This window comes from Emydura macquarii, unplaced genomic scaffold, assembly GCF_026122565.2.
Source record: "Emydura macquarii macquarii isolate MOO-44397 ecotype Brisbane River unplaced genomic scaffold, CSIRO-AGI_Emac_v2 contig_1644, whole genome shotgun sequence".
Lineage (NCBI taxonomy): Eukaryota > Metazoa > Chordata > Testudines > Chelidae > Emydura > Emydura macquarii.
In genome coordinates, this window is record NW_027131781.1 from 13,585,223 (window position 1) to 13,656,986 (window position 71,764).

At 46.6% G+C, this 71,764-nt stretch overlaps 1 protein-coding gene across 2 annotated transcripts; it reads right to left on the reverse strand.

Moving 5' to 3' along the window:
- Positions 1-11,583: 11,583 nt before the first annotated feature.
- DET1 (DET1 partner of COP1 E3 ubiquitin ligase) lies at positions 11,584-24,257 on the reverse strand. 2 transcript variants are annotated; one of them, XM_067555665.1, is made up of 5 exons: positions 24,158-24,257; positions 22,778-23,874; positions 18,166-18,356; positions 16,185-16,376; positions 11,584-12,103 (listed from the first exon to the last, which is right to left on the reverse strand). In XM_067555665.1, the coding sequence occupies exons 2-5, from the start codon at positions 23,858-23,860 to the stop codon at positions 11,914-11,916; spliced, it is 1,656 nt and encodes a 551-aa protein (XP_067411766.1). In that variant the 5' UTR covers positions 23,861-23,874; positions 24,158-24,257; the 3' UTR covers positions 11,584-11,913. The 2 variants fall into 2 exon arrangements, with proteins under 2 accessions (XP_067411766.1, XP_067411765.1); XM_067555664.1 differs by lacking the exon at positions 24,158-24,257 and having other exon boundaries at positions 22,778-23,907.
- Positions 24,258-71,764: the final 47,507 nt, after the last annotated feature.

Below are 71,764 nucleotides of genomic sequence, written 5' to 3' on the forward strand. Positions count from 1 at the left end.
ATGACACCTGGAAGATCAGGCCAATCAGCAAGCTGTCGCTGTTTCCACTCAAAAGCTGCCCCAGTCTTTGCAATTATTGAGGGTTGAGTGTTGGGGTGTTTTACTAGCCTGTTACAGATGTGTGTAAGTGCTTGAGCCTAAGTAAAGTACAGCTTTAAAGTAAGAGCACTTTTGTGTTATACTGTTTATACCTGTCCATTTATCGGCTGGACGGCCGCGTCTCCAGTTGGCTTATTTCCTGACACCACCTGGCATAAAGAAAAGTTACCACAAGCTTTGGGTTGGCAGAACCCTGGGTAACATCTTCAGTCAGGAATCTAAGCTCATTCTACAGGAGTTGGGTGCCTAATCTATGTCAGTCCTTGCAAAAAATGGTGGTGGTTGTGGCACTACGGCTCCCCACCCATTCCCTATAGCCCAGTGGTTAGGGCATGCAGCTTGGAGGTGGAAAACATGGGTTCAAGGACCTTCTCTGAATCAGGCAGAGTGAGGATTTGACCCTGGGCCTTTCACCTGTTAGCTATAGAACAAAAAGGGACACTGCCACCATCTTTGGTGCAGAGAGCACACCTACTGGATTAGGTGAGACAGGAACGGGAATGGCTAGTTTGTCAGTCCCACCAGGGATCAGCTGTGAGCCAGGCATGAAGCAGCTGGGCAATGTCACCTATTAGGCAGCTTTCTGCGTGCTCACTAATGGGAATTTAGGTGCCTGTGTCTAAATGTTGGACCTAGGCACCTAAGTCTTCCTTGTGCGCCTATGCTTGGTGCTTTGAAGAAAAGCCACAACAATTCATCCCTCACAGTGCATAGCTGTACAAATAGGAACTCCTTTCCTCACCCCTGCACCAAGCAATTTCCACCCTGGAGCTTGGGCACCTTGTTTGCTGAACCAGTGATTCAGTAGTTCCTTGGTAGTTTAGCTGTAAATGTTTGTTGGTAACGAGTCAGGTGCTCAATTCGAATTACTTTGCATGCTTTAATTGAACCATTAATCAAATGATGTTGGTGTCCTTTAATATCCAACCCCAAGTGCAAGTAAGGAAGGAAGGAAGAGAAGAGGGGCAGAGCCTCCACTGTCAATAAATTGCAGTGGCAGGGGTGGTTTAATTTAGCCCAATGTCTGCATTTGTTAGGGGCATCTGCTTAGTTTTTCCTCACTGCCCCCAGGGAATGCATATAATCTGGAGTCCTCTTCAGGAGCATGGCAGGGGAATTACACTCCTCTCCCTTGGCAAAGTGCTAGTGGGCCAAAAATCATGCTCAGTTACAGGGGGTAAATCAGATTAACTCCATGATTGGACATTCCTAACTAACAATCCCTATAAACTCCTAAGAGGTGGGGGAGCAGGGGGTTCAAATGAGGTCATGATTCTGCCCTTATGCACTGTGACTTGGACATAAATATTCTCCATCAGCCAACAAATCAGTGACACCAACCCAGCTCAAGGCCCTTTACCCTTAGCCATCTCTCTTCCTTTCCTTGTTACCTCTCCAGGTTCTTAGCCCACAACCTCTCAGGCCAAATTAGGTCAAGGACCCTCAGATTGTTTTCTTGCTTTCATAATGCTCTCTACTCCCCGGGAGAGGCCCAGGCATTAATTGGCACTCAACAACAGTGGAAGCTGCTTGAAGGCTTTGCTTTTCAGCTAGCTAATAGCATCCAAGTTCCTGAGATGATGATGGGGGTTGGCAGCACATTTCTCTTGGGGAGGGGGCAGACAATGGCTATTTTCATTTTCCTTTTGCCGATGATCACTCAAGGCTCTCGCTGGGCAGCTCAACAACAGATAGTGAGAAAACTGAGCACCAGTGTAGGAGGAATCATTGTGTTCTGAGCCCTCCTGGAAAAGCAATGGCAAAGCTCTCCAATCCCTCTAACTCTCTCCCCCCCGCCCCCAGCCTTTTGTTTCTCAGGTGCTCATGATCCTTCCCTCACTGGGCCCCACATCTACTGAGCGTTGGAGAGTCTGCATGTGCTCATGCTATCAGAACTGAAATCTCGCACCAGTCTCCTACGTCCAGGCCAAGTGAGGCTGTTCCTGGCAGTAGCTAATGTAACCTCTTTAAAGCTAGCATTCTATAGGAAGTAAGCTGAGCAAACACATGGGGCCTGGGACTGAATGCTAAGCAAAGATGAAGGAAGTGAAACATGGGCAGCTCAAGAGGAGGAAGGCTTGGTGGAGAGAGAAGTTGGGAGTCAAAATACAGTTACTGGGTGGTTATGTTATGCCATAACCATCCAGAACTTCTCCCATGCTGGGAACCTCTAGCTCCCAGTCTAGAGCAGTCAGTGTTACCAGAGAAGTCTGTCTGTATGAGCAGGTATCACGTAGCAGTAACTGGACTCTAAGGGCTTACAGCTATTCAAACTACTCATTCCCCTTCCCTAGCAGGGAAAAGCCCTGCTCTCACCCCTCGAACACCTAAAAAAGCACAGAGTTTCCATGCACGCCTGACATTAGCATGAAGAGTGTATGGGGAGTATCTGCTTACCCACTGTTAATGCTGGCCTGACACTCCCATTGGGAATTGACTTCTGACATGTTCCTCTTTAGTAAATTTTAATTTCTCTAGGTGAAAATGACATGCCTCAAAAAACTTTCCCTCCCCTCCCGGATCTGAAATGCCTCATGGGGCTGGGCTGGGGGAAGCTCCCGGGTATGTTCAGGAGGCTCTCTCTCCCTTTGCTTGTCTTTATAGGGATGGATTCTTTGTCTGCATGTGAGACTGCAGGAGCAGCACTCCACCACTGACTCTCCTCTCCTCTTCCCCTCCCAAAAGCACTGTTGGGGGTGGGGGGAGAGAATGCACAGACCCCTACGTGAGAGCTAGGCAAAATCAGAGCAAGGCTCAGACTTGCAATCTCTCACCAGTTAGGATTCTGATTAGCAAAGCCAAAGTGAAAGCCAGGAATGGCTTACATTCACATTCTCCGTTTGTCCAAACCATTTGGAGAACAGTTTCCACTTTTGGCCCCTTTTTATCATCCCCCCTCCCCCCCCTTTGTTTCCTCCACTACCTACCATGTATGAGAACAGGCTGTATTTCCCACAGCCGACGGGACTCTGTGTAGCTTAAGAAAAACAGGGCCGAGGAAGAGCCACTCTCGCATTCCTCCTCATCAGCCCCTCTGGCAGGTTCCAGGCTGAAATGGTGAAAGATGATTCTAATCTCTTCCTATTCCTGCCTGGAGGTGAACAACTTTCTCCAATAATTGTCAGGAATAGCCCTCATGCCACCCATTGCAGAGAGCTGGACTCTAGCCTTCATTTGCTCCTGCAGGATCCATAACAGAAGCAGATGACTGATTTACTGAGCGGTCAGGCCCACGGTCTGCCCAAGAAAGTCTAGAAAACAAAAGCAGTCAGACTAGCCTCCAGTGCCAGCTCTGCAAGCTCTCCCTATCCCCCTGCAACAGTCGTTGCACGCAGCATGCACCGAAATGCTTCGCTATCGTATTGTGTTTAGTGCCAACAACAAGAGCCACACTGACATTCTCCATTTACCCCCAGCACAGTAGCAGCATGGTCAGGAGCAAAAAAAACTCCCTTCCCCATCGGCCTGACCAGCAACAGCCAGTCCATCTTTGCCCTCTGCTGAGATTGCCACCATGTGTGCTAGGGATGCTCCACCAGCAGGAAGTGAACATTGACACACCCAACTCATTCCTCAGACATCCATGAATGACCAGCTAGAGAAACTCAGCTGGGTTTAAACTGGCCCTGTAGTAGAGAAAGGCTTCCAGCATCCTGCTTCTGAGCCAACCCCCCCCCCCCTCTCATAGACTCCTCTTTAACTTAAAACCTACTTTAAAAGAAACAGATGCAAGCAGAGCAGGGATTTTATTCTCCAAAATGATGCTCATTCAATAGGGGAAGAGCAGGGAGGGCTAGACAAGAGATTCACAGCAGTCAGTGTGGGTACATAGAATTGCAGCTTTAAAGGAAAAATCATCTCCCAGCCCTAGGCGATAGCTAGCTTTAAAAATACTTTCCATCCTTTAGGTCAGTCTCACCTTTCCCTTAATCAGCACACGATGAGCTGAGAGAGACAACTATCTAGGCAAGGGGTTGGAAAGCAAAGCTGTCTGGCTGCCAAGCGCTACTTTCCTTCTCCCTCCTCAAGCGCACACATTTTAGCCAAAAAAGGGAATTAATTCCCATGCCTGTCCCTTGCTTTTATCAATGCTGTGCACACACTGGCTGGGGGAGAGAGAGAATGCCTCCGATAGTTATTGACAGATATCAGCATGCCTAATCTGGTTATACTCTGGGTCTAGCTAGAAAATGGAGTAAGCAGCACTGAAATCCTCCCCTCATGATACGGGGGAAAAAATGAGAAAGAGGGACCAATAGCGTCAGCATAGGCCCTACACTGCAGGTGACACTTGCTACTAAGCCCCATGTAGAAATTATTAGCATTAGCACAGTTCCAGCAGCGGTTCTTTGGCCACCGTGAACAGCATTGTCTTAAGAGCCTGCTACAGGGTTGTGAGAAGGTGGTCTACAGGGCTGGCTAGTACCGTTCTCAAGAGATGTCCATGTGCAGGCTGCTCAGAGTAGCGGGTTCAAGCATACTATCATCTACCTCAGGCTGCTGCATTCCCACTCGGGGAAGCTCAACAAGGACAGGGGCCTGGCACAGACACTCCAGGGAAGGGTGGGCAGTGACCTCAGTCACGTGCAGAGCAGCCATGTGCGCTGCTGCGCCCTCTCCGCTCGCTCGCAGGAGAGCTCAGGCTGTTTGCTGGCCACTCTTTCCTCTCCCAGCGGCTGTTTGAACTGGGTTTTGTTGCCCTGTGCCGAGGACGTTGCCATGTTGATAGCTGCTTTTGTGGCCTGGCTCTCCTGGTTGTCATGGTTACAGTGATTAGCAAGAGCTCAATCCCGAGATGGGGGAGGGATAAAAGCTGCATCTCCCCATGTGCTCTCCAAGGGCAGCAGGTACATCTAATCCCAGCATTGCTCCAGTTTACGCCTTGGATGAGCACCAAGGAGCTATCAAATGACCAGCTCCAAGACTGCGATAGTTGCTCAGTGGGGACGCAGTACTCAGCCAACTACTCCTACTAACTTTCTAAATCAAATCAGACTGTGGCTGGCAGACAGGTGTCTCTGGAGAGGGCAGGATCACCTCCTCTCACCTGCTATATTTGTTCAATTCCAGACCAGGTTCTCCCGTTCCCTTTGCCAGCCTTTCCCTTTGCCTTCTTACTGGTGAGCCCACTAGGGTGAGCTACCTGAAGGCTAGCATGGGTACCACCGCATATGCACACACCGCTTGGACATCTTCCGGCCCGAGTGCAGACGTTCACATGCCTCAAGCATGCTTCCGAACACCACATGCCGTGCATTTGCACTCAGATGCTGCCTGGCTGCAGGCTGGCAGGCATGCCAGGCACACCTTAGGACCACAACTCCCAGGCACAGGCTAGGAAAATGCAAGCAGCCACACCCCTTGCACTGAAGGGCCTGATCCCTCCTTCCTCACACATCCACACACAAGTCAAGGAATTTGAGGTCATAAAGAAGGAGAATAGGGCTCAAAGTGAGTTAGGGTTTATTGTCTCCTACTGCTTCACCTCTCTGGATCCAAGACCTATAGCTGGCCCAGCAAAGCTGAGGGAGAGAGATTTGGCAGGCGAGAGGGGGCGGAATCTCCAAGGGGCTTGCATCCCAAGATAGTCCCACGTAGGGAAGTCTGAGAAGGCGTGTGTTCAGGAGCAGAGGCCTGGTGTGTCCCTCAGGCAAAAGTCAAAGAGCGTGTGCCTGGGAAGGGCTCCATTTCCTTGAGATTCCTCTCACATTGCACCAACCAGCAGTTGGCACCTAATGAAGACATCTGGAGAGCTCCCAACTGAGGAACAGGGATAGACGCTATCACGTATGTTACTGGTTAAAAATTAACAGCTTCTGTTAAATTCAGTCCATCCCTGTAAATTAGCAACCCTGCAAAAAGTGTCCCCACTTCTAAGGCCAGTGACACCAGCAAGCAGGACCTTTCCAGTGACACTTGGCATCAGCCTCCAGCCTGACAAGTCAGACTCCCCAGTAGGGCACTGGTGCGGAGGCTGAGGGTGCTTAAGGTTTCCTCTAGTTTCATGCTGCCTCTTTTCAGTTTCCACAAGACGTTCCCCAACCCTAGTGACTGGCATCCAAGCCCTCTGGATCTCCTAAACCACTAGTGGTCTCCAAGTAGGTTCTGCTAAGCTCACTGAACAGCTGGCAATAGTCTGGCTTCTCATCCCAATGCATGAACAAACTTTTCCCTGCATTCCTCAGTGCACTTGGCACGCCAGTCATTGCAAAGCAGATGGCGAATCTGTCAGGCTGACGAACCACAGGAAGTAGAAGATGTTTTAAGAGAGGATTGCTCCAGCTGCCAGAGTGAGAAAACAAAGGGAAAATACTGAAAGAACAGCCAAACCATGCAGCGATGGAAGAGTAGTCTACCAGCTGCAGCTGTCTGTCTGGAAGCCAGCTCTTTTAAGGGCATGCCTGTACCCACCCACTAGGTGGAGTAAAGCTTCCAAGCCTGCCATCTCCTAGGATCAAAGCAGCACAGCCAACACACTGACCTAGCATGACAGCAGAGCCCCAAAACATGACATTGTAGGATCAACTGAAGTTTGGATATATGGACTAACATTACCAGCCTCCAAAGGAGGCTAACTAGGTGCAGTTCAACTCTGTCAGAACTCACTAGCCCGTCTTCATAACTATATTTTCGTAACTATATTCCCCCTACAAAACTATTGCTATGCAGCTGGTTAACCCACGTCACTATAGTTTTTAAATTGCAGTCTTCGAGTCTGCATTATTATCCCATTAAAGAAAAAACCCTATACAATGTAACATTTTCATATAAATATTTCTCTCATCAAAAACAGAATTCAGTTTCTGGCATGCCAACTAAAAGTCTGCATTGGAGCAGACAGACTCCCAGCCAAAAGGCAGCTGTGGTTTTGAAGTCAGTCACTGCACAGAAAAACGAGCACAGCTAGCTGGTCACGCAGATTTCTAACCACTAAAAGAGTTTACTCTGTGCACCACCTTCGCAACACAGCAACAGGAGTTTGTAGCTGTCTCCCTCACTCCCATTTCCTTCTTTTAACCAAATGTTTCGCACAATTACTGTAATGAGAGAGCAATTTTTAACATGATGCCAAGGAGGCAGAAAAGCACAAGGACAACCTGGACCCTCACATTGCATGAGTAACATGAACGCAGTATCATACCTGGCACATGATTTATTGATTACAAACATGTTCACTCTTCTAAATAAAAATACATTTAGCTGGAGCAAGGCTGCTGGTTGCCATGTATTCATGACTTCTTGGTTTTACTAGACTTCAGTGACTTCATCCCGTTGGGGCTGGTGGAAGAGAACAGACAGGGAGGACCAAAAAAAAAAATTGCAGAAAGTCACAAACCTGTTTTTTCTCCGTGTCAGAAGAGTCCTAAACAAGCCTAACAGACACACTGGAGAGCATGTGAACAAAAGGAAGCTACCATAATTACACTGGGACTGCAAAGGAAAGGAAGAGGGCAGAAGTGGTGGAAAGGAAGTCAGTGCTAGACGGTAACTGAAAGGGGTCTTGAGAAGGGATTTGCCTTCAGATAAATATACAGATGTACAGCAACCTGCATCTTTGAGCCCACATTGACTTCTATAGCTCATCACCTAATACAGTTATATATAATCCTCACACAACTGACCCAATCTTATTGTGATGGTCTGCCAGATCAAAGATGGCTGAAATCACAGAAAGCGTAAGGTAGATCCATTGTTAACCAATGAATGGTCTTTTTAAGGCATCAGTTCCTCTGCCAGTTAGTTCAGAACTGAACTGAACTGAGGAATGCTCAGTGCCAAAGGGCTTCTGTGGGCTCATTCTGACACAAAGCCCAAGAGAAACTGTAGGGTACAGAACCCTATGCACAGTGGTGGAAAAGGGCTCAGGAAGTGAAGTTATTGGCCTCTCTGGTGCTCTCCTGCTTGAGACTGAGGCTCTGGGTCACGACAAACATGGAGGTGCGGACACTGTTGCTATTTATTACCCAGTGCAGCAGATCAGTGAGAAATCCAAGGCTGCAGAGCCGCAGATAGGGCCCGTTTGTGCAGTGGCAGCCACTGTTCAAGCTCTGCAGAGGCACATTCCATCTGGGAGGACCATGCAGTAAAAATACATCAATCAAAACAAAACCCAACAGTATTTGACCCACACTAAAGAATGTAGGTACAGCTCTGCAAAGCCACTCACATTGGCTTAACTTTCGTATTAATGTCTCTGGGAGAGGAGAAGAAATAGCCATAGGATGAGGCCCTAGGGACAGGCAGAAGGAAAGTCTGTGTTCACAAGTGGGGCTGACAAATTGAAAACCAAAGTGGGAGAGAGAAGTGCATCCCACCTTTGCCATTAGCTCACCCCGTTGTCCATACAAATGAGTCTGTAGCAGCATCTTAACCACTTTACGGTGAAACTTCAGTGCAATGAATCAATACCCTAAACCTTCTGCAGAACCTCCTACACACGTAGGTCATGACTCCTCAAGACAAACGCACCCTGTTTTTTCTTACGAAAGGATTCAGATTACCACTGATATCTGCTAGGAGATCTTGGAAAGAGGATACAAGTCAGATTCTTAAAACAAGTTCTTGTTTATTCTGGTATTTACCTTGTGTTGCTAACAAGTTCTCCATCCTAATCTGGTAAAAATATTAGGTAGAAAATACATGTCCCTCCCTTCCTCCCCCACTTCTTGTTTCTTAAATAAAAGAATCAAAATTTCAAGCATGAGAATGACAGAGCTTTTCTCTCAAAACCCTCCTGTGGTAACATTACACCTTCACTGCAGATACAAAATGTAGCAGCCATGGCCCCAGAATCTCCAGTGCTGCACCAAGGCAGTTCATACTCCTCACAAGAGTTAATCTGTTCCTCCAGAAACAAATTAAGACAATATTTAGCACTTATCTGGTACTTTTCATCCATAGAACAGAAAGTGCTTTACAAAGGTGAGTCCATGTCATTGTCTCCATTTACACAGATAAGGAAACTGAGGCAGAGGAAGGGGAAGTGACCCCTCGCCCCTCCCCCAAAGCACCAGGCTCTGGGAACGCTAGCTTGTGGCATCAAGGAGTTAACGGGAAATACAGAAAGATACATTAACAGTGGAAAAGGGTAATGAAGAGTGAACTTTTGGTGAGAGCAAGCAAGAGGAAGCAGATAACTCAGTTATCAATCAGCTACAGTGCCTTTTATCAAGCAGGAGACAATGTGCAAAGACTCCCTGCTCAGAGCTTTAATAGAAAGAGTTTGAGAAATAGATTGTAGGTGAAAGATTCTGAAACCATGAAATAGTGTTCTGGGCTGGAGAGGAATAAAGCACTACTGCATGCATGCCCTGGCACCTACCCCAGCAAGTGGCCTCCCAATCTAAAATCATTTATTACAGCCCTGAGAAACTTCCCATCAGCACAAATACCCAGGGAAATGACAAAGAAATATGTATTCTTGCCCTAGGATTACATTGTCCATAGCCAGGCTTTGAAAGCCCTTAGCAATCTTGCATAGATACAGATGGGCCACTGGTTAGAACCGGAAGTCAATTCTATACTCAGTTTACAATAGGTCATATGAATTATTTTATCTGTATCTCAATTTCTTCATCTGCAAAATGGCAGCAACACTCATCTACTTTTGTAAGCGTGCTTTGAGATCCTTATATAAAAACTGCTTTACAGAGTGTTGAGATGGGGTTATGTTTGTTTGGGAGAAGAGGAGAAAGGAAGGAAGATAGATACAGAGCAAAAGAACTACACTGAGGGCTGTAAACATCCAAAGGACAGTATGGCTCAAGGAATCTGGGGTGGGATGTGGAGCCTGTCACATCTAGGTGAGGTATTCAAACCTTGCCTAGGTCAGTAGTGACAAAAATAAGATGATCTGCTAGCTATTCATTCAGAGATGTGCGAGATGAATTTGTGACCACAGGATCTTTCCTAGCAGACAAGTGGCCACAACATATTACTCACAACTGGCCCCCTTTTTGGTACCTTCAGTAGAGACACACCAAGATACGAATGAGCTTTCAGTCTGAAAGGCTTTCCTTCAAGGGGGCCCCCTCTCAAGGGCAGGGCCTGGTCACAGCCCATCACGTGCAGCACAGAACAGTAGTCTCTAGAATGTCAATCTAACACTTTTCATCAGCCCTGTGTTCGCCTCATATGACAACATTCCCAAGCAACATGCACATCTGACATACCCAAGTTTTGAGAAAGCCCATGTGCTACCCTGTAGTACAAATGCAGCCAATAATGAAGTGACCTTCTGATCAAGGCATTTTTATAAGCCTGCACAAGCTCAGACCCAGAGGCAGTTAGGTGCACATCTTCTGGGTTCAAGTCCGGCAACTTGTTTTGCAGATGTTTGAGACAACGTAGCAGTTAAGCTTGCTTCACACATACAGTGATATGTCAGCTATCTGTGTTTCGATGCCAGGGAGTCACCCACTGGAACCCCTTGCCCCCTCACTCCCAGTTCTTACAGAGAATAGGGTGTGAAGCAGGAGAATGTAGGCAGCATTAAGTCAGCAAAATCAGACCTTTAGCTATGAACTTCCCAGCAATACAACTGAATCCACGTCTCCCCTTCTCCCAGTGTGAAATCCAGCTTAGCCCAGCGACATTCCAGTGCCAAACAGAGATGCAGTCATCCTAGAATCAGCTCTCAGGTGTAACCCTATTTTCCCCTGCTGACTATAACCTTACAGTTTGAGGCATCACATAGTCGCCATGGAAAGGCAAGGATGCCACAAATCAGACATTCTCCACTTTCACGTATCTGGTGTGTGCCAGAGACGGGCTGGTTCTCCTTTCCCACCCAGACAGCAGAAGCAGTGTGAGGGAAGGAGGACATATACCAGTGGGGACACATTCCCGTTCCATGCAGCTCTTCTCCCTAACAGAGGCACCAGAGAGAAATCTGCTCTCAAGCTCCAAGCCCCTCTTATGCATCCTGCTGCTAGCCACCCATCTTCCCACCCTACCCACAGCTCACCCATTAGGCACTCAGTCAGCTCTTCTGGCTTCCCTTCCTTCGTACTTGTCACCTTTCATGTGAGGGGCTCAAAGTGCTTTACAGAAGGTAGATCAGTCTCATCCTCATTTTACAGTTGGAAACTAAGGCACAAAGATTAAGTGACTTGCATAAGTGTCAGGAATAGAAATCGTCTTCCCTGATTCCAGCGACCTTCTCTAACTACTAGACCACCCCACTAACAAAGACTTTTCTTCTCTAATGTCTTGCATGTTGACATGGCTTGAGTGCACTGTATGACTCAGAACAAGATCTAGTTTTGTTTCCCCATAACAATGAAGGTACAATTTAAAAAAAAAAAAAAAAAAACAACCCACCACCATGGCTTCTATTCTCTCTCTGTAAAACAGATTATCGGTCTTGACTAGGTAGAAGGTCACCGGTGCAGAAGGGAGTGTCCAGTATATGTAGAGAACTCTGCCTTTGCTATCACAAAACAGACAAAGCCAGAGAAAAGAAGACACCTTGGGGAAACAGGCAAGGTTTCTCAGCTACATTTTGTTCATCGATAGGTGTGGGAAAAGACAGGGCTTAATGCAATAAGGGGCTTTGGCAGTATGAACTGGATGGGATCTACAGAAAGAAATGGTCACAAGACTAATCTATCAAGATGGCTTCTTCAGAAGCACAATGGGATTCTCTTTCAATGGTGTGCAAGTGCCAGCTGCAGGCCCAGGGGAACAATGCTGGTTAGTAAGGGCTGCCAGGTCAGGTTCCTTGGGTGAGCAACAGTTTGGTTTCCTAGAAGGCATGCGTGTCTGGCTTTGGTGTGTCTATGATGGCAGCAGCTGCCCCAGCTGAGTATTATACTATGTGCAGCTGTGCCTCATGTGGAAATTAACAACATATTCTGCATTAGTCCGCTGCACCGAGATGGCAAAAGGCTCAAAGGGGTGAAAGGTGAATGCAACCAGGCGTCGTACTGTGTGATTGATGGGTCGGCCCAAGAGTCCTGCTTGGATTTCAAACTTCAGGAGGCCAGAATCCCGGGCATAAAATCTGTGAGGAAGAGAAAGAGAGAATGCTGGTTATGTCTATTCCTGCTCACAGGCATTGCTATCTTGGATTCTGTATGAAAAGGGACAGGTTCCACTTACGACTGCCTTGTAGTCCATCCCTGGTATTTGCACAACGGCATTCTGGCAAGATAGTGCAACAGACTCAGCCTGCATGGCCAATAAGTAGCACTGACTAAGCAATATGACTGATGTAAGGTGACATAGGGTAAGTCCATTCCTTGGTAGAAGTTTTTAAACTCTAACATTTTAACTCATTTTAGTGCCATAAATGAGAGAAGCCTCTTGCAAAGGGCTGTATTTCACGCTTGCAGGCTCAGATTTCTGGATCCATAGTTAAAAATAAAAGACGTTATCCCTATAAGATACGTGCTGGCTCCCTACTCTCCCATTGATGCAAGCATCTCTCATACTCATAATGGGAGTTACACATGAGCAAATGAGAAAACAAACCCATTCCTTTTAGCAACTTTTAAAAAACAGCCTTCACTTCCCAACTGTGAGAATGCAATGTTTCTCTCCTGTTCTACCGCAACATCACATTGCTGACATTTGACTTGGCTACTCGCACATCATGTCCCCTCACTGTGTCCCCATTCAGAAGATGTAGGAGAGCTACTGGACTTTACTCTGCTCTAGGGTGCCTTAGAAACTACTTAATAGGCTGTATCAATTCAAGCCAGAACTCTCAGTCACTTGCAGATTTCCAGTGAAAACTGTCAATGCAGTAGTCCTGGAGGAACAAATTTGGATGATCTGGAAAGGGACTCATGTCGGTCCCTCGTTCCCCGTGGACATTGGTCTTCAGTGATTTTCTAGCTCATAAGCAGAATAGCGTTGGCCGACTCTAAAGGGAGTTCTGCCTAGCCCTCCTTTATTTGTTTGGTCTTTCCTGTGTCCTGAAGGATCTCCTTTCCATGTCCAAGAGTTATGCTGTTTCAAGCTGCACCCCCTTCATCTCTAAGAGAACACAAAGATCTCTGCAACTTCACCTTCCACCAATACTTTTGTGGATTTTTCAGATGATTTCATACACCTTTGAAAACCAAATAGCCTTCTGTTATTACACTGGCCCTGAAGTTGGTTCAACTGCTATGACCTTTTTCTGAGCACAGACTTCTGGTGGTCAGTCTATCCCTGTCTCCATTTCCTGCCTGCCTGCCTGGTAGATTTTGGTTGTTTGCATTTGCCTCTGGTTTCAGCTCAAAATCACTTTTGTATCAGAGCACATTCTTCCCAACACCACCTGCTAGCCTGGTGCACTCACAGCTCTTATGCTGGCAGCAATGACTCCAGACAGATTCTTTTAATATCAGACACCCTCCAGGTTTTGATAATGCAACTTGCTAAATTCCTCACATTTTTCTAGTGTGCCATTCTCCTCTCCAATCTCCCTCCTCACCTGAATAAGAGGGCCAACCAACCTGCCTGCCAATTACATAAGAACTAAGCAAAAGAGCTACAATCTTGGTAGTTGGCTTTCCAAAAAGCTCCTACTCGGGAACCACGCAAGTGGGGGGTTGTTTTTCAACTAAAATATGTCCTATGGTCTGCTCCTCTTGCCACAATTCAAGGTAATTTAACACACTCAAGATGAGCTCCCTGTAATCTCAGGTAATCTCAAAGATGTGCTCAGTTTGGTATTTTTAAATCTATTTTTAAAAGTGCTCTGCAATCAGAGGCTATTTCCATGGACTCTCACTCTGTGGATAAACTCGGTACTGAAACATAAGACCTTGTGTCAATAAAAAACAAAACCAGGCTTTTCAAATTGTACAAAAATGGTAAATGTATCTGCAGACCACTTTAAATTGGCTCATTATTAATCCTTTAGATTGACAATCTTTAACGCCCTGGCACAGGAGCTGCTGTTACGAATTTGGCAGCCCAGGCACCTCCTTCACATGCTCCCCCACAAGCTTTGTAGTTCCCTGCTATGAGTTTGCTGCCAAGCCTCTTGTAAACAGATATCGGGGGAGAGGCCCTAAAGTCATTCCATCAGCAAAGAGGCCATGAAGCCCAATGTCAGCCACTCCAGCAGCTGAAAAAGAGGACTGCTGCAGCCTCTCAAGGGAAAAGAGACAGTAAAACCAACAGCAGGGAGGAAGTAAGCTAAAGGCAGCATGAGTGGGTGCTGAGTCACTGCAGGACACGACTATGGGACCTCAAACCATGTATGGCATAGAAGAAAATAAAATATAGATTGTATGTACCTTGGGCTGCTGATGGGCTTTGTGCCAAAGCCAGGCGCATGGAACTGTCACTATAAATCCTACATTACCAGTAATGAGAAAATAAAGCTAACGCATCTTTATTTCAAAACCCTTTTATGCATGACGGGCCGCTGTTGTATCTTATTAATCACTCTGTCTTGTGTGAAACACAGCAGCACTTTACCAGCTGTTGAATGGTTAAGGTTTACTTCTGCTATTGAATTGCCCTGCATACTATAAACAGGTGCTTCCCCCCCAAGCTCCAAATCCCTATTCAAGTCCTGATTGACTCTGGCATTTTATAACCTGATCTTCAAAAGTGCAAAGCTGCACAGTCTACTCAGGGGAGGGAGGGGAGGTGGTAGTTTGCTTTGTTTACTACAGAAGACATGGCTACAGCAAATGTCTGCAGTCCTACTCCCTTTTGTCTGTAGAAGCTACACAAATGTTGGCGGATGCAAACAAACATCATCCAGTGAGATCTCTCAACGTCAAGTACAGCAACAAGAAAAGCAGCAGATATTTCTCTGTAGATTTTACAGTTTGAGATCAAACCAAACCATACAGACAGGAAATAAAATATGTATGATTTGGGGATTGTGAGCATATGAATGGTCAGAAGTATCCAAATCTTAGGCAAGGGTAGTGTGTATGGTGTGGGAGAGAATACTGTGGACAGCAATAAAGTTGGTGATTGTGACCCGTTTCCCATCTCTCTGGGAAGATCAAAACCCCAATATCAGGGCAGTCACAGAGCACAGTATTACCTCTGAGATATCTCTCTTTGTTCACAAAATGTAGGATTTATTTTGCTCTTCAAGCACTAAGAGCAGTGCAGTTTTCTGCCCTGGGACACGCAGCACATTTAGGCCCAAAGTATGATCTTTCTTAAGACATTTCAAATCTGGTGGGGAAGTGCCAGATTCTAAACAGCTATTCTTGAAATTCACTGCTGTGGCCAATAAACAGAAATAATTTGAGCGCAACCAAGATAGAAATGTGCAAGCTCCCCCTGTTGGTCTGCAAGGGGCATTGCAAATCTTCCCCACTCTCAAGGTTAGGCACATTCCTGCTAACAACTCTAAGACACAGACAGAAATAAGCGGAATGACCCTTAGGTCTGATCAAAGCTTCTGCTGTGCAAGCAAGTTTCTTATGCATTACAGGTTTTTAATTAATGAGAAACCCAAGAGAGGATCGGAGAAGGGGACTAGGAACTCTGATGTTTGTTAAATGAAGAGGAATAAAGTTCATAGTGAAAGATGACTTTGGTTTCTAAGTTTCTCAGTATGCATAACGGACAATGGAACATGAAGACAGTCAAACCAACAACATGAACATTATGGATAGCATCTCACATCTTCCACTGTAGTCACAGGACTTAAGATATTTAAACAAATCAGACCAGTGTTAGTGTGAGCCAGTCCCACCTCCCAATGAGCATTTTCTTGATGTGGTAAAGCAAAGTTATACATTAGAACCACAGCATGCTGGCTGCCATATAGCAAAAGGCTGGAGTCTGAGAAGAGAGAATTTTAATGTACATGTTAATGGCTGTTCAAGTTTCTCAACACATTTCTGCCTCTCAATATGGCCAATGCACCTCAACTCCAGTTTTGGAAGAGCTCTCTATAGATGCACATGTAAAATAGGCCCAATCCACAGGAGAGGAAAGGGAGAGCTTCCTAATTTACTGGTGTTCTCCAGAATCATTTAAACAAGGACTTTGCTCTAATGGGACGGAGGAGGGGAAAAGGCAGACATTTCTACATGTACACTTCAGTCTCATGGGGCAGATGCCATGTACCATTCAGTCCTAGCCATGTGCAATTTTCTGACTCTTCTTCATACCTTATGGGATGATCTCCACAAGTCTTTGGCCGTTCCATGACTGACACCCACTTGTCATCATAACTGAAGAGGGAGAGATCAAGGTAAGGGCTGCCGCTGTAAGACTGAGCACTAATCGGGAGTTGACCCAGCAGCCTCCGCACAGCCTCTGTGTGCCCTCCATACTTTGCATTCACAATAGTGTCCTTAAACCTGGAGCAGACAAAGGGACAGATTTTATTGGAAAAGCGCACAGATAAATAGCGTAATGTAAGGGGACATTAGTGTTCGAAAAGGACAGAGATAACAAAATAGCACCAGTTTAAAAACTACTACTACTAACATCAAAAATTCTATTTCAGCTAATACACCATCAATCTCAATTCTGGTGACCTTTTTATCTATTCCTCAATCAGAATAGTTCCTATTCTGTTTTGGAACTATGAACTAATATAAATGAATAGGAACTTGCCATTCCACAAGGTCTGGCTACAGCTGCCCTGCAGTACAGGAAGTGTATAGGATCAGAAATGGGGAGAGATGGATTAGCATCTTATCAATCAATCCAGGTTTTACTGGAAAAATCGTAAACAGTGTAAGTGAAGCCTGAAGGGTGTGCAATAACAGCTGAACTCCTAAGGTTGAAGGATGACTTGGGAATCCATCTCTCCCCAGCCATTATGTTTTGATTGCATAAAGGGAAGAAACTGTAGAAGAGGAAGAACCTTGAAGAGAAGCCTGCAGCTGTTTAGCTCAGCACAGTTGGAAAAGTTCTTTCCCATGAAAAGATTAATCTGATTGGAGTTTTTCTTTTTTTTCCAAGTTAGTAAGCAGAATTTGAGCTTTCTGCTGGGGAGAACCAACATTTATAAGACCAGCGGTATAAGAGACGCTTATCGGGGACAGTTTATATTGGACTGTAAACTTTCAGTGCAAAGGCATATCGTGTTTACTTATCTAAAAAGCACCATAAAGCACATCTCTATAACCAGCCCCATTATAGGCTCTGAACAGCAAGCAGAGGGCTGAGGAGGTTCTTGCCTCCCCTTTCAGCTAGGAAACAAGAGCAGCACATCATATGTTTGCATTAAGTTCAAGCAGTAAGGAATTGTGGGAGTTATGGAAATGTACAAGACAACTAAGTCTCCTTCACTTGCATGGATGCAACAACTTGAATCAACAGAAGTCTCCCCTATAAACAATGACAGAAGTGGTCACCACATAGTTATGCTGAAGTTAAATTTAAAGTTGTGGGAAGTACAAGAGGCTCTGGCACACTTGACACATCATCACATATTCCTAGGAACACATTTCAGAAACATCCTACCTGCATTACTAACATGCCCTTTGTCTATTTAAACAAATTTCAGAAGCCTTATTTATGTCTACATCTCACTCCACTTTCACTGTGACACTAGACTGGTCAGTTTCACTTTCGCACTGGAATGGAAGGTCTAACTGAAAAAAAGAACTGTCTGCTTTTTGCTGAAATTGTAGAAAATGCCACAAACACAGGTTTATTTATATTAGGTTTGGGGAAGCCTGTTTAGCAAAATAAATCCCAAGTTTGGTGACATTTTTGGTTTAACAAATCCTAGCTTTGGGCACTAAACTACTCAGAGAGCATCACTTAAGCAGCCCCAGAGGAAGTCACAGCACTAGGTGTGCTGGCAGCATTCTTCCCTCAGAAATCTTCCTCCTTAGGATTAGGTGCTTAGATTGTCACTGTGGATTTTCTAGCCTTGGTCTACTATTTGCATGGAAGACCAAACAAGACAGTGACTGTGGAATACAGAACCTGCTGGGTCAGCCTTGTGTGTTCAGCAGATTTCAGAACCATAAGGCTGTGATGAGATGAGCCATGTTCAGAATGGACTGTCACACCAATGAGTCACTAAGGAGCTAGGTTTCTCAAGGTTGCCACAGCTACTTGATACTGGCCTTTGGCTGGCAGTGTTGAGCGTGTACCTATACGGTATAAGGCATGCTCCGAATGGCTCACCGGCGCTGGATCTGTCTGGCAAAGTTGTTACTGGAAGCTGAGCAGGGAAACTGGACAGCCTCGCTGTGCAGGGTGGCATTCCTGAAGAGGTCACAGAAGTTCTCAAAGAGCTCCAGTAACTCATCCGAAGTATTCTCGAACACAGCAATAACTTCTGTGGTCACCATGTTGTACACAACAAAGAACGAAGGCTGCAGAGAGTAGCAGAGTTAGTTGTTTTCCAGCAAAGTGCAAACAGACAATACAAGGTCTATATTATTTGGGAATCCTTCCCCCCAAACATACAACATACACACAAAAGACTGCCCACAATTACTCTGCAATGTAGGAGAATCTCACATTCCCTATACAAATTCATTATGCTATTCAAATACCTCAAAGGATAACCGATTATCCAGCCTATTCACTACAGGGTAATTATTTATGAAGGGAACTTTATGTGCTTCCAATTTTTCATTTGAAAGTGGACGTCAATATTTCTGCTTTCTCTTCCTCGCTCCCCACCAAATATAAAATGCTTTTTAAAGTGGCAGATTTAATTTTCTTTCCTGCTGGGGAAGTGATTTTAAACCAGGGGCTGGCTGGCAACAAATTATTTTTCCTGTATGTGGAGAGCCGAGCGCTTTTTTTTTTTTTTTTTTTTTGGCATTTATTTTCTTCCTCTTAATATTTCCAACATGCAGAGATGAAATATTTTTAGTGCATTGTGTTCCAACACTGCCTGCAAAAATTTTCCCTTCAGGTATCCGGCGGATATAGAAATGAAAGCTTGAAAGACAATAACTTTCTTTTTTATACTGACACTCTTATCCAAGAATTTCCAGGTGTCATTGCAATTGTAAATCCAAAACATGACTCAGGCATTCTGCAGTAAATTTTTCCATAGATAAGTTTACTCAAGTGCTACAAACACTAACTCCCCAACCCAGATATCAGTCACATGCATGACCTCTAACAACACAATGCTGCTAACAGAGTAGCACCTTTGTAATTCCTGATGAACTCAGACCTTAAGATCTCCATTTATATTAGATGCTTGGGAAAGGTCTGAACATATTTCCAATATATAGATGCCACCTTGATATACCCACAATGCAGGACTGGCCTAGTTTTACAAAAAGTCCAATTGCAGACTCACCTCAAGAATTCACCCTATAGCATAATTTGTGGGCTGGGGAGAAGAATGAGGGAATAACTCAGATGGGTCTCTGAAAAGTGAATGGAGTCTATACTATTACTATCCCAAACCCATGGCCTGTTACAGAATTGTGTTGTTTTTGGAGAGGGTGGTCCATGCTATCCAGTTCTCTCTCTCTCAAGGGAACTGTTGCTGACACATGGTACTTAGACAATTCAGAAAATGGGGAAAACAGATGGTTGCCCAATATCCACGTATTACTCTCCATCACCTATTAGCTAAATCACCATATCCAGAAAAGAAAGCCCTTCTGGGCTATAGGATAGGAGTAGAGATGGAAGGAGGGAAGGGAAAAGGGTTTCAACTACCCACAGTTCAATCCTGTACAAATATTTACCACCTTAAAGATTGAAAAATTGTAAGATATTCCTTTTACAGGCATCTCTGTATTTACTGTAATTATGTGTCTATGGAATGTGCTAAACCAGAGAAACTCTTCTCAATGATATTTTAGAGCCACTTGTAATACCTGGGTGTGATGTCATGCTATACTTGGCATAAGTTAGGTATAAGATAGCTATTGAGAAAAACAGTATTTCCATAGAACACTTAATGTTTAGACCCATCTGAATAACTGAGAATTCATTTTCCATACTTTCAGTATAGGTTCCCGCTACTTCTGTTGGTGTTAATCAGAAGATTGGGGGGGGAGGGGGGAGGCGGCGGGGGGCGGCGACGACGACCTATTAAATCATCTAGTCTATGTTACTGCCAATGTAATGCTTTGATTCCAAGAACTGAGGGAAAAAGAATCAGGCTTAGATATTCAACTGTATCATAATTTTAGGCCTCACTGGATAATCAAACAAACAAACATAGGAAAGTTTAGATTCAAGTGCAAGGAAAGAACAGAATTTTCACTAAATAGAGAGCCCTGCTATAGCTGCCATAGAAACCATCCAAGAGCAGTGGAAATGGCAGAGCATGAAGAAGGGACTTTGTGGCAAGGGTTGGCAGATCTAAAATGTGACCATTTTTGCTTGACCTTGTATTACTTTTTGTTTATTTAGATGTATAAACGTGTTTATCAAAACTCAAGGGTCATGTATAACATTTTAAAAATAACCTTTACAAGTTTTAATAAAAATTAAATCTTTGACTTTTCCCTCTGAATGCCCCAAGAAAACAATACCCTAAATACCAACCCACTCAACCCCTCTTCATGAAAAACCTAGGAAATAAGATGGGCCTTGTTCTATGCTAACTGTCAATAAGCTCTGGCTCCCTCAAATCAGAGGTAAATGAAAGACATTCCACAGCTGAGAGCTATACACACACCAGCTTGTCACAGGAGCTTATATCTAGACCCTATTAACCAGTTACCTTGAATGCCTCAGCTGATCAGACAGCCAGAGCTTACACAGAGTTTCACAAATCAAAGTCAGTATCTGGAAGTGGACCCAGAAACAAAAAGGGAAGCTAAGCATATCTCCTGAAGAACTAGTGTAGTGTGCTGCTTGCCTCGGAGGCTTCAAGCCAGCCATGATCTGCATCAACTGTAAAGTCTAAGAGGTCTTTAAATGGAACCAGTCTAGAGAGCATTGCAGTAACCAGTCACAAATACCTTGTCAAAGTCCAGATCCTAGAGAATTCCAAATCAGGAAGGCTTATGGTATTTTAGCCACTGACAGCACTCAAGATGCCAGGAGCAGTAAAGGATACCCCAAAATACCCTAAATTGCAACCCACTTGGACAAAGGTTTAGTATCTTTGCAATATCTATGTTGTTTATGTTCACGTATTTGTTAGACAAATATTTCAATGCTGCTTTTGCAAAACAGACTCAGTCCTCAACTACTTTATAGTAATAAACAGTGCACACAACCTAACGTTCTTTATGACTCTAGAGCAGACTAATGTATGCACACAATGGAAGAAGTAACATAAAAAAAAAGCTTCAAAGCTGACAGTTACCATCCCTTCATTGCAACCTCTAGCCCTAGAAAAACAATAGGACAAAGAGGGAGGTGGGGAAGGAGTCATTAAACTTCCAGAGAAAAACAGAACAGTGAGCAGCACTGCAAGTTTATAAAGAGTTCTTGCCAGATATTTTTAATAGAATTATAAAATAAGCAGATGAAAGGAATTAAGTTGATTAAAAAACTTAAAGTAGTCTCAGACCAAATTGAAAACTGAAGATCTCTAAGAAAAATGGCAACAATAAAACAATGTTTTGCATTATGGGGGAAAGGGATGTCTACTACAGAGATTGGCATTACAGCTGTTGTGATTTAACTTCATTACCAACTTGGAAGTGGGAGTAAACAACATATTAATTAGAGACAGCAGATGATACTGAACTGGGAATTGCAAATTCCATCCAGCACAGAAAGATAGTAAGGAGCTTTGAGAGATTAGAGTTGTAAGCAGCAAAAGTGAAATTCAGGTTGGAAAAATGCCAGCTATTGCATTGAAAAAATACTCAAACACACATACATAACAGGAGGGAAGCATCTGGAAAGCAATAATGGCTTAGAGACCCAACTATGCAATACAATAGGTCAAGAAAAAAGGGTCAGTTGGGGTGGCACATGCAGAGTTTGTAGAGCATAGAGTAGGGTAGTTAACAGTCCTTTCTTTATATTACTCTGGCATGACTGCCTCTAAACCACTCTTTAGTTCTGGGCACCGTTTCAACAGAAAGGCAAACTGGTGAGTGTGGAAAAAAGGAACAAAATGATCAGCAGGCTAGAGGGATTGAGATAAGCTGATTTAAAGAACTAATTGTATAGGTTGTGTAAGACATCTGATGCAGAAGTGGGGAATGACTCTCTACAGGTAACTGAAGGCTGTAGATGCCAAAGATGGAAAGAAGTTACAATATATATAGGGTAACATTAGGAATAATTGGAAGAAATTAAGAAAAATTTAGAATGAGTTTTATGGAACAGGTCCCAATAATTAGTTCTATTAGACTGTGGAACAGTCCCAAGAGAAGCAGAAATCCTGTCAACTGGGCCATTTACAATTATAATCAGATTGTATGCTCATCAGGACAAGGACTATTTTTATTCTGTATTTGTACAATGCCAGGCATAATAGGTCCCTGATCCTGATTATGAAAATATAATTAACAACAACAGACTGAGCAAAGCACCAGTAAGTGTTGTATAGGAAACAATCCTGCATTTGCAGGAAGATGGAATTGGATAATCACATTGGTCTTTTCTCTCTGTGATTTCTATGAAGTTTTGACATAGTGAGGAGGAATATTACTATATACCATCAAAAATATCTACAAGACTCCTCACAACAGGATCCAAATTATATACTGTGAAGGCCTTAACAGAAGATTTAAACCCAACACTCAAAGAGCTAAATCAGCACTTACACTAGAAATGTACCTTACAATATTTGTCTTCATGAAAACAGCCTCAACAAAGCAATAAGCTGCCCCAAGAGGGCAGACCCTACCTGTGAGGGGTCTGTCACCCGTAATGTGACCACATCTTCACTGGTGTATTTAATAAACAGATGGCTCTCATCCAACAGCTGCATTTTCCACATGCGCAGCTGCCTCAGCTGATCAAAGTACTGGAAGAACCTCCTTTTCGCCATCGCGCTCCCATCCTGCTCTGCCCTCCTCCACAGGTATACCAACAACCTGTGTTTCAGAGAGTTTATAAAAGGCTCTTTGTATGGGTTTGCCATCCCTGTCTGAGTGTCTCGTTGCACCTCTGGATAGACAGCGGACAGGGTCAGGAGGTCGTCTTCATAGCAGAAGCGGCCTATAGTCCGCACATCAATGAATGTGCCCTCAGGCGTCACCTGAAAGACGTGAATAGTCTGCTGCTGCACTGAGAGAATGGCCAAAATATTCTTATACAGATACAAGCCTTGGTTGTGAGACAAGATGACTTTGTCACATTTGAATGTCCTTGTGTCACACAGTCTACCTGTGTGAAGATCTATGATATGCAGAGAATAGTCTTCCAAAGGGGACCTGGGATTAGGGGTAACCGACTCACTATTGCGATAAACCTCAAAAAATGGGGGATGAGGTTCCTCAGGCAGGTAAGCTGCAGAGCCCACAATCACATAGCGACAATCATCTGTGAATAAACTGCACTCGCGGTTCAAGTGCTCGCCATTGGAGGCCACATTGGTGATATGGAGCAAGACAAAGAAACGTTCAAAGAGCCGCCCGCGGATGTTGACAGATCTTTGGTCATTGCCATTGGCCAAGATTTCTCCCTCATAACCCTGCAGGAGATCCTCTGCTGCCTGGCAGCCCTGATACTCGTAGATCTCCAGGGAGGTCTGGTCCGAGGAGAAGGCGATGAAGTAGCGTCCATCGGGGGAGAACTTGCGCAGGAAGCAGGGCGGCTTCTCAACGTTGACCACAGTGAAGTTGGGGAAGACATTCTGGTGGAAGACCCGGACCTGGTGCCAGTGGGTGCCAGCCTTGCCAGAGCTGATCCTTCGGCGCTCCAGGCGGTGGATGACGTTTTGGTTCTGGATTCTGCGGGGCCTGATGGTCGGAGCATCATGATCCATCACTTCATCATCCCCTGGGAGGGAAGGAAACACACAGGCCCCTGTACTGGACAGGGAGCAGCACGATCCTATGCCAGCCCATGGGGGGAGATGGCGGGGCGGGCACAGCGCGGGGTAACACCTGCGACCCCTCGGTGTCGGGAGGCGCCCCTCGGTGTCAGGGCCCGGGGGTGGCAGGTTCACAGGTTGGGGGGCGGGGCGGGAGGCTGTGGCGGCTCCCAGACGCCGGGGCGCTTCAGGGCCGCGGTCCCCAGGGATGGGCTTGCGGCGACGGGAGCCGGGCGCGGGTCTCCTCACCGCTCCAGGCCGCAGCGCAGCCCCGGCGCCGCCGTTGTCCGAGCCGATCACTCTACGGCCGCCGCCATCTTTCCGCCGAGGCGCCGCTGCTAACGACGACTCCACAGGCTTGGTGACGACGGCAAGAGGGTACCCGTAACCCTCCCCGCCCGGCTGGAAGTGCTTCCGGAGGCCACGGAGCCTGCCCGGCGTCGGGTCGGCGTGGAATGTCGGTCACACCCACACCCGACGGAGACAGCGGCCTCTGGCGGCCGTAGGAGTTACCGCGGGAGTCCGGCCCTTCCGAGTCGCCTTGAGTGGGGCTGAGCAGCCCCGCCAGGACCCATGGCAACCACTGCAGCCGGGCATCATGGCAGATGGGCCCCATCCCCAGCAGTGCAGGGGAGCCCCTGACCTTACACCCCTCCCCCCTCCACACACACAGCCAGCTGTGCAACACACACACATACTCCCAGCATGCCAGACACTCCATTCTCCAAAAACCTCCCTGCCCTGGGTGTGGTGCCCACCCTAGTTCCGCCTGTACTCATGCCATGACACCTCTCCTTACACCCGTTGCTGGCAGACTGGAGGGAGCAAGGAATCCCTCTGGCTCTGATGGGCACAGAGGTGTAGGGTAAACCCCATGCAAACTTGGGACTCTCTCCCGGGGGCACACTCCTACTGTGGGTCGGCTGGGGCATTTAGTCTACATCTCTGCATTGCCTGTTGGGGCCTGGATTTCTGCAGTAGTACCTACAGCATTATCCTACTTCCCTTGTATGACATTTTGGGGTGCAATCCAGACCAGGGAGGGGCTGTGTTACCCCTGACCATCAGCATTGGGTGTCACACAATGCTTTGCTATTGTGGCTCCTAACCTGGGCTCCTCACAAACAGCATGCAGGTCACAAACACCAGCAAAACTGGCTTCCGGCAGCTGTAGTTACCACATGCAGAGTGACCCCAACACACACTCAATCCTGGATTTTGGCCCCCCAAAATGTATTGCCCTCTCTTGGATAGTTCAGATAAAGGTCCATTGTCCCTGTAAAGGAACAATATACAACAGTCTGCCACCTTAATTGGAGTTACCCACACAGTTCACAACACTGGATTAATGTTTATTAAAGAAAAAAAAATGTTTATTTCACCACACAGGGATAAGTTTTAAGTCAGTACAAGTATTAAGGCATTAAAGTCAGAAATGGTTCTAAGAAAAATAAAGATAAAGCGTTTTCTAGTACTAAATTTTATAAATTAGGCTTGGTTCAAGGTAAAATTCATACCACATGCTTCCAACAATATTACTAGCCAATCTTCTGGTTACGATCCCTCCCAAAGTCAAAGAGATGGATTCTTTTGTCTTCTTAAGGTTCAAGAGAGATGGATAGGGAGAGATAATCTGGGATGTTTTAGCCCCTCACTTTTATAGTTCAGTCACCCTTTGAAATGCATTTTCTTGAGAGTGACCCCTAGATAAAGTTTCTTTCCAGCTGAGAGCAAGGAGACATCAAGTTTCTTGGGGGGGAGATTTCATGCTATTCCTTCTCTCCCTTCTATCTAAGGACTCCGTTTACAGTTTACGTGCAAATTGAGGTAAACACACATCCCTTTGTTTAAGACCTGTTTAATCCGCTTTCCCTAATGACTATGTGACTTTGAACATGTGCCTTTAACATTATACAGCAGGGATGTCATAATTTTATACTACAATACATTCCACCATGATATTTATTGACCAGTGAGTTCTTAGTTTTCAAATGATACCTCACAATGCATATTTAATACAAAGACTATTACGACAATCTGTAGGGTGTGAATACAGGGATGCATTCTGTCACACCTTCTCACTAAATTGTCTTTCACAAATGTGTTGTGGGTATTTCCCCTCCTCTGTTTCCTTCAGGACTGGGGCTGATATACCAGCCCTCTCCTGTACTGCCCCACTCACTGCTTTCTTCAGTCCACCTGCCATCCGCCATGGAGCCTTTCTTACCCTTCACTTTCCAGAATTACCTCCCTTCTCCCTGGTAAAACACCATCACCCCAGAAGAGTTTTGTACAGCCTGAACACAGAAAAGGCTGATACTCAAAGTGGAGAGGGTACACTGTACCGCATTTCACCGCCCTTCTAGTCAGAGAGAATCGTGCTCCTCCACAACTATAATGCTCTCCTCATGTCAGTTCTCAGAGAAGAGTCCCACTCTACCCCCCTCCCTGAGGATCCTCAGCTTTGCCCTGCTCCCAGTAAGGTTATTACAAGCCTAACTGCCATCTGGGAATCGATTAGCAGTCAACCAGAACAACAGTTTGGCTAACTCAAAATGTCCTTTTTTTAAAGGGATGTGACCTGGCACCTTGAGACCAGCAAGTTCATTACATTAGTAATCCAAGCAGACTGGGGAACCTGGTCTCCTCCAGAAAAGAAAGTCAAGTACATGCTCTCCCATCACCACCTGGTCCTTCAGTGAGGCAAAGAAAATGGTCACAGGTTTGAAAATCTTTTTCCTATTTGATCCCTTCCTTTGGTGGTTGAAAATCTCTCTCCTTTTAGTTGGGGGTTCAACAATGTCCCTGTTGTATATTGTGCATTTAATTCAACAACAACTCCTGTGGTTGTAGGCTCTATTGATAATTAAATATGACAGAAGTGATGCAACTGGAGCTGCACCCCAAGCCAATCCCCAATGGATGCAGCTATACTATTGTTATCAGAATACAATGCAAATCCCAAAGTCCCGGCGTTTCGACCAGTGGTATAAAAATGTGAATATTGTGGCTGTGAAAAATATAGGGTTCTGGCAATGCTAGAGATTGAAGCATCCATAGATCACCAGGGCAGGCAACAGCAAGCAAGCATGTCCCCATGCTCCAGCCTCTCTACTGGTGGACCATTTCAAAGGCGTGACAGATGAGTTCATCCCAGGGCCCAATTAATTCTTGGCCTCTGTGGTGGGACCTAACAAGGAAGCCACTTTTGCTGGGGTTTTTTGTGATGTAGACACGTTCCAAGGATCTGAACTGAGATTCCCTCTTGCCCTTTTATCACCATGATTCATGGCCTCTGTCTTGCGCTACAAGGACAAAATCGAGCCGCTGTCATGTTAGGGGCTACTCAAGGGGAACGACTCTTGCCTGTACTCATTGTCCATCCAGGCCCAGGGAACTTCCCCCAGCTGGTCCTTGGTTCTGCAAGTGCTAACTCAGCCTAGAAGAGAGGTGCACAAACAGCCACTCAGCCAGCAGGGTTGATCGTTCAGTTCGGTAATGCTTTGCATGCTATACAAGTTGCCAGGACATTAAAAAAAAGGTCTCTGTCATAGGTGTGTACAGTCTGCCCCAGACAGGGCTTCCCTCTGCACTTGGGGTTTGATTCCCTATGTCAGATTGTCATGACTGTTCCTGAGTGGGTGTTAGACTGCACTAATGCATAATAGTATTTCTGCCACCTCACTCCTTCCTCCAGGCCCAAGCACTGGTTTTTCCTGAACCCTTTTTGATGGAAAAATCTTATTAGTCCTGCTAGTCAGAGGGACTCACTCATGCATGCTCCCTTACAGTGCGGGCACAGGAACAGAGAGGGTCTTTCTTCTGTCGCCTTGGTGTCACTCTGGCTTCTTGCTGGGAAGAACTGTGCTTTGTGTATCTCAGTTTTCCACTCTAGTTAATGGCCAGTGACAATGGTCATTGATTGGACGCCAGTGGTCATTGATTGGTGTAGGGATAGGATAGACTTCCTGCTATCATTCACTTCTGTCCTTAATTAACATTGTTTGGGAGACGGAAACAACAATTAGAGGAGGCTGCAGACTAAGATGGAGTCTTTCCTGAGGTCAGATTCAGCAAAAACGGGTGGAGGACAGAATCTCCCCTTCACTTTGCCCCATCCTGTCCCATCCACCAGAGATCTGCATCACCCACATGCACACACACAGCCCTGAGTTTGTTAAACAGGGACATCCCATTCTAAACTGTCTCCAGTGCAGGCCTCACCCAAGGAGTAATTGCAGTTTCATTTACATCGGCACAGGAAATACGGTGTCCTCACCATTCTGCATACTGCAGGGCAGGCCTCCTTGTTGTAACTTTGGTCTTTGTGTCCAGAGAGCCACTAGGGAGAGACACCTGAAAATGCGAGAGAAATAGAGAAGACGTTGAGCTGAAAATTGACCCATGTCTTCCATTAGCGTATGGCCCATTAGTGTATGGCCCACGGAGTGTGTATGACCTCCATGTTTTCAAAGCAGCTTGTTTGCAGGAGGACATGATTTTGTGATCACTCTGTTTTATGGTATATTTTTCATGGGATTCAGCTTCTCAATAAATGATTCCCCAGAGCAGTAAGATAGTAAAGAAGTGATACCAGTCACATCTCAGAGCATGGTGTGTGCGGGAGAGGGAACACACAGCCACTCTGATCTCCACCAGCCCCCGCTGTGGCGCCAAAGGAAGAGACAACTCACAACCCATTGTTCTCCCCCTCTCAGCTGCCTCTTTTGTTGGCTCCCCCCCAAATTGCAAGGCTGGCCCTGAACTGAGCTGTCGCTTCTGTCTCAGTACATCCCTGCTCCGAAGACATTGTGAACTTCAAATAAAAAATACCCTGGTGCTACATAGATTTGCAGGAATGAAACAATTACTGTAACATGCGTCTGATGCAAACACCTTCCTCTCAAAATAGCCTGCGGCAGACACAGGGAAACAAACAAAGCAGGGATTTGGCATCACATTCTTTTAGCAAAGAGTTACCTGCCCTTTCTTGCAGTCCTTGGGGGCCTGATATTCAAAAGGGCACCAGCAGCACCAATCAACTCAGCGAGAGGGGTACTCAGCACTAACATCTGCAACCTGTCCCACCTCCACCCCTTCTACATCTCACCCATGCTGTACCAGCAAAGATTTATTTATAGGGGAGAAGCCAGAGAATTCCCCTGCATCTCCCCCTACCTCTGTATGCTCAATAATTTCCCAGCCAGGGAATGGATATGTCCACTCTCCCTCTCTATGTTTCAGTGGTTTGCATTGTCATTTGCTAACTGTATTACTACACACCGTTTACCTTGCTCCACAGTCTGGACAACTGTGTGAGGCCTCCTTCCTGGCACAAGGAAATAGCTGTCCCCTGGCTGTCTCTGCTACTCTGGGGGTTCAAGATCTCATCAGTGCAGGTTAAGGCCTAGGTGCCACAGCTGATGTCGAGTTTAAATCTGTGGGTATTTGATGGGTGAGTATTTTTCTACCCAGACTAAGGCACATGAAATGTTGTGAGACACGCTTTAATACACAGAAAAAGCTAGTCTGCCCTGCACAGTAAACACCGCATCTTTCCAGAGAGATTGTTGTAATTCCAAGAGCTGCTGCTGGTGTTGCAGCGGGCTGGAAAGCAATCTGCAGCATGGTGAGAATCTGCAGCCATCTCATCTCCATTGCATTGTGTTTGTTCAATAGAAATTACTGATTGCTCTCCATCCCCTTTTGCCCAAGCATGCACAGGATTCTAAGGGGACACAGGATTCTAAAGGCTGAATTTTGTCCTTTGATACATGGGTGAGGTAATCTCTTTTATTGGACTAGCTTCTGTTGGTGAAAGAGACAAGCTTTCGAGCCACACAGAAAGAAGAACCTCAGTGTGGCTCAAAAACTTGTCTCTCTCACCAACAGAAGCTGATCCAATAAAAGAGATTACCTCACTCACCTTGTCTCTTTAATATCCTGGGACCAACATGGTTACACCTATACTTTGATATCTGTAACACACTCACCCTGAAGACAGCAGGAGCTTTACCTGCACAAGGATTGCAGGGCTGGGACCAAAGTCCCTCCAAAAAGTTTTACCCACTGCCTTACTCTTTGGAGGCCAGATCAGTCTCCCTCCAGATCCTAGGGTTCTACATGCTGTGAGATGGAGTCACAGCTCATTCACTGAAGTAATTTCTCAGAGTATTGACTTTCTGCAAAGCTTTCCATCCAGAGAAACAAGCTACAAAATGTATTCTACACAAACTCCTCCTCTGCCAGTCTGCAGCCTGGAACACTGATCTCTCTAGTGACACAGGTCCTTGCCCCAAACACTTCTTCTACAAGACATCTTTTCATTTAACTCAGTTCAGTACCAATTCACCTTGCCCTGCTCATGTTTCTTTCAAGCCACATCCAACTCATCCAGGGCTCATAAGCTCACACACAGTTTTTCATAATGGTGTCTTCCCAAGAAAGGCCTGGCTCTGTAAAAGGAGCAGGTGTTCAGACCAGCATTAAGGTGCATTGGCAGACCTGTGTGTGTTTGAGGGGGTTCCTGGGCTAGATTCAGGGGATACTGTGGGTCAGGATTAGGGGGCAATGCCAGAGCTATCTATGGGAAGCCAAGAAGCAGAACAGCAGAGAATGTTGTAAGTTACTCGTTAGATGTATTGGTAGTGTTTTGTGGGGATCCTGATCTGGACTAGCAGGTGGCTGGAGGTCAGGATTAAGGTGCCTTGGCGTTGCTGTGTAAAGATTGTAGACGCCTACGACTACACTAGCAGAGGGTGCAGCAGGTCAGGGGTGAGGAGCTTCACAGAGCTGAGTATGGGAAGGCTGCCCGTCACCTCTTCATCCCACACCTAACTTTAGCCAGTAGCTTTTTAACATTTTCACTAGCACTAAATTCATGCAACTTTTTAAATCTAACCCATTCCTTATTTTTCCCCTTCTCAACTCATTTCCTAGCCCTCTGTGCATGATGTGGGGACTGTCACTGGTGGCGGGTGTCTTCTTTACCTGAGGAATGACCAGTGGGTGATGAGTTGCTCGGGAGAGACAGGATTCGGTTGTTTATAAAGGCCTTGAAAGCTTTTTGTTTCTCCTCCGGTTTGTGCCGCAATCTGGGGCTTGCATCTGCAAGGCTTTTAGCAGCTCTTCCTCTCATGCACTTTGCATTAGTGACACAGGCAGCAGCGGGAAGAAGTAGGAGTGGAGAAGATGCACTAGAGGACACTTGCCTTCCCCCCCCCCCTCTCCTTTATTCTTTGAAAGGAACAATGTGAGGGGTCCCTCAAATTCCATTTGCCGGCTGCTGGCCTGTCCTCTCTCTCTGAGGCTGAGTGGTTTATTAAGCATTCCTGGCACAGGCAGCGCAGGCACTTTGAGCTACTTCATAAAGAAGGGATATAAGTGCAGTAAATCTAAAAGAGATATGGGGTCGAGGGAGGGGGTTGGAACAGGGCGATGTCGAAAATGCTAGAACTCTTTATCGTGTGGCCAGCAGACTGAGTGAGGCCCCTGCTGGCTGAGAGGGAATATTAGATCTAACCTGTCTATGATCACTAGAGAGCCTGTAACTGGGCCCCATATACAGAGCCAACCACCGCAAAAGGCTTCGCTGCAATAAACAAAATAACTTCCTGCTCAAAGGCCTCATTTATGTGCTGCAGAGACCATCCATCCCATCTAAGGAGATCTGAGTCCAGTGCCCAGCCCAGCCCTCCCTGGGCAGGCTACACAAAGGAACCAAAGTGTTGCAAACTAATAACTACCCCAGGTTCAATTCCCAGCTCTTCCCAAGCTCACTGCCTGAGCATCTTGAGGAAATGGAGAGAAGTTCCCTCTAGCAGTCTACTTGTAAGCCCCTTGGTGAGGATGGCAGCATAGCCGGGTTAGTGAATCAGGCTCAGAGGGCTTATACTCTTTCCCAACCCCCTGAGCTTTGTGAATCACTGTCCTTGGTAATCCAGTGTCTCCTGTAGCCCTCTTGTCCCAATAGCTAGGCTGACACCTCCTCCCTTACTAGTAAAACTGGGACTGGGGTGCATGAGAGTCCCAAAAGATCTGTACTAACTGGCACAGAGCCCATCTCCCAGGTACCTAGGTGAGGGGGTTATTATTTCCCATCCAATGGATGATTTGGAAATGCTATTATTTTTTTGTTTTGCTTTCAAAATGCAGTGAGGGAAGGGTATTCACCACCAATTTTGTATTTGGTGGAGGCAGAGAGGAACGTCTGGTTCCTCTGGGCAACAGCTTATATTAGAATTTACTCTATAAACACAAAACAAGGTTGCTCCTTGGCCCAGAGATCATGTCATCCACATATCTGTACATGGCCCAGGACAGTAGGACCCCGATCTCAACAAGGGATTTGACACAATAGAAATGTTAGGTTGCATTTATAAAACTATGTTAAAAGAATGTTAAGATTGCAAAGTCAAGAACTCAAAAGGTAGGCAATGCCAGACACAAGGTTGCCTGTGTAACCTTAATTTGCCCCTTTCCCCCACCCCTTGTGCATATACACTATGATACAGTCTTTAATTAAATAATCGCATACTATTTTCCCACAGCATCCCAGGCACATTCAATGAATGGGTAGCTCTTCAATATTTCTTTTATCCTCCACATTCAGCGTGTGACCCTAAGCCTTCCTTACTGCACACTATTCAAACTCTGCTCTGAATACAGAAGTATTCATTTCCTCATTGGCTTTTCTTTGGTGTTCATACAGTAGCATATGAGTGCTTCACAAACATGAATTGATTCATCTTCACAACCCCTTTGTAAGATCAGGGGACATACCTGTTTTACAGATAGGGAACTGAAGTACGGAGAGGGTAAGGTCAAAAGTACCCACTAATTTTGAGAGCCCAATTTGAGATGCCTAGGATCTGATTTTTCACAGTATTTAGCACTATAGAGCATTTTATTTGTTCAAATCAGAGCTCCCATTGACTTCAGGTGTAGCAGTGAGTGCTCAGCCCTTCTGCAAATTAGACCTCAGGGTCTCAAGTCAAGCACCCAATAAATGAGGAACACATAATTAGTGACTGCCTGTTGAAAGCTTGGCTTAACTGCCTTGCCCAGCATCACGCAGGAATTCTGTGGCTGTGGCAGAGGCAGGGATAAAATCCAGTTCTTCAGGGTAGCATTCAGCTGCCTTAATCATGAGACCCTCACCACGCTGCTGTGTTTCATCCTCACACACTGGACTCCTTTAAGCTTTAAGCTGAGTCTCAGTAGGCTCCAGCACGGTCTCTTTCCTTGGGCTCTCTGGAACACTTCCTGGGCACAGGCTCTTTGCCTGTTACCTTTGCATGGAAATGAGGCCTCACGATCCAGCTACCCTAGGCCCCTAGTTCCTTAAGAAGATCTTTTCCCAAAGCACCAACCTTATGGGCATTCTGATTTACTGTATCTCCCCCCAGGGACGTGTGATTGTGGAAGCACATAACACCCTGTGTGTTTGCAAAGGTTTATAGCACAATTACTCTTTACTTTAGATAGCACAAGAAATATACAGAGCTAGACAAAACAATTAAACACCTGTAAGGATTGTCCTGCCTCAGTTTCCTCCACACTGCTTGTCCACCAGCAGGGGGAACACTGAGAGCACAGAAGAGAGTCTCCCTGCTTTGAGTTCCAGTGTCCAGCACCACAGTGATTGGCAACAGCCTGGAGCAGCACTTGCAGGGATAGTCCTGTTCAGCTACGCAGCCCTGGGGTGGAGCATGCCCAGTGACTCTGTGAGCTGTGAGGGTTAGAGCTTGTTCTATGCAGATGGAATCTTTGGAGAATTTAGCTGCCAAATTCTAACAATTCCCGACTGAGCATGTGAAAACTGAGATTTTTCAAAGCTTATGACATGGCCAAATTTGAGTGTTTTTTCATGGGAACAGAAAAAAAGGCACACCCCTGACATCAGGATGCTCCCCTGCCCCCCGCCTACACCCTACCAAATTGCAAGTTCTTGCACTCATGGATGGATGTACTAGAGATTCTAAGTGAAACAGTTGGAAGAATTTTTTTGACATGGGCAAAACAATGCATATTTCCTAATCTCGTTCTCTGAATTGCCTGAATTATTTATGCTGAAATTTTCCAAAAACATTCAGCCAGAGACAGACACCCCATGTGGGAAATTTCAGTCTGAGCAGTTCAAGTTTGGCAACGTTATAAGCAACTGAAAACAGGGTCTTAGAATGGAAAGCGTCTGGCGAACTTAACTATAAGCAGCATAGCTGGTTCCACCTATAATAATAGTTATTTTTATTATTGCAAGGGAGTGAGCTTTGTCTAGCCTCATTATCTGACCCTCCCCAAGAGAAGAATACAAAGCTCACATCTGAGTTTGTAAGATACAAAATACTGTTTAAGAGCCCGATGGCACTAGAGGGGTTAGTGCAGTAAAACTCTGGAAAACTGGGCTCAGGCTCATTGGCAGAGTTGTGTGGGAATACCTGGAATGATACAGCCTGGGGCAATGTGAGTCAGGATTGAGGAGCAATAGCCAAGTTGTGTGACTGAGAAGAACGGGGCACTGTGGGCCAGGACCTTGGGAAATACATGCCATTTACTGCACCTCAGTCAAATCCAGCCTGGAAGAACATTCAACACATACACCAAAGAAAGCTCTGTGAAAACACTGCTGAAGTGGGGACCCTGTGTCACACAGGTCTTGATTCCGATGCTGGAAACGGTAAAACGACCCCAAGTAGTGTAAGTCCTGTGCTTTGCCGTATGCACAGGAGACCTTGCAGCAAGCAGCCATCAATAATCCGCATCTCGCGCTGCGCATTTTACCTTGGTTTCCATGTATTTGTTTTAACCTTGATTTTATTTCAGACACGTAAAGTGTTCTTTACGCATCAGGCGTGTGTAGCCCAGGCACAATCGGTCTGGAGGCAGGGCAAGATTGGAGGCTTCCTATTCGAATGAAGGTTGCCCAAGGCACCTGAGTCTGGCCATACTAGAGATAAACACCATCCAACGTTTTCTGATTCCTTCAATGCAGTTTTTAAGTGCTGCTTAGGTGTACGATAAAGGGAGAATATGGAGACAGAAGGAAGGGGACATAAAAGTGTCTGGAAGTAGCTGCAGGGGAAGCGCTTTTCTTCACAAGGCTGGCAATGAAATTAGAGGTAATTGTGAGGACCAAAGATTCAATAAAACCCAGGGAGGATGTCAGGTGAGAGAGGGGCTGCACGGCCATTTCTGTAAATTGAACAGATGTTCCCTGCCGGTGCCAATAATCAGTTACTGATGGTGCTGTTAAACAAACAGCGCCAGGCCTGCCTCAGGTGCTGTAAAGCTGATAGGGACATCTGTTACTACCACCTTTGAACTTCGGAGTGAGAGGGAGCACAGGCTTCTTTCGCTTTGGCTCTGGCTTAATGAGGCATGGTGCTTTAAATAAACCCAGCAGCCGCTACCTGTCTGATGGACAGAGAGGTGAAAGGGCACTGCGGCGTGACAGGCATCACATCTCCGCTCCTGCTCCCGCATTGGGGGAGATCCAGGAGAGAACTGAGGTGGGTGATGGATGTTCTGGGGCCTGTGCTGTGCCTCGTGTCGATGTGTTCTTTGCATCCTCGTGCCTGGACATGCTGTTGCCAGTGACTGTGGAGCCGCCGGCTATGCAGACATTTTCAGGACTGAATGGAAGTGGGACTGCACAACTGCACTATTTCCTGCTCACCTGGCAGTGAGATGGAGGGCGACACTCCCTTTTCTTTACATTTTCTTTTTGGGTGAATGTTGGTGTCTATGAATCTGAGAGGTTAAGAACATTGCCCAGAGGCAAGTGAAGTGCCAGCAGGCTCTGAGCAACTTCCCACTTCTTCTGCAGCTCTGACAGTGCTCCTCAGTCCTGACCTACAGCACATCCTGCATTCCAGTTCCAGGCTTCCCTCCTATGCTCTCCAGACCATGCTCCTCGAGCTGACTTGCAGCACTTTTGCTCTTCCAAATCCAGTACTGGGCTTTCCCCCACAATTCTGCTGCTGCATCTGAATCCCTCTGGTGCATCTAACTATTCCTGGAAAGTCGGCCACTCCAGAGTGAAGTCATGTCAGAACGAGTGGTGGGTTTCATGTTGTGGTCATATACCCAATTGGCATGGAAATCAGACTGAACACATCCAACACATTTCACTTGTGATTTAGTCAGAAGCTGAATTCAAGTGTTCAGAGGTGAAAGGCTAGTGTATTAGCCCCCTGAGTTAGCTGGGCACCTGGGGAATCCTCAGTCTTATAGCTACATCTGTGTTGCAAAAGCATGGTGCCAGGACTTAAATGAGTGGGTCCCAAATTCCCTCTTTGTCTCTCTTCCTCCTGTGTAATTAATTGAGATCCACCTTAATAGGATAAAACTAAATACTAAAGAGCATCCAAATACACAGTGGCTGGAAGAAAAACAACAGTCAGACATAGAAAGGGAGAAAGGCAGCTAAATGGACAAAAGACCCATTTAATAGTATTTATTAGAGGTTCCTAAGCTAATAACATCATTATCACAATCTCAACGGGGCTGTGATGAGCCTGGTATGTGCCAGGAGAGGCGATCCCCTTATGTGTTTTGACTAATCAGCTGGGATTCACATGATACACAATAAATCTTATTGATTCTAAATGAAATGTGCCTTTGGGAATCTTTAGCACTTCCAGGGAGTCTGAGCCAAACCAGGCAGCAAAGCTCCATCTCCATTGGACTTGGAATATAAAAACCTCGAGACAAAAGGATTGAATGGAAAATATGGACAGGAATGACTATCTGAACTGCAGTATTACAAGAGACAAGCAAACACACAGATACGCCTATGGGAGGCAGCCAATAGGAGGGGCAGGGAGAGGTTGAGGCACATTGATAAGGGGGGGAGAGAGAAAGAGAGAGAACTTAGGTCAAATTTCTTGATCTTCAAGGCATGCTTCTAGTAGAGCCATCCCTAGGGTAGGGCGAATGGGGACGACCGCCCCAGACCCCGAGCTTTGGGGGGCCCTGCGCTGGTCCCCCAGTCCACAAGCCCATGAGTTCTGGGAGGCACCCACCCACGTCCCTCCTGGTCCAGGCTCCCAGCTGAGGGGCAGGCAGCAGCCTTTTGCACCCTGGCTGGGAGCCCAGCGGCAGCCTCTCGCACCCTGCAAGCTGGACTCAAAGCCGGGCAGCCGCCACCTGCAGCATGCCCACGTCCCGGGGTCCCAGCCAGGCGGCAGCCTCCCACACCCTGGCTAGGAGACGGGCAGCAGCCGCCTGCCCCTGGGATCCCAGCCCGGTGGCAGCCTCCTCCACCCCGGGCCCCGCACCCCCCTAGGGATGGCCCTAGCTGCCATTCTTTATTTCAGCCTCTGCAGGAGAATGCTTTTGGTGTTTGTTAACTGATGTTTTGTATAGAATGTGCCCAGGAGAATATACAATACCTAAATACATAGCAGAGTGCAAGAAGAAGGGTTGTATTGTCAGAGCTGTACCAAGGCAGTTTGAAATAACCTCCTTTCTAGGAAGTTTTGGTGTCCTGGAGGGGATGGCATTTCTGTCTAAACCTCAGCTTTGAAACACCTAAGCTCCCTAGAAACAAACGTGAATAGCATCAGTGGCATCTTACCCCCTTCTTGGATAGTTACACTAAGTACTTTGTCATTTCTTAGGTATGAAATTTCCCATACTTGCTCTCTATAAACGTTTCTAGGGGACTGGCGGACACTATCCGGAGAGTAGCTGGGCTTGGACAGCTCTGTATTAGATCTGGGATTCTGCACCTTCTGGGAAATGGGGATTTACTGTCTTTCCACGCTGGCCATAGGGACTGGGGCTGCACAGTCTGTCTGTGCTGGCTGAAAAGCCACTTCTTCAAGTAACTCATAAATTTAAATTGCCATAAAAATGTCAGGTGGGGAGTGAGATGCCACAGCCCATTTCCTGGCATATTTGTCAGGTGGAGTTTGCAAAGCTGTTTACATCTTTCAGGACATGCTGCAGTTAGGATCTGGGTTCTTGTTACATTGTCTCTGACAGAGGAAATAACCAGGTTGGCTGCCAGGGTCAGTTCAACACCAACGCCTCCTCATTGCCCACCCTATCTTCTCTGAGTCTAACGGAGAGGTAACAGTTCCTGATTGTAATCATGGAATTAATGATCAGTTTGCAAGGTCATTTATCTTGGTATCTCTCGGTTTCCTTTTTCTTGATGTTACTAAGGAAATAACCATCTACCTTCTGCTGAAGGCTAGATGAGACACAAACATTCATCCAAGCCGATGAGCATTTTATGAGACTGTTCCACCAAGGCCCCAAGAGATCCAAGAAGCTTTCAAATAACATCCCATTGCCACTGGTGACCTGCAACTGGAAGAGGAGTTCATTCCAGGTCCAGCCCAAATTATTTTTGGGGATGTTGATGCATTCCCTGAGGTCCAATTCCCTGAACCCTACATCATCCTGCACAAAAATCAGCTGTTCGTAGACTCCAATCCCTTGTTCTGGCTACCCTGTCTGGAGTCTCTGCTGTGGCTGCTGAGTAACACTTACTGGGAAAGAAAGGCAGGTAGAAATGGGATGATAATGGAACAGCACAACCTAATTTCTCAGCAGTGGCTGATAAAGTGCAAAAAAGCAAAAGAAGAAGCTTCTTTTTGAGTTTGCAGTGAAGCTCTATAAATTCATAGCCCCAATAATGCATTTCTGCACTGTGGGTATTTGAATTGGTGTGAAGATCTTCAATACAGACCTGCCTGCAAGTCATGGGACTAATACACATTCTCTCATATTGTTGTTTCAGATGCCACAGTGACAATAAAAATAGCGTCTACTAACAGGTTATGATCAGATGTCAGACTTCAAGGCCCTGTGTGGTAGTACAGAGCCATGTTGCCAACTCATGCTGGCAGTTAGACCAGATAGGGCTCATTAACATCAACTCAGGAGTATAAACAGTTGAGAATCTCTCAGCTTGCAGAAGGGTCAGGAGATCTAGCAAGGGGGAAAAAACCTAGAAGCAGTCAGTGCATGCCAAAGCCTATCTTTGTAAGAACTATCCTATTTTGGGGTTTTGTTGTGTATGTTAAGAAAAGACAAACTTCAAAAAGGGATGGATTTGGACAATAGCCGGTGTGTATTTGTGATGCAGTATTCACAGATATTGTTTTATTAGTAGCAAAATCATCACACTAGGAAACTTCAGTTGGTCTCGTCACAGAAATAATTCTATTCAATCTCAAATGAGGCTGAATGTTTCACTCCCTTCTGAAATTGAGAGTTTCCCACATATTGTTATCTTTATGTGAAAACAGTGGCAGGTATTTGAAAAGAAAAGAGATCTGGGGTTTCCATTTCTTGTTTTGATCAAAGGTCAGGTACCATAGGAGTCTTCACAGTCTGAGTTTGGGATCCGGTCAGGGATTGTGATGAAGGTGGATTATGGTGAAAGACATCATTGTTTGGGGGACAGATTGGGCCTTTGTTGGGACTAGGATTTCTCATCTAAGAACCTTTAGTCCTTTTCAGAAATCTTCAAAGCCCATACGGAGCCTAAACCCTCTTAGTTTGAGACAGACCAATCTGTCGATAGGTGACACCTTGTTTCCTTCAAGGTGAAGTTGTCTCTCCATTTAACATGGTCCCATTCCCCTCCTCTAGGACACAGATTTGTCCTCCCAGTATGGCATCCCTTTCCTGTTACAGGTATTTGTATTGTGGCTCCAGCTAAAGATGTGAAGTGGGATTTGGGCTCCATTGTCCTGGACAAGCAAGTGGGTAGATATGACCCCTGCACCCAGAGTCCAATTCAGCAGAAGAAAGGCTCTGCCTGACTTCTCAGCCATGCTGTTTGTGCTGCCTGAATGGGACAGAAAGGACAAGTGCTTTCCAAACCCAGACTAGTAATGCCGGTGCTACTCCTGCTTTGCATAGCAAAGCTTCTGTTTCAGGTCAGCTTCACTAGCTCCCTCATGTGTAGGGAGCAGGCATGTATGATGTATGCCCTGTGTATAACTTTTCATTTCTGTGGTACAGGAGCAACTTTTCTTCTGATGACTAGTAGGTTATTGTACTCTTCCTTATGCCTTTTACTAACAGCCTGCTGGATCTAGATCCCTGGGCCTTCTTGTATGCAATAAGTGTCCAGTTGTGGCAGATTATGGAGATGCTGTGAATGAGGGGCACTGGATCATCTAAAGCATTATGGATTTCAAGCCACTAGGTACACCCAAGTGCAATGCGGCTACAGAGAAATGTCAGCCTCTCTCCTTATAAGGGCCACACTTATAGAGAAGAAAATGCTTCAATTTCTTAATCTTCAACTCCCCTCCCCCTCCAAGGCTAGCAGTAGGCACAAGGCACAATAGCAAAAGCCACAAGGTCTGTAGAGTGTTGCTGAACATTAAGCACGACTTACACATTGTGTCAGAGAAAATACAGCTTTCTGGGGATTTTCTCAGAAAATTGTTAGTTTAAATACTATTGAGCAGTTATGATCACTTCAGCCTTGAATAGTATTTCTTACCCATCACCAGGCCCATTCCCTCTCAAGGACTGAATTCTCAGAACACATTTGGGTTGTTAATTACATTTCAATCAGGTGCTGTAAACCCTGCCAACTCAGTGTGCATACAAGAGCCTCACACACTTAGGTTGCTAGACCATTGGGTCATCCAGCAGCTCCAATGAATTCTGCCATTCTCATTTGTCAAACCATGTGTTGTCCACACAGCCTACAATTTGCCTTATGAAAGCTTCCTTCAGAATGATATTTTACGCCACTTTAACATAAATCATTTTACTGCATTAATACTGCTTTTATATTTAACACCCTAAAACTTATCCTTTAAAGATGCCTAGGTAGGTTGTAGATAGTCAGTTCTCCAATGAGAAATCTAAGGCCTGCATTTTTTTTCTTTAGAAAAAATCTACCAGCAGTGTTTCTAAAGCAAAGCATCCTGCTTTACATTCAAGTACCTTGAACTCTGCCTGGAGAGGGAGTGGAAGCTCCATTGCTTGAGTAACTTACATTTGGACTGGACAACATAAGGAACAATCCAGCCCTAGGTTTTGGGGTGGGGAGGCAGGCACTAATTGCTTTCAAACGTCTTAACTATCTCTAATTTCTGAGATTTTTCCCTGTCAAAAGCCATCCCTAAACAACCTTAATTCAATATTTATTTACCTCTCAAGTCTGCAGGGAGATTTAATTGATGTTTGTAAAGCATTTTGAGCTCCTTGGATGGAAGGTGCAAAGTATGATTTTTAATTAAGTATTATTCAAAAATATGAACTTCACTTCAGCTCTGGAAGAAAATGTTATCAGTGCAGGCAAACGCTGGGATGACTTGCATTGTCCCCAAATTCACAAAACTCTAGGGGCCACATTTTGCTCACAGTGACCTCTGTAAAATAAAAATATTGCTCGAGGATGCAGAGGTGAAATCAAGAAGGCCAAAGCACAATTGGAGTTGCACCTAGCAAGGGATGTGAAGGATAACAAGGAGGTTTCTACAGGTATGTTAGCAACAAGAAGGTGGTCAGGGAAAGTGTGGGTCCCTTACTGAATGGCGGAGGCAAACTAGTGACAGATGAAAAAGCTGAAGTACTCAATGCTTTTTTTGCCTCTGTCTTCACAGACAAGGTCAGCTCCCAGACTCCTGCACTGGGCAGCACAATATGGGGAACAAGTGAGCAGCCCTCAGTGGTAAAAGAATAGGATAAGGACTATTTAGAAAAACTGGACATACACAAGTCCATGGGGCTGGATGCAATGCATCTGAGGGTGCTGAGGGAGTTGGCTGATGTGATTGCAGAGCCATTGGCCATTATCTTTGAAAATGCGTGGCAATTGGGAGAGATCTTGATGATTGGAAAAAGGCAAATATATTGTCCATCTTCAAAAAACGGAAGAAGGAGGATCCAGGGAACTACAGACCAGTCTGCCTCACCTCAGTCCCTGGAAAAGTCATGAAGCAGGTTCTCAAGGAATCCATTTTGAAGCACTTGGAGGAGAGGAAGTTGATCAGGAACAGTCAGCATGGATTCACCAAGGGCAAGTTATGCCTGACCAACCTGATTGTCTTCTAGGATGAGATGACTGGATCTGTGGATGTGGGGAAAGCACAATATCTTGACTTTAGCAAAGCTTTTGATACAGTCTCCCACAATATTCTTGCGAGCAAGGTAAAGATGAATGGATGAATGGACTATAAGGTAGATAGAAAGCTGGGTAGATTGTCAGGTTCTATGTCTAACTGGCAGCCGATATCAAGCAGAGTGCCCTTGGGGTTGGTCCTGGGGCTGGTTTTGTTCAAGCTCTGGATGATGGGATGGATTGCACCCTCAGCAAATTCATGGATGAAGATATACTGGAGGGTAGGGATAGGATTCAGAGTCACCTAGAAAAATTGGAGGACTAGGCCAAAAGAAATCTGATGAGGTTCAGCAAGGACAAGTGCAGAGTCCTGCACTTAGGACGGAAGAATCCCATGCACTGCTGCAGGCTGGGGAGCGACTGGCTAAGCAGCAGATCTACAGAAAAGGACCTGGGGGTTACAATGGACAAGAAGCTGGATATGAGTCAACAGTCTGCCCCAGTTGTCAAGAAGGCTAACGGCATATTGGGCTGTGTTAGTAGAAGCATTGCCAGCAGATAAAGAGAAGTAATGATTCCCCTCTATTTGGCATTGGTGAGGCCATATCTGGAGTATTGTGTCCAGTTTTGGGCCCGCCACTACAGAAAGGATGTGGACAAATTGGAAAGAGTCCAGTGGAGGGCAACAAAAATGATTAGGGGCCTGAGGCACAGGACTTATGAGGAGAGGCTGAGGGAACTGGGCTTATTTAGTCTGCAGAAGAGAAGAGTGAGGAGGGATTTGATAGCAGCCTTCAACTATTGGGGGGTTTGAAAGAGGATGGAGCTAGGCTGTTCTCAGTGGTGGCAGGTGACAGAACAAGGAGCAATGGTCTCAAGTTGCAGTGGGGGAGGTCTAGGTTGGATATTAGGAAAAAAAGTTCACTAGTAGGGTGGTGAAGTACTAGAATGAGTTATGTAGGGAGGTGGTTGATTCTCCATCCTTAGAGGCTTTTAAGGCCAGGGTTGACAAAGCCCTGGCTGGGATGATTTAGTTAGGGTTGGTCTTGCTTTGAGCAGGGGGTGGACTAGATACCTCCTGAGGTCCCTTCCAACTCTAACCTTTTATGATTCTCTGCAACCCTATTGTCTTTAGCAGGGTGGTGATGTGTAACTGAAGCAGATATTGACCCTTTGTCCATTTGCTTTAAATTTTTCACTTTTCCTATGTAGTCCTTTATGTGTCTCAGTCAGATGTTGTCCTTTTGGGGCCAGGACCTTGTTTTCATTTGTGATTATTAAAGCACTATGTACCTTTATAGCCCTATATAATGTGGCAATAAACTTTCCTTTTCATCATAGTGAAACATCCCCAAAACCCATTTTAACTGGTGCCAAAAGCTCTTTTCACAGCTGAAAATGGCAAAATTGTATTGTTATTTGTATTGTACTTGTGGCTAAGAACCGTATTAAGGGAACAGGACCCATTGTGCTAGATGCTGTACAACCACTTACTGAAAGCTGTAGATAGTTTAAAAAGTTGCACAAGATCTTTCAAAAATGAGCCTGACTCTTGCAGTGACCCATGTTGCAGGGCAAAACACTTCACAAAGCCAAAGGAGCAAGGCAATGGGACTTGCTGTCAGCTGTATGTTCCATCTATCAAGATTACATTAGTGAACTCAACATGTGGCTACACATTGAGACCATTTGGAAACTGACGCTAATGCAGCATGTAGCCACCCACTTGTTAATCAGTGCATGGCTTTGAGAGCAATTTACACCCATTCTCTGATAACTACAATGGCTGCTTAATAGCAGAGCTTTTGACCTATAAAACCTGAAATGGACTAACTGAGAGGCCATCTCTGCTCTCTCCCTCATACACTACTACCAGAACTAGAGCCCTTTCTGTACATAAGCGAATAACATATGCTGTATATAAAGGGTTCTCAGTAAGGCATTTTCTGAGTGGTGTCCTTGACTTTGGAATTGGTCCCACCTAGTTAGTCTGCCAGAGCCCAGATGGTTAATCTTCCAGGCATCCCACCTTTGCTTTCATTTATAGAAGTGGATTGATGGGCATTGTTGTTAAAGGGGTTAGTTTGTTTTCCAGGCAGTCAATTAACTATGTTGAGGGGTTTATAATATTTTAACTCTTGCATGAAATTATTGTGAAGGGAAGAGCCCAGAGCTTGAGATGGGCACTTAAATCATCACAGTCAATATCTAGTGAGGTATTTATACCATACCCAGCTAGTGTCTGAACAGCTAGTATTCTGAGCTCTATAGGGGTCATATCCTTGCACCTGGTTGCCATGGGGGAATCTGCAAATGTTTCAGATATACAGCCTTCACTCAGTCCTCCTATCAGACCCCTCTACCTACCCAATCTGTTCTAACCTCTTCAAGTAAACAACAAACCTGTCCAAGTACTATGCCCATTTGCTGGATTTGAAAGGGGAAAGCAGGGAAGGAGGGCAGCAGCAAGTGGATTTAAATATGTCTATGGCAGAGGCAAGTAATCCTCTTGCAACAAGGAAAAAATAGGACCAGGTGTGTGTAAGAAGGCTATGCAGCTGCATTTTAATCCCCCTTTTAGGAACTAAGGCTAATTGGTATATTCCTTAACTGAATAGAACCCAGCCTCTTCTCTCCTTCAAAGAGCTTCATCCTATTGATAACCAGATGCAAAACATCACTTGTTTAGAATTTGCTCTAAGCAAGGAAGCAGCTAAGCTTTTTCCATCCGAGGAGCTACTGCTAGTTCTCAGCAGAGAGAGAATAAATGAAGATGCTATGGTGAAAAAGATGTGCAGAGGCACAGAGTGGAGTTTGCAAATCTGGTCGCACCCTTGGGCAGCCCTGCAATGCTTCTCCCTTAGCGAGGTTGGCACCCGTGCTAATTGCTGTAGATTTACACTGATCCCCCCCCACCCCACCCCACCCCCATGTGGGATGCACTAGGAAGGCAGTTTAGCTGCACCAGGATGGATAATGCGTGCACTGACATTTGCAATCTGTTGCCATGGTCGCCCAGGGACTCTTGTTTTGAAGCAGGTTCTTTCTCCCTACCTCCTCTGAGGTGACGTCATGGATGTCCATGGTGGTGACAGGCCACCTGTGGGTTGATCAAGGGTTTAAAGAGACAGTCTCCAGCTGCAACAGGAGCTCTGGCTATTGTCTCTGCCCCTGATAAAAAGCAGCCCCTACCCCACCCTCCTTACAACCCCGCGGCTGGTAGCGTGGAGGAGGCGGGTGGTCCAGCTGCCAGGACATCCACCCGGCACGGCGTGGCCACCCCAACCCCCGGCGCCCCCCAACTCCAGCGAGCAGCAGCCTGGGGTGAACCCCCCCCCCTCCTCCTCCTGGCGAAGAGCTGCGCGAAGGGGATCGCCTTCCGCCCCGGGGAGGTGGCGAGCGGTAAGCCTGCTGGAGCGGGGTCCCCGCTGCTCCAAGGACGGTCCGCAAGCCGGCTGTGCGGCTGCCCGGGGGCGGCGGGGAGGGGGGAGTTGGCCTGGGAATTCCTGTGTCCCTAGCGCCGGCCCGGCGCCTGGCTGGGAGGCTTCTCCGTGTCTCGTCTCGCTGGCTCGAGTGCCTGTGTCTAGACGTGCCAGCGGCGGGGAGCCAGGGCGCCCGGCGAAGGGGGTGGCTGCCCCCCCCCCAGCTAAAGGCAGCTGTTATGTCCTCAGCCTGCGCTTTGCCAGGCTTCCCGTCAGTCCCGGTCCTAGCCCGCGGAGACCCGGCCGGGAGTGGAGCATCCTCGCAGCCGCTCGGCAAAGTAGGGGGAGAAAATGACGCCTCGGCTGGAGTCTGGCGCTAGGCTCCTCCGCAGAGCAGCGCCTGGGCCCCCCGGCTGCGAGGGAAAGCGGGGAGCGAGCGCAGGGCGGCGGCTTTGCAAACCCGGAGCTGGAAAAAGAGGGGCGAGGGCACCGCCCGCGCCTTCCTAGCAGCCCTTCCCTTCCCTTCCCCAAGCCCCTGTGTCGAGCCGGGACTGCCCGGGCCCAGAGCAGATCTTGGCGGCGGGGGACGCTGCTAGTTGCATCCGCTCCTTCGCCTGCTCTCAGGCTCCTTCTCCCTCCACACCTGCCTCTCCTGCCCCTGTTACTCTCCCGCGCTGACTTTTATTCCCCCGGTCCCCGTTTTTTATCCCCTCCCCCCTTCCCATCCGGCGGAGAGTCAGTCCCTCCGCGCACCCATCCTTTTCTTGCAAGGGCCCCAGGCTGTGCTGCTGCCGGTCACCCTGCCCCGGGACGCTTTCCTTGCTCGCTCCAGCTCGCTGCTGGTCAGCCTGACTCGCTTTCCTTCCCCCGCGGCGAGCGGCTCTGCGTTTAGCTGTCCAGCCCCAGCTTCCCCGTTCGCCCTGCGGCTCGGAGCTGCCCCTGACACCAGCATCCGCTCTTGGGAGATGGCAATTGCCCTTTTGCGGGACCTGTTGAACGCGAATCGTTTGATGCAGCAAACACCGGATGGTGTTGTTCGGCTTTGATCTAATCGCTCCGGGGAGCTCTCTCCCTCTCCCTTAGATTTTTTTCCCCCCCTTACAAGAGGGAAAAACCGGTTTGCGTCGAAGTCTCTGTAGTGCAAATCGAATTGGAGAACAGTTGCTCCCCGTGATCTAACAAAGCGTCTTCCCGGTGTGTCGCCGCCACCCCCAGTTCCTCAGCCGCTGTCTATTCAGCCGGAGCAGAGCCAGGGGAATTCGTGCCCGAGGTCTTCGGATCCGCACGGAAAATTAAGCAGAAAATCCGTCCCCCTTTCTCCTTTCCTTCCCTGCTTCACACCGCCCAGCAAAAAGCACGTCCTTTCCCCGAGGGTCCCCTGCTCACCAGGGAGCTATTTCACAGCTGCGAGGAGGATTTGGGGAGGGCGGGGGGCAGGCGGGGGTTGGATGGTGGGTAGGAGGTTAGCGGTATTTGCTCCGACTCTTCCACATTTGCCTCCTTTCCTCAGTGGCCCCAGGCTAGGCACCGTTTTCCTCCAGCCCCGGCGGGGGAGGGAACGTCCTAGCCGGTGAACTTTGCATGTGCCGGGTCATGCGCCCTGTGTTTAATAATTGAACGGATGGATGTGGCTGTCTTTGAGCGGCGTGGTGCGGGGTAACCAGAGATTCCCAAGCCGGCGATGTCAGCAGAGCCCTGCCTGGGACCTGCCCTCGGTCTCCAGAGCTCCGGCGGGCAGATGTGCGAGGGGCCGGTAACATCTGGGAGGCGGCCGGCCCGGGAGGGCTCGGTGTTTTGTTGGCTGCGTGACCATTTCAGCACCAGCAACGTGGACGGCGGTTCCCCGGCGCGTTCAGTGTCCGGCCAGCACCGCCGGCCCGGACAGCTCCTGGCTGATCTGAGCCTGGAGGAGAAAAGCCTCTGGCTGAAAGCTCCCCAGACAACGGCCTTGTCCGTGCAGCCTGCGGGACTCCGGAGAGAGACTCCGGCCGCTTCGGCTTCGCTCTGCCTTGCATTTATACTTAGCTAGATGAACGTTTCCCCCTTTCTGCCCAGCGGCCTCTGCCGCCTCGCCCGAGTCCCGGCACGAGCTGGGGGGCGATCTAGGCTCGTGGGTGTCGAGAGGGGCGTGTAGCCGGGACTGTTTTTAAATCGGGTCAGACTCGGGTCTCCGAGCCCGTTGGGAGACGCCCGAAACTCCGACGTGCGCCCGGCCAAAGCCACGGAGCTTGGCATCTTCCCAGCGGCCCGTGGCAGCGAGCTGGCCTGAGATGTGCTGCCACAGCCTTGCGACGCCGGGTGGCTAAGTCTCTGGGGGCTTCGGTGCAAACAGGGAAGACGCTGCTGCTGCCCGCTGGAAGCAAAGCTACCCGGTGCTGTGTGGAGCAGAAATCGGGCTTTCAGAGGCTGCCCTCCCCAGGTATCCACTGCCCATGAGATGGCTGGGAAGGGCAGAAGTGGGGTGGGGGGATAGCAGAAACGGCTTTCTCCAGGTTTGCAGGGCTGGTGCCACGATTCCTCCATATCGGGGGCTGGGAGGGGGAAGGAAGCAGCCGGGCTCCAGTCCAGGTAAGTGTCTTGCATTATTTCTTGCCGCGGATTGAAATGTCACTAGTCGGGGATGGGGTCTGAGGCTTGGGAGCGGGTAAGAGAAGCCGAGGAAGGAGGAGTGGGCTGTGTGTTTCCTCGCGACAGGGAACTGCCTCCCTGACTGTATAAATGGGACTGTTTTAAAAACTCTTCAAGCCACTTCCCCCAGACTACCTTGTGCTGAGGTTCGCACGTCAGCGAACCAGATCTTCCGCTGGTGTCAATGGGTGTAGATGCCTCCAGCTCCAAGAAGCTGCACTGCCATACACGAGCTGAGGATCTGGCCCTTGGTGTGCGTGTGTGTGGGGGGGCGCACTGGGTCAGCCCCCTGGGACTAGGTCACCACTAGGCAGATAAAGGGGTATTCATATGTTAGCTACTAGATACTCCGTCAAACACACCCATCCCCAATACAGCTTTTTTTCCTAAAGCTCGCAGCTATCAGAGCAAATAATCTCAGCTGCCTGGTGAGTCCATTTTCAGAGAAAGTAGACATCTCCACTTAATCACCCCCTCCCCCCACACTTCAGTATTCAGCTGCAGACACATCTCTTGGTGGGACTGACTTAGGCTGATGTTGGGGTAAGTGATGATGTCTGTTGAATGCAGGGGATTGTTAAGGGTGCTGAGAGCTTGGGCTGGGCCCTCCTTTGTTCGAGGTAGCAGAAAAGCAAATCAAGTAACAGAATAGAAATCTCCCACTGGGTGGAAATCTGAGGCTGCTGCTTTCCTGCAGTTGCACGTCTACTTCTCCCACTTGCATCACCAGCACTGGGAGCTGAAATGCTTTGGCACACATTGGGTTAAAAGCTCCCAACCATCAACCTCAGGGGGCTTGTCCCTGGGTGGATTGTTTGTTTGCGGGTAAGGGGAGAAGTGATGGGGTGACTTCAGCCGTTGATGCAGCAGCACCTTACTGATTGGAAGGTTCAAATGGCCTCTGCAGCTGACTTCCTGAGCCACTGTGGGGTTGTGGTACTCTGCAATCTGTCTCCCTTTCACCTTTGGAAGCCAAGCTTTGGGGCCACCTTGGGTAACCTTGGCAACACTGTCTTTCAGAACCAGGTAGTATATTAAATAACCCCCAGGCTACTCTCATTGTCTCAAACGCATCTTTCTGAATTACATCAGCTTGAATTTAGAGCTGAGAAGGGCAATGAGGTCAATGCTAGCATCCAAGAAGCACCAATAACTACACACTTTTCTATATAAAGATTAGATATTTGAGCATCCACAGTGCTCACGAAGGCGCTAAAAATAATTCCCACTGCAAGTGTAATAAGGAAGCCCCGGAAAGCCTGCTAGTTCTTTCCATAAGCTATCATGGGAGCTTGCTATTGGAAGCCTTTGAATTCCATGGTGAAATCCACTGAGCCATCTTTACCAATTGACACTTTGGAAGACACTTCTCACCTGTGAATTAGCCTGACCATCATGGCACTTCAGGCAGAACTGAAGCTGTATTAGGTTTGCAGTAGTAACAGATGAGCAGTACACAAAGGAAATCCAAGAGGCCCTTGTACTTGCTGGTGCAGCAGAAAGGTGTGACAGGAGGGAGGGAGTGTTCAGGAACCCACTGAAAGACCAAGGCCATCCTCTGTGAATTGTGGGAGAGCAACTGTATGTTGCTGTTAGCTACAATTGTGACAAAATGCCTGTGTGCCAAGAACCAGGAATACTAGACAAAGTCCTGTTGCTACTGTCATCCTGCCTGGATCAGTTGCCTGCCAAATAGTAAGCCTTCTATGGAGTTCTGATGAGGACTGGAATAATAATCCATGAGATCTTCCTTCCTGGGCTAGTGCAGAGCAGGCAGTTCTTGCTGGTTAACCTCTTCAAGGAATGATGGGAGTGAGACTAGTCAGAATTTACGAGCTAACGTTGATTTATCTTATTAGTATACGTATTAGTGCACCCTAAGGCCGTTATATGAACTAGCACTTAACTAGTAAAACATGGAATGTATCCACAGCTGCCAGAGGGTTTGTTGGTCCAGCTTGTTGAGGAAGAAGGTGATGTTCTTGAGACGGCTCCTTTTTGGGTAACTTGCCAGATGGAAGATTAGCAAGGTGACCTAAGAAAGAAGGAAGGTCTTAACTGTGTTTGCAATCTCTGCTGCACAAATCAGCAGAGAAGAGAGCTCTGATACCATGGCAAGATAATGCTCCATCTGATCCTATTTGGCAATTATAGTTGGTGCTAGATTGGATTGTGGAGATCCATGAATGTAATAACCAGTTGGCTGGAGGATTGCTAGAACCTCACCTAACTCTTTCTTTGGCACTAGTAATGTAGTAGAAGCTGTTTGGGAAGTGTAATTAACTGCCTCTGGTTAGTACTACATATCTACAGTTGTGGGCCTAATACTATTACAGTTGTGTCCATAATGTGCTAGGTGCTGTACAAACATAGAAAGGCACAATCCTTGTAAGCTCAAGCCCATTTTGAAAAAACAAAGGGGGAGGGATACAACATACGGAGAGGGCAGCTGAAGTGGTGATTGTCAGTGTCTTGATAATCCCATGGGTTTGTTTGTGTTTCTTAAAAAATAGATATCTAAATTGTCTTTTTTATCACATTAAAAAAATCCTGGAAAATTCCATACAAAAACCCTACAGTAAGAGCATGACAGTTGCAGTTGGCGTATAGTGTTCAGGAAATGCCAGAGCAATGGTTGCTTGTGCATCATGTACCTCTGTCTCCACATTTATTTTATTTAAAATAAATATTTTAATTTTTAGAGAGAGAAAATATTGTAAAAGTTGTCTTACAGACAGCAATTGCACAGTGTGCAGCCTAGAACAGAAGTGATCTAAAATAATTTAACATCCTTTCCTCATTCAGTGGGCCTCAGTTCAGGATAATACTTAACCTTAAAGTTAAGAATGTACTTAGGTGCTGTACTAAACAGGAATCAGGACTTCACTTTGCACCTACTGAATGAGGTAGGAATCTTGTGGAAACAATAGTATGCAATCATGGAATTCTAATAATGTGTTGAAAAGCTAATGCAGAAAGGTATAAAGTTAAGGTTATGTGAGTAACTCAGAATTCTGATTGCTTCACTTTTTGATCATAATACTTGAGGTAATGCTTGCATGCAGTATATATCTGCCCTTACATGGTCTGTATGATTCATGTGTAAGATTTGAAAACCCTTGTTCCATCTGAATGTAGATCCAAAGGAGTCGGGGACCAAAGGTCTTAACTTTTGTGCCCTTGCTGTGATTTGGTCTGGATTGCGTAGGATCTGCAAGGAGATTTTAGAAACTGATGCCACCAAGAACTAATGACCCGTCTTTGTGTCTCCAGTATGCAGATTGGCTTGTGTGTGCACAGCATGCACTCTCTCTTCTGGAATAATATGCAGGCTCTTTAAAATCCATCCTATTAACTCTGTTAATTCTATTGTTTTCTCTCATCAGCCCCCCTTCACCCACAAGAGAGAGCGGCCCAGAGCCCACTAATTACACTAACAATGGGCGTTCTGCAATGTGTCTTTCTGTTTGTCAGTTTCATTATTTTCTGACAATGGCAACAGTTTCAGGGGGGCTGTTCTCCCTTCTCAGGCAGCATGGGATACAGCGGTAAACACCAGGAATCCTCTGGCTCTGGGAAGCAGCTGGAGAGGAAAGCTTTCTGCCTACTCCCCCTCACTAATATTGGCACAGGGATATTTAGCGCAGACCTGAAATTAATATTTCCTGGCTTGACCCCAAAAATCTACATGCCCCCAGTCATCTGGTTAGGGGGCTTTTCCCCAAGCCTACAACAGATGACCAGTTTGGTCCTTCTGCAAACTAATGCTCCCCAAGTCCCTTGTGGCATTTTCTACACACTAGAAAACCTGCCCATCTGCGTAGCACCCCCATCCACAGGACAGGAAGGAGCAGGGAGTGGTACCACTAAATTTTGGTCAAGGAGTCCAAACCCAGTCCATTCCTATCCATGTGGCTTGCAGCTTTGTGGAATAGCCCAATTCCATGATCGTACTCATGTGATGTCCTAGCCCAGCCCGCACGCATCCATTTGGGTTCTTTCCTTATCCTGTAAGCTTAGCTTACTGGAATCAGGAATGTCCTATTCATTTTAGGAGGTGGAGCAACCTCCCTTTGATTAGCAAGGACCTTCTGCATTTCCTGATGGAGATGGCAGTCGTTTCTAGAGCTTACTCTGACTGTGCTTGCTACACAGGAAGAAGGACGGCCAAGCCGCTAAACCAGCTACCTAAGGATCTCTCCAAATACCAACTACAAAGAACACAAAAATAAGGGATAAAATATGAAATGGAATTTGGAGCGAAAGGGGGGTATCCTCTAGCTCACTTCATTCCTCTCCTTCCCCACTTCTCTCTACTGCTCCTTTACATCCCCCCACTCCAAATCCTCCTACCATCTGGCCACACTCATATATGTTAAACAAATGTTTGACTCTGTTATCAGTGTGTGCTTTGCCTCCCCCCTGCAGACAGATGGAGGCTGGATGTGCACGGAGCTCAGGCCTGCAGCATTCATGTGTGTGAATGATAAAATTGAATTATTTATGACCATGTGAATAAGGGTGACTGCTGCTGAGGCCAAATGGAAAGGGCTCCGTTACGTGGCAAACACCTGTTGCTATGGAGAGCATGGCTCCTTCTCCCCCTTCCCCTCACTGGTTCCAGGCATAATTACCTCTTCACACCAGGCTGGATTTCTGATTATTGCTGGGAGGTGCTCACCCTCTCCTCTCTGGCAGTCTTACTCTCCCTGCTTTCATTCGGAGTGTGGCTTATCCTTACAGCTGCTGTGTTTTGTATGGACAGAAGGGGAGCTGGGTGGAGAAGTGGGATGGCCAGAGAGGTTATCTCAGTCTAGATATTTCTATAGCCCCCATCACTAGCATTTGAGCACCTCACATACATCAGTGGATTTACCCTTCAGATGCCCCAGGGAGGCAGGGAATTGCTGTGATCTCCATTGTACAGTGGGGGGCATGAGGGTGCAGAGAGACTGACTTTCCCAAGGTCACACAGGGAAAGCCAGGATGTGAACCCAGCTCTCCAAGTCTGTCTGTCTAAAGTACGCAATCCTCCTCCTCCTCCTCTGGCTAGGCTGCCCTAGACCCCTTGGAAAGGAGCTGTCAGGAAGAGAGCAGGCAGTTCTGCAAAGCGTGAAACAGTGCAGGATTCAAACCAGTCAGTCACCTACCTTAATGCACTATCCCCCTCCTCCTTGGCCACATGATGAACCTCTCCTCTGTGACTGGGGCTCTCTCTGTGAGAGTGGGCAGTGCTCTGCATAAATCCCACTTCCCCATGGGTGGAAGGGAGCTGAGACTAGGCCCCTGCACTCACAACAGGGACTTGGGCCTTTCTGCCTGTTGCCTGCAGAGGGTGCTATTGAGATCTTGCTGTGTTGAGCATAAGCTTCCTTTCTGCCCCCGTCTCCCCCCCAGACTGCATTCCTTGCCTTAGGGCTTGTCTAGGCTTAAAATGCTACAGCAACACAGCTGTGCCACTATGCGCTTCAGTGTAGACACCACCAGGATGGGTTCTTCCATCAACAGAGGCAATCCACTGCCCCCAGAGGCAGTAGCTAGGTTGACGGACCAATTCTTCTGTTGACCTAGCACTGCCCCCAAGGGGATGTAGGTTGATTTAACTACACTGCCCAGTGGGGTGGATTTTTCACACCCCTGACTGCTGTAGTTGTGTTGACCTAACTTTCTAGGGTAGACCAGGCCTTAGTTAAACAATGAAAGAGAAGCCCCCTTGGGTTCTGTGCAGCTGCTAAGCCATCCCTACGTATGATTAATGACCCGTTCTAACTCAGGATGAGTCAGAGCTCCACTGGGAGTGTGCTTGATTGGGAAATAATCTGGGTCCTCCTCATCCATCCTGCCAGCCAGTGGGGCTTGAGAATGACATTGGGCTTGTTCCCCTTCCCTCCCTCTCCTCCCTCCCCCCTCCCCGCTAACCAATGTGCAGCATTTGAGAGGTTGGCAGAGCTGGACCCTCCAAGGATCCAGGTGGTCAGAATGTCTTTGATATCCTGGCTTCCCCTCCCCTTCACAAGTGTGTGTGAAGGCTCCTTCCCTTGGGCTTGAGAACACAAGGCTAGTTCCAGCCTCTGCCTTCCTTGGGCCTTGCTGATTCTTGGCTCTGTAGCTGACTCATGTTGTCAGTTGTAGCATGTTCTGTCTCTTGTGTGCACACACCACTGCACCTGCGCCTGCCTGCCCTCTCAGACTCTGTCACTCTTCTCCATCCTCCTGCTGTGAGGCTGTCTTGCTGCAATGCTCTGACAACTACTGTTGGGATGATCTGCTCTTCTATAAGAGGGAGGAGAGGAAATTAGGTCAGGGACTACACCTTGGCTGGGAAGTGGGTGGCCTACCATCCCATGGGTCCGTCTGTGGTGTGGTATACAGGTGACTCTCACTGAAGTCAGGGAAGCTGTGGGCAGGGATCAGATGCTAGAATCTGTCTCCTGAAGTCTTAACTGTGACCCACGTCTAGGTGCACACCTTGCACTAACCCTGTACACATTGCACACCCACACCTGAATATCTCCTGTCTTCACCCTCAAAAATCTACGTGTCCCATTCATCTGGTGAGGTTTTCCCTCAGCCCTCCCATCAATCACTAGTTTGGTCCTTTACGTAAACTGATATTGCCCCATTGTCTCAATGATCTCTCTGTTCCAGAGCCGGATTCCTGATGGGACTCTCACATTGTTGTAAACTGATATCAGGAAAATAGATTCACCAGCCTGAAAGGGTGAGAAACTTCATACATAGGATTAGGCATCTCTCTCCTCCCCATCCCCCACCCAAAAGGAGACAAACCCAAAGGGGGTGTCTTAACCATTGTGACATAGCTCCCACCTCTACAAAGCAGGGCTTTCTGAGGCTTAACCAGGCAGGGTGCTCCCCACATCCTCTTGGCAGGAGCTAAACCTGCTCTCCCCCGGGGGTCTGACCCATTAAAAAATGGCCTGCAGTGTGGTCTGCTTCCAGTTAGAGTCTAGAGTTTACTGATCGTCCTGTACAACATTAATACCTAGAGAAGGGAAATCCGGAGATGGTCCTTGACAGTTGCTAATGAAATCTTGAAAGAACATGGCTGACTTGCTCATGCAAGAAGAAGAAAAAAAAATCCCTGCTGAATATTACAGTGACTCTGTAAGACTATCGTGGGCTTCTCTCAGGTCTGTGGTTTCTCTGTGATTCCACATCACACTGGCTCAACTGAAAAGTCAAAGAATGCTTTTTCTAATTGCCAGCTGCACAAACCCAGCCTGGGCATTGCTAGTCAAGCTGGGCTCTGTCTGGGTCTTGCATCATCCTCTCCAGGAATCCTGCTGGATTGCACATCGTGTAGCTGAGAGCAGATTTGGAACGAAGTGAACAGTTATATTAATGATGCAGGAGGTAGGACCCAATCCAACCTCCTCTCCCAGGGATGAGTGGGCTTTGCAGGGCTAAGAGGAATAAAAAGCAGTTCATTGCTTATTTTAGTCACTGCAGTGAGCAGCTGTGACTCCGTTATACCCAAGCAGCAGATTTGTTGAGTAAGAAGGTGCCATTTTTACAGTCTCTTTTCAGACTAGAGCCACGTTGTAAGCCAGCTGCTCTCCTCCTTCACTGCTGGACTATTAACTGGTACAAACAACATTCCTTGCATTGCTGGATTTTCCCCCTTAGGTCCCGCCTCTTGCCCATGGTCCCATTTTTTGAGGCTTCAGAAGGTCGAGAGGAGAAGGGCCGTTTGCTGGCCTAGGCAGTGGCATCACTCCCAGCAAAACCACATTAGCACAGCAAGGCTTAATTCCTGCAGCTCAGAGGACCCAAGAAATCTCAGACCATCCTTGAGACAACTGCCGGGGCTGGGGGATTGGCTCGTGAGCCCTTTGGGTATGGGTGAACCACTTGCCTGCCCCTCACCCAGTCCCCTTTTGATTTCACTTCTCTTTGCAACCTGATGTGAAGGGAGGCAGCATGGACAGGGGGAGACAATTAGGATCGTGGGGGAAGCCCTGAGAGTTGGACTTTGCTCCCACACCCCCAACCTCAGTAAGTAAATCTCCTTACTGGACTGGAGAGGTGTCCCCTGCCTTCCCCCAGGCAAGGCCCAAGCGGGCACTATGGGCAACCGCCTCCCTGTAGGACAGGAGCAGTGCTCTAGACGCAGGGCCAGGAGGGGAAGCACCTGGCCCCTGGGAGAACAAATCTGTATCTGTCTGGTTAACACAACCCCTGAGGTAAAATAGAGAGCTAATTGTTACCATAGTTACATGAAGTGGCCTTTCCAAAGGAGCCATGTCATCGCTGCTGTCACAAGGTTAAGGGAGTGTGGAGGGAGATGTGTTTTCTTTGGAAAAACCATGGCAACAGCTATTTCTAAGGGAACAGCTGCGCTGCTGCGCATGTCAAGGCCGTGGGGAAGGGGCTGGGTTTTTCGCTGCTGTAGACGCTTTCAGAGCAAAAGCAACAGGTACTATGGTTCTTCGCCATAACCCTTCCCCACCCCCCCCCCCAGAACACACTGTCCTGTGCCAGCCTCTTCTTTCTGACATAAGAACTTGCATGAGGAACACTTGTGGCGCTTAGTGCAGTGTGGGTGTGAGGGGATAGGTTGGCACCATGGGCCCTAGCACAGCCTGGGCTTAGTGAAGCCGTGGGAGGCAGAGGCCAACCCTGACTCTGCAGCAATAACTGGCCCCCAGTAACAGAAAACCAGCCCAGTGCAAGGGGCTGGCCACAGCAAATCTAGTCACGGGGGCAGGGAGGAGAGATGGGATTATAGGCCCTTAATTCAGTTTCCTCTCGCTAGTGCTGGGAGTGGGTTGGATGCGCTGTGAAAGCTGGGCATTCAGCCCCTATATAAGGGGACCATATCACCAGTTCTGGCTCCCCCAGGAACAGTGCTACTGGAGGCAGTTGCATGCAGCAGATAGAAGGGCCTGGACTTTTCATCCACAGTGGCCTACCTCAGCTCAGGAAAAGCCAGGCCTGCAAGAGCAGGGGGCAGAGCTGGGTGAAGGCTGCAGCAAGGGACAGCCAAACACTCAGTCAAAAAAAAGACTGAGTTGGCTTTGGGATTCCCAACCCCATATATTTGCTCGCCAGGAAAGTGCTTATGAGCAAATTCTTGTCGACAAGGCCTTCTGCAGAAAGGGAAGTGAACACTGGTGACACTGTGTATTTGCACCAGAAGTATTTGTGCAGCCTTTGTGAAGATTGTGGGTGGGCCAGCTCCCATTCACGGAGGAGGGAAGTGACACAGAGCAAATACCCCAGGCACCAAGCACCGAAGATTCAACAGTCCAGAGCAAACAACGGGCTGACCTAAGTTATCTCAAACCATTATGCAAATAATTGTGGAGAATGCAGTCATCCAAATCAAAGCCTGCAAAAACAGAGAAAGGGGCAATATGTGCTGACTAAGTTATTTGCTGTGACTAATGCACCCAGTCCTTGCAGGGGGTACCATATGTCAGGACTGGAACAGCAGGGCCCACCGTGGGTCAGGATTAAGGACCATCAGCAGAGCCGCATGGGAGCCCAGGACTGGAATGATGGAGGAGGGGCTGCAGTTCAGGACTGTAGAATGCTTTATGGGCACAGGACTGGAATAACATGGGATACTGTGGGTCAGGATTCAGGGGCACTAGCAGTAGGACTCTGGGGGTGGGGTGAATCTTGTCCAGTCTCTGTCTGTCCTTCATTTCTGCAACTGGCCAAATTGAGCCAGAGAGGAGAAGTGAAAACTTCTCCCTTGCTGCTGTTTCAAGAAGAAATGTTTAAACTCTACAATGAAAATGATCTCTCCTTCCAAGACAGACTCTTAATTAAGACATTTCCCTGGAGGAAGCCAAGATGGGGAGCCTGACTTCTCAGAGTTCCAGAGCATTCTGATGTTCATTTCCCCTTCAGTTGCTGCATGAATTAGTCAGCTGGAGATGGGCTTAGGCTGCCTGCTCTCAAGAGAGGCTCCTCCGCACGTGTCACCTTCTCACAGAAAGTAGGGCTGTATGTGGAATCCATTCAAATTAGGCCACAAAAACCCCACCCAGGAGATGCCCTCTGATAACTTTCTTCGTCAGCGCTCCTCACTTTGTACCTTGAAGCCAAGCCTAAAGCAGGGAGCCAACAGCTGATGAAGGGAGCTCTCTATTTCCTACATATGGCCCACCCAGGGTGTGCTCAAACCCTCCCCCCCACCCCCCAGCCATGTACTTCAGGCAAAGTACCAATCATTGCAGAGACTCTGGGAGAAGGGCCTATTGGTGGTGAGCAGCAATTCCACACAGTAGGCGTGGTGAGGAGCAGAGGGGTGAAATGACGGTGATGACAGAATGCAAATACCACTCCAGGGGTGGCTGGAGCTGGGCTGAGCCTTGTTTAGGGTTGTGCTTCTAGAAGTGATGGCAGGAAATTGACCTCTGACTTCTCACAGAACACCAGCTCTGCCTGAGGTGGGCAGGAGAGGGGCCTGCCATCGTAGGGAGGGTTGTGTGCTGAGATCCTGAGCAAACACCAACATCTTGAGTTGCTCTTTTTTTCTACTGGTTTATTTTTGCTACAGGGATCCACTTATGGAATCCGAGAAACACAAGGTCTGGTGTCCTCATGGTGTTTTCCCCATCTCATGCATGTTATTTCAGTTCCATAAATGGCTCCCTCACGCATTAAAGCCTGTGAGAAATACAAATATTAGAAGCTGTGCATATGCCAGTAGTAACCAGACAGAGGATCACAGTTGCTGATAGCAAATAGTGATCCTATTTTAAGATCCAAGGGTTGCTGGCTCTAATTCCAAGAGAGGTACATCCTCCCAATTCCATATAACTGTCAATTAAACCTTCGAGTATTGCCGATACCTGCTTTTGCACCATGTTCCACCTGTGTTATTTCACTCCATGGGAAATCTTCCGCTCAGGTGCGGCCTCTGCTCTTCTGTAGAATTTCTGGTTATTACCCAGTTTCTCAACTTAGCTGGTGACCAAGGCAGAGCTATTTGCCTGGGGATCTCGCACACTGAGTTGGAGTGTCAGCAGAAACCTCCTGCCTCCCAGTTCAGGGCTCTAAGACTTAGTCGTGTGATAGGCCTTTCCTGTTGGAGAAAGTCGCATCCATTTGGGCTTTAATTCACAGGATCATGGCCTCTCTTTGGTAATTATATTTTCGTTACATAGCATTTAGCATCTCCTCCTCCACAATGCTGAGTGATAATTCCACACCTGCTCCCCAGTGACTTTCAGGAGAGGGAAATGAGAAATATGTCTTAGGACTCCTTGCCCCCAGAAGTAACCCGCTCCAGCCTGCAACGCATTTCATTTTTCAATATCAGCCCTCTGTTTTTCTCACTGAGGCTAACTCAGTTTTCAAGAAGCCAGCACTGATCACTCAAGGCCAAAACTCAGGAGTGTAGCAATGTTTGATGGCAGTAAGGGCCACGTCTGAGAACACATGAGCAGCTTCCAAAGCTGATGCAGTGGAGCTGGTTTAAATTGCACTCACATTAATGTTAGCAGCTGAGACCAACAGGGTACACATTCCTTCAATTCACCCCACCTTCAAACGTACATAAAGCAGCACGGCTCAGGGAAAAGGACAGCGACAGGTCTGATCGAAAGCATCATTAGCACTAATGCTCAGCCTGAAACCCCAGCTGCCTCTGACTCTTAATGGGGGTAAACTGAAATGCCTCCTGTCCTCAATTATGATGGGCAAAGGTTTGATCTCCCTCCCTTCTTCCCTTTCATAACCCAAGGGCAGGCATGACCCAGGGGCACACTCTGCCCTAGCAGCTGAATCCTCCTTTTCCTGCTTCCCTTTCTCTTTTTCGTTTCAAACTTGCCTACTTCAGACTGCTCTCTGAACCGGGCTGGCTTGGCTAGAAGAGAATCCAGCTTACAGAAACCCTGTCCATGGGTGCAATTCTCATAGATGCAGATGTGTTTGTTAGTGGGGGCTGTGAACCTAGGTATGGATAGCTGGGGATGAGGACATTAAGTGTAACTCTAGGGGAAATGGAGGTGTGTCTGGCTGCCATCTTAGCTGATACAGGGAATTGTACCCTCCTGAACTAAAAGCAGGAGTCCCTACAGTGAGAGCTAAAGAGATGGGCTTTGAAGTTGGGAGCTGGAACAGACTCATCCTGTGCAGATCTGTCACAGAAGGAAAAGGGAGCTGTAACCCACTCAACTGTGAGTTGCATCTACTTTCCCCCTACAGTTTCCTTTGGTTGTTACAAGCAATACAGGTCCACTTCCAGTAGCTGCTGTGGGACTGCTTGGACAGCCATCCACTAATGTTTTAATCACTGAGTCGTCTAAGCCTGCTCAGAGCAGCTCTAGATGACCTAGTGGTTAAAATGGCAGCGGCTGGTGACACCTTGTTTATATTTATAAGACTCCCACCATTGCTACCACCAGTGGAGTTAATACTGGGGGTAACCAGGGAAGGAAGTTTTTGGGAGAAAAGCCTTGCATAGACAAAGCTGTGGGGCTGCTTTTCTTTAGGCAGGTCAACCCCACTCTTGCTTTGTGTATAGATTTCCCCTGAGTGTATAGTCACATACAGCCACATTTTCCATGTGGCCATTGACTTTGGGTGCCCAATTTGAAGCAGCTGGGGCCTGACTTTCAGGTCTCCTAATATCAAGAGGCACTGTGGGTGCTGAGCACCTCTGAACACTAGAGCCCAGGGGTCTCACTGAGCACTCAAAAAGTGAGACTTAAAGACAGGGGCCCTTTTGAAAATGGCGTGGTCATGTCTGCCACTTTCTGCTCACTCTCCCTTGCGTAATGTAGTCACAGTTTGCAATACAATTGGCAGAAGCACTGTGTGTTGCTCCTGAAGCCTGGATACGGGACTGTTCCTGCCCACCACACAAGGCAGTACATATTGTATATATTGATATAAGGTACTCTAGGGAGAGAACAAAGACATGGCTTCTGCCCTGGGGAACTGATGTGATGCAGGGAATGATGACAGAGGGGAAAGGAAAAGAATCAGTAAAAACAGCCTCTGCAGTAGAGCTGGGCAAAATTTTTATGCTAAATTCTTTTTTGGTGAAAAATGAAAATTCAGTGACATCAGAATGTTTTATGAATTTCATGTCAATTTTTCTGAATTGTTTTGGCTGAAATAAAACAACCCTAAAACACTCATTTAAAAACTGTCAGAACTGAACATTTTGACATTTTTTCAAAAATGTAATGTCCCAGGTGCTTGGTTTGAAATGACTTCTTATTTTTAAAAAATCAAATGTTTTCAAATGGCCAAAATCAAAACAAAATGTTTCTTTCTACCCAAAATGGGTTTGGGTTTGGTTTTAACTTTTAGATTCATTGAAAATTTCAAAACAACTTGTTTTCGGTTTGACCCAAAATAATTCTGCTCATCACTCCGATTTTTTCTAAATGGCCAGCAAACCAAAAAATTTATTACGTGCCCAGGTTCATTCTGAAGTTGCCACTTTTTGTACAGTAAGCACTATATTCATTTCAGCTCTCTTATTTCGTGCTTAACTTAGAATGCAGATGCTTTGCAGGGGAGTCGTTGCTGGGGAAAATGCGGAAAGAGGTGGGTTTGAGGCGGGCATATGAAAGCTCTCCAGTTACTAACCGAGAATGCTAGCTGCTCTCAAGACAGAGAGAGAGAGAGGGATTCTTGCAAGCAGATTGTAAGAATTCATTGAACATGACTTATGACACCTGCCGAGAGCACTGGAAACAGACTCCCATTGCTAAAAGAAGAAGCTGGATGGCTGACTGATTTGAGAACTGATGCGTGGCTGAATGGCCGACTGGAGACCTGATGGAGAGATGGAGAGACGGCTGGGAGAAGATATCATAAGGCAATTTTAACTGCTTGTGTCTGTCTCTGCCTGGATGACTTGGGAAACAAGCTCTCCCTGCAGCACAATGCATCTTGTTTGGCTAGGGCCAGTGCTTGTTTGCTTATACTGCACTGAACCCCTCTGTCTTTGGGTACCTCTACATCGCAGTTGGAGGCAAAATTCCCAGCTTGGGTAAATGTACATGTACTAGCAGTATAGGCATACCAGCACAAGCAATGGGAGGGGTTCGCTGCTCAAAGACAATCCCATCCCAGTCCCGAGGTAACTTCTTGGATGGCTAGCCCATCCCGTTGCCCCCACCAGCACAGCTGCGCTGCTATTTTTAGTGCTCTAGCTCCATCAATGCTAGTGCAGATACATCTATCTGAGCTGGAAATTACACCACAAATTGCAGTGTAGACGTACTCTTTGACTAGAGAGCCTCGATGACACGTACCAATGTTAATGAAGGCTAAACTTCCAGCTACCAACCAGCCAGGGCCAGATTTAGGGGCAGACAATATACAGATTTACAGATCCTAGCATGCAAATTTATCATCTTACGTGACAGGGATAAATCATGCATTGAAATCGTGCTGAAAGTTGTGAAATGGGCTGCAAATGTAATAAAAAAATAAGGTATTCAAAAATTTAACAAAGGGAAGGGGGAGCGCCGAAGACCCTCCTTGTCTGGGGCTCCATTTGGTCTAGGGCTGGCCCTGTAACTAGCTAGTGAGTATGGGTGTGTAAAGTGGGAGGGGATAGGGTTCTACTGGGCGTTGTGGTAGGTCAGGGTGTGGGTGTGTGAAGTAGGGTACAAAGAGGGTAATGTATGAGAAACAGAAGAAGATGTAGACTAGGATTCTTCTTACTAATTGTATGTCCTCTTTATTTGATTACACTTGTCATGTTAGTAACTTTCCTTTTCACAGCTGTTCCATAGGAATGGACCACCCGGAGTTTAATCTCTTACATATAAATTAGTGTACCATGCAACAAGACCTTAGTTTATAATTCTCAGTGAGTAGCTGATTCAGATTTCACCTCTCCTTTTATTTGCAAATGGTTTCTGAGCAACCTAGTTTTCTCAGATGTATTTGTTATTTCAGATGATCTGCTGAACCACTGCGATGTGTAGTACTAGGTCTGTAGATTACGTGCCAACTGTTCATCGTGAGTGTTCAAAATCTGAACTACGTTGGGCAGTTCCGACAGGATGTGCTTGGTCATATGGTTTGTTTCTATTCCTTGATTGGATGAAGGAGACTCACGAAGCCAGATTTCCTGTGGGAACATTTGTGCTCACAAATTCAAAACTCACTTCCCATAAACATTCTCCAATATTGGCTTAAAACTGGCTCTTCCTGCCAGTAACCTCATTCATTTACCATGAGCACAGGAGTTGCCGTACCAAGGATCCATCTAGCCTAGCAGCTGGTCTAACAGGGGCCAGTCCAGCTGCTTCAGAGGAAAATGCAAGAAACACAGGAGTGGACAGATATGGAATAATGTGTCTTCCTAACCCCATTACATAGTGCCTGGCTTATGCATCGAAGCATGAGGTTCTGTAGCCCTACTTTTCTAATCCTGTCTAATGTAACTGTGAATGTTCTCATTAGCCAAATAATTGTCTAGCAAACACAAAACAGGCCCTGACACAGTCAAAGTAAATTGGTTTAAAAATATGAATGGACATTTTCAGATTTTTTTTTTCCTTCTGTGTTCACCCAGCTCCACGCAGGTCACTGAAATGTTACATTTTCCTTTAAAATAAACATAATTAAGAGGCGATCACATGAAATGTCCACAGTGTGAATCCATGCTGACCCTCTGGGCTGTAAGAGGGAAGCCTGCATCGCCCGCCTTCCTCCAAGCAATGGAGTGTGGGTGCTTCAGAGAGTGTGCATATAGCCATTTTCCACACGTGCAGATGCACAGACACACTGCAGCATTTTCCCAGTCAGATGTTTAACTATCCAAATCTACAAGTGATAGAGCCTGTTGGCTTCAAGGGGCCCCCGCTTGCTTCTCACAGCAGATCACAGAGCTGGGCTAATCAAGTCAGCAGTAACAAATCTAATTAACCTGCAGTATAATGTCTAATTTGTGCAAAGTTGTTGTGGTTATTCAACTATAAACTCCATCCCAGATTCTAATTAGAGTGAGTGGCACTGTGGTATTAATAGGTAGCATCCTGGTTGTGTCCAGCCACCTTTTCCTCACTCACCAGGTGCCCTCAATTTCACACAGACCGTTTCAGTGACTACCTCCATCTGGTGCTTTCATGGCTGTTGAAAGGCTATGCTAGCTCCAACCTTTGGAACACGGTCACATCCTCTGATTCCATGGCTACTCTGGCATTAAAACCAGTGCTCCAAGACCCACAGTGTCAATTTGTTGTTTCAACCTATTCATGCAATAACTGATGAAAGGAGGGACTGAGCTTATGGAGTTTCCATCAGAGGTATTGGGCCTTATTTCATGTGGAAAGCTTTTTGTTCAATTTATTTGCTCTTGCTAACATTGGAATCTTTTCATTGAGAGTGTTCCCAGGAGTGGCTGCCCTGTGACATTCCAAAGCCCAACAGACATAGTAAGATTCCTTCCCATCCCAACTGACAGAAAGGCTCATTATTTAAATGTTTTAAAAAACTATCATCCCACTAAGCACTGTTCTTTCAAGATCCTTTAAAAATTGGAAGTAAAATCCTGCTGAGGAAAACGGAATGGAGCATAAACTCTGGCAAGTCAAGTGTAAAAGTATAATTAGGCAGGCCACAAAAGAATTTGAAGAACTAGCAAAAGACAAAAACTAACGGGCAAAGTTTTTTTAAGTGCACAGAAGCAGAAAGCCTGCCAAATAGTCAGTGGGGCCACTGGATGATCGAGGAAGACAAGGCAGTTGTGGAGAAGCTAAATAAATTTTCTGCATTGGTCTTCACTACAGAGGATGTGAGGGAGATTCCCACACCTGAGCCATACTTTTTAGGTGGCAAATATGAATAACTGTCCCAGCATGAGGTGTCAGTAGAGGAGGTTTTGGAACAAACTGATAAATTAAACAGTAATAAGTTACCAGGACCAGATGGTATCCACCCAAGAGTTGTGAAGGAACTCAAATGTGAAATTGCAGAACTACTAACTGTGGTATGTCACCCATTGCTTAAATCAGCTTTTCTACCAGATGACTGGAGCAGAGCTAATGTAAAACTGATTTTTTTTTTAAAAAGGCCTCAGAGGTGATTCTGGTAATTGCAGGCTGGTAAGCCTAACTCCGGTACCAGGCAAATTGGTTAAAACTATAGTAAAGAACAGAATTATCAGACACGTAGATGAACACGATATGTTGTGAAGAGTCAACATGGCTTTTGTAAAAGGAAATCATGCCACACCAATCTATTAACATTCTTTAAGGGGGTCAACAAACAAGTGAACAAGGGTGATCCAGTGGATATAGTGTACTTAGACTTTCAGAAAGTCTCTGACTAGGTCCTCACCAAAGGCTCTTAAGCAAAATAAGCAGTCATAGGATAAGAGAGAAGATCCTCTCATTGATCAATAAGTGTTTAAAAGATAGGAAATAAAGGGTGGGACTAAATGGTCAGTTTTAACAGTGGGGAGAGGTAAATAGCAGGGTCCCCCAAGGATCTGTACTCGAACCAATGCTGTTCAACATATTCACAAATTACCTGTAAAAAGGGGTAAACAGTGAGATGGCAAAGTTTGCAGAAGATACAAAATTACTCAGATAGTTAAGTATAAAGATGACTGTGAAGAGTTTCAAAGGGATCTCATAAAACTGAGTGACTGGGCAACAAAATGGCAGATGAAAACCAGTGTTGATAAATGCAAAGTATTACACACTGGAAAACATAATCCCAACTATACATACAAAATGATGGTGTCAAAATTAGTCGTTATCACGCAAAAAAGAGATTTTGGGGTCATCATGGATAGTTCTCTGAAAACATCTGCTCAATGCACAGCAGCAGTCAAAAAAGCTAACAGGATGTTAGGAACCATTACAAAAAGGATAGATAATAAAACAGAACATCTCATAATGCCAATATATAAATCCAGGGTATCCCACACCTGGAATACTGTAAGCAGTTCTGGTCCTCCCATTTAAAAAAAATATTTGAATTGGAAAAAGTACAGCGAAGGGAAACAAATATAATGAGGGGTATGAAACAGGTTCAATATGAGGAGAAATTATAAGTTTGGGACTGTTCGGCTTAGAACAAAGATGATTACGGGTGGATATTATAGAGGTCTATAAAATCATGAATGGTGTGAGAAAGTGAATAAGGAAGTGTTATTTACCCATTCACATAATACAAGAACCAGGTGTCACCCAATGAAATTTATAGGTGGCAGGATTAAAACAAACAAAAGGAAGTACTTCTTCACTCAGCCCACAGTCAACCTGTGGAACACAACCCCATGCTCTGGGATGTCTCTAAACCGCTGGCTGCCAGAAGATGGGACTGAATGATAGGGTATGGATCACTCAAAATTTCCCTGTTCTGTTCATTTCCTCAGAAGCATCTGACACCGGCCACTGTTGAAAGACAGGATACTGAGCTAGATGGACCATTGGTCTGACCTATAATAGCCATTCATGTGTACTTATGTTATCGTGTATATAGTGGCTTCAGAACTTCAGGAGTAAGCAGTGTTAATGACTGGGAAGTTAATTGTATGGTCTTATTGGAGTGATGCAGAATGAGTGCTGGATGGACTACTATTGAGTGTGAAAGAGGAATATAGTATTCACAGATAAAACCTTCTTTCCAGATCCTGGACGAATTGGCAATACTGCAATAGTGTAACCCAAGGCCCTTCCCTTGTTGGTTGGGTTCTGGAGCTCTGAGTTCCTCTCTCTGGAGAGGGAATGATGTCCTTGGGCTAATCAATTGGTCTTGAACCCTAACCTCAACAGCCTCCTTCTTGGGCTTTCCCATCCCAGACAATCTTGGTGGATGTTCTGGAGAAGAACTGGTTGGAAAATGCTATTAAAAAAAAGTAACAACAATTGAAAATGTGTATTTGTTTTTAATTGAAATATTTAATTGAAATGTTTTCAACAAAATTTTCCAACCACCTTCTACTTCAGAGTTAAAAGCAGAGCTGGACTTCTTCTCTGGCTGCAGCCTTACCACTGCTCTGTTGTGCATCTTCCAGACCCTTCTTTACAAGTACGGTCACAGGAGAGGAGTTGCCACAGTGAACTACACAGCACTGAGTCTGAAGGGAAATCCAGGGTTAATAAGCTCCTTTTCCCACCCTTCTGCAATCTCGGGCAGGTATAGGACATACAAGCCTCCTGACATGTTCTGGAGGACTGGTGTGACATTCTCAGACTATGATGTTGGGTGGGAAGTTAGTTGTGCCATAGCTGTGGCAGCTTTGTTCTGCACAGCAATCATTTCAAGGTAGTGCACAGGAACTGATTCCTGCAAAGTAACCAAGCCAGTCCTGAAGCATTTAATGCAATGTATAGGTCAGAGGCATGTGTTATTAGTGTTTGATAAAAATGTTTGTATGGAAATGTTTTTTGATGCATAACTTTGGACGTGTTATATACCCACCCCCGGGCTTGAGTCTGATCAACTCAGCATAACTTTGCTGTATGCCAGGTAAAAATACCTGAGTGACAAGAGTGGAGTTCTTAAGTTCTTAGGGAACCAACTGGATGATGTCTCAGGGGAACTCCAACAGTTTCTTGCTGTTGTAGTAAGGTCTTTGGGGCAGGGCTATCTTTTTGTGCTGTATTTGTGTAGTGCCTAGCTCAACGGGTTCCTGGTCCATTACTGGGGCTCCTAGGGGCTAAGGTAATACAAATAATAATAGTGTATTTATCAAGTGTCTTTTGAATTTCTGGAAATTGAACTTATGTCATCAAAGGCTGTAAAAGAACCAGTTGTGTCTCCAGACAGATACTTTCAGCCAGAATGACCTTCCTTTCAGATCAAGAGAGCAACAAAAGAAAGAAGTAAAGTCTTCATGAAAGAGAGTGAGAAAGCATAGTGTGTGTGTGTGAGAGAGACTTTGCTATGACAGTCTCTACTGAGTTTTGGGAAGAAAATGGCTGCAGAGCACTGCACACAAAGAAAGTACTTAGAAATTTAAAGGAGCAATATACAGACAGCCATAAGTAGGATAGTCATAAACACAGCTAGATACAGGGGAACATTTGTTTTCAAAAGGGCCTCTTTCCCTCTGTGGACACAACTTGTACCTCTCATTTCAGCAGCATTTCAGCTGCAAATTGGAGCACTCACCTGTGAATCCCAACTGGCATAAGTAAGTCAAGTACTGCAATCTGAGGCACAAGTACCCTTATTTACACCCATAATTCAATGGATGGACCCAGACTGGAGCCTCAAGAGGAAGACTCAGCCTCAGCCTAAGAGGGAAAATTTAGGCCACAATATGCATAAGGAGAAATCAAGACACTCTTTAGTTCAGAGAAGGCACTGTGCTGCCTCCTTTGGCAAACCTTGGATCTCTACCTGTAAAGTTGTGGTTGCATTAGACTCTTCCAAGTTCCCCACCACACCCCCTAGCTATATATTCTGTGGCGTCTGAGCCTGATTTTTTGTTTGTTTTTTTGTGGTGTCTTTTTATTTATTTATTTATTTATTCATTTTTAATCTAGGAAAATCAGCTTGTTGCATTGCTGGTGGGAAGTGGGAGAAAGGAAGAGAAAAAGAAGCCAAAAAGAAAGAGCCAATTTCTTTTTTTTTTTTTTAAGGAATTAAAAAGTGGCAGTGCTAGTGAAGGGTAATTATCCCTCTGTTCCAGCTGAAATACAATTAAGGCAGCTTTCCGCAAGCCCCCGGGATATTGTGGTTTACTAATTAACAAGCGGATATGCTGTGGCCCCTGTCAGGGCAATTATAGCACGAGACAGGCTTCAGGAGTTCTAATTACACATCAGTCTGCGACACACGCTGCAATACAAATTAACAAGGGGCCCTGGCTGGCATTAGAGGGAGTTTACCTAGCAAGTGATTACTGTCAGCCAAAAAACTATGGATGTTTGGGAAGGGGCACAGAGCTGCACAACGGCTGAGGCAGTCTCTGGCCCAGAGCTGAGGCACAGAGAATGTCTGGGCTGTATTGGAGCATTTTCATCCTCTTTGTTGCGATCCCCACCCCGCCTTTCAGTATTTGTGGGTTTGGATTTTCAAAGCAAAAATTGCTAATCCGCGATATTAGAGTGAGTCAGAGGAATAAATAAGATGGGCTAAATGCTCTGTCTCTGCCATTCACTGTATATATACAGCACGTGTGTAGAATACATGTTGGCGGCCAGTGGGATATGAGAATGATTTCTCATGTTTGGAAGGGCCTTTAGCAACTCTTGTATGGTGGAGTGAAACCAGGGACCAAACCACCCTAGCGACTAAAATATATAGCTGGTGTTGGCTGCACGATGGGGCTGTTTTACTTACAAGGCATTTGTAGAGTAGGTTTTATATTTTTAAATCCCACCTGTGAAACTCTACACTGTGAAGCTGGTGCTTCCACACGGATGGTGCTCTTGTCTTGGCACTGCTACCAGCAAAGATGGTGCAGCTGAAGATCAGATAAGCTTTTGCCCTAAGTGACCTTTTTATTTATTTTTTTTTTTTTAAAGGAAGCACTGCCTGATAGAGGTGTACTTCCAGGAAAAGACTTAGGTCTTCTTGGGTCGGGGCTCTGTGAGGGCTAGGGTGAGATTTTGATTCTGGCGCACCTTGAGGGTTAACGTGAACATGAAGCTCTTCAGCTGAGAAAGGAAGGACAATATCCAGTGACCCTTACCAGCAGACTGTAACCCAAAACCAACCCCCAGAAAATCCATCTCATGTTTTCCGGTGACAGCATTTCAGGTTTAGACAGGAGTATCAGGCTTTGATTCCTCTCTCCCTTAAGTGTGACTGTGGAGTACTTCCACTGAAGGCATTGCAGTTATATCAGCCTAAGGGAGAGGAGAATCCAACCTAGGCGTTTTGTCCGTACCATGTGGATGCTCATACAGTGCAATACAGCTTAGAGCTATGTAACCTTATGACCTGGTCCCAGTACCTGGGCTATAACACCAAAATGAGTCGCCCACATCAACCCTGTCCATACTGCTTTTGACCATATTGGAAAAATGTTTCACACCATTACAGCATGGCAGCTTTTGGGTCCATGCCCCATATGACTACAGCATTTAGAAACCATGTGATTGGTTACTTGGAGGAAGCCAACAGCTGATTCTTGGCAACATTGTTATTTAGCATTTCTCTGTGTAGGATGCCACTCTGTCTGTCTGCCCTGGGCAGAAAACCCACGATCCAGCCCCAGCAGCAATAACCATGCTTGAAAGCTTCCTTCAGTCAGGTTCTGATACAATAGCGCTGGAGACCCATTTGGGAGAGTGGATTGCAGGCTCTGTTCACAACCAGAAACTCATCCAGACTGAACTAAACTCGGAGGGTTTCAGAGGCAGATTAGGCAGACAGGCGCTTTCCGCTGCTACTTCACTGCCTTGCTAAGAGGCTAAGGAAATATTTCATTTCATTCAACAATAGCACAAAATACATGTAACCCTCCACTCCAGCTGAGCTCCACCAAATGAGATTTCCAAATAGCTAGCAGAGCATCCATCAGGTCTGCAAGCATCTGCCTTCCAACAAAGGAAAAGGATTCTCTGCTGTGTTCTCTCCCCTGAATAAAAGGAATTGCTGCCTCCAAGGACACATGATTCAGCTGCTGTTCGGCTCTGCTCAGAAACCCCATCAAGGCAGCTGGGCAAGGATGGAGAGGAGGAGGCTGGAAGGGCCTCGGAAGGAATTTGTCCCACAGCAATCACTGCTCCGTTCTGTTGTGGCTCGAGATGTTCTGCCCGTGCCCCATGCAGAGGCCTGGAAGAGAGTGGAGCAGGACTATCCATTCTGTTGGGACAGGGTGGAATGGAAGGTTTGGTGAGTGCCACGGGGAAAGGATTTAACCCATAGTGCCCACTTTCCCAATTGCTGCGCTTCTTCCACTCTGACAAGCCTGTATTTCACAATCACTCAGAGTGCCCCACACCCACCCTGCCTCTGCAACTGCTGATTATGGCCCCTCCTCTCTCTCCCCCTTGCACAAGAAAGAGCCCCACCTGATTTCTCTACCCACTTGTCTGCTCCCTTGTGTTTTCTCTCCCCATCCCTGTCGAGAACTTTGTCCTGAGCTTGCCTCCCTTTCCAACATGAGACCAGACCCCCGCAACCTCCCCACCTCCTGCTCACCCCACCTGACCCCTTCCCCCAGCTGTTAGAGTGATCTGGTTCTCCATTCTGTCCGTCTAGGATCAAAAGGGTAAAGAGGGGATGGGGATGGATTTGTTTGTGATCAAATGACTTCCTTTGGTGCCTGTCATGTAGCATGTGTCTAGCCAAATTCGGCACAAACAGCCACTGGGGGATGGAAAAACCCCATCGCAATCAGAGCCTGGCATTTTCATCCTCACTCGGATGCATGACTCATTCTTCGAATGAATGTGCAGCTGAACTGAGGCCTTTGCTGTGGTAGTGCAATTATCCCAGTGCACATCCCTCCCTCTATAGGCTGAACCCTCTATCCTGGCTTGCCCCCTTCCAGCATTCCAGAGGGCAGCAGGATCATGCAGCCCTCCTGAGCTGTTTTGCTGCTATCCCTTCCACAAGGGATGTGGCACTGGCAGATGTGAGCTGCTGGCCTCGTGGGGCCTGGACAGTGACATAACTGGCAGTCACAGGCTGCATATGGTGATGTTGAAGGAGGGACTTTGGTGCCCTTTATTTCCCTTGGGTGGGAGAAGGGACTCAATTGGTCTTACATGGGACCTCAAGCTATCAGAGCTCCCTATCTGCATCCTGTGCACATTGGAGGAAGGGGAGCTGCTGAGTTGCCACTGCAGGAGATAGCAGGGGTGTGTCTGGAGAAGGCAGCCCTAGAATAATGGTAGA

Bases quoted from the DNA above. Each gene is read 5' to 3' on its own strand.
- DET1 (XM_067555665.1), bottom strand. From the start codon at position 23,860: ATGGATCATGATGCTCCGACCATCAGGCCCCGCAGAATCCAGAACCAA. The intron at 16,377-18,165 runs GTGAGCCATTCG...TGTCTGCTCCAG, and splicing joins GCCAGACAGATCCAGCGCCG to GTTTAAGGACACTATTGTGA. The intron at 12,104-16,184 runs GTATGAAGAAGA...TCTTCCTCACAG, and splicing joins TGTGGAGATCATCCCATAAG to ATTTTATGCCCGGGATTCTG.